The sequence below is a fragment of the Rhipicephalus sanguineus genome, chromosome 3, assembly GCF_013339695.2.
Source record: "Rhipicephalus sanguineus isolate Rsan-2018 chromosome 3, BIME_Rsan_1.4, whole genome shotgun sequence".
NCBI lineage: Eukaryota > Metazoa > Arthropoda > Arachnida > Ixodida > Ixodidae > Rhipicephalus > Rhipicephalus sanguineus.
The window spans coordinates 25073499-25145587 of record NC_051178.1 but is presented as its reverse complement, the minus strand read 5'-3'; the positions used below and the strand labels follow the sequence as shown (position 1 = coordinate 25145587).

The following is a 72089-nucleotide window of genomic DNA, read 5'->3' as shown; positions in this document are numbered from 1 at the left end:
CGCTTGCGAAACCAAAACCGAAATCGCCCGCGAACGGACTACTTGGCGTAGTAACACATGTGCGGAAGCTCCGCCCACGTAGCCTTAGCTGTGTTGCCACAGAAAGTTGTCCCCAGGTATAGTTTGATCAACTCCTCCGTTGGTTTCACTAACGCTGGCGTTCTCTCCGCCGACGCTCAACCGTGCGTATACTGCTTTCGCGACCACTCAAGAAATTTCGCCGGAAGTACGTTTATGGCCACATGTTCGTCCACATTACGGCTAGTGTTTTCTCAAGTCACCTCGTCTAAGAGCGTCTCAACGTTGCAATATGTAGCACGAATGTCGTCCGCTCGTGCAAGGGCAAGGACAGGCAAGGCTGAGTGGATGTCGCGTCGCGTCGTCTGCTCGAGTTACCGGCGGCGCGGCGACGCGCCACTGCAGGTTGCAAGAATTCGCCGCGAGAGGCTCTAGCGACTGTACCGAGTGGAAAGGAGGACAACGGAAAGGGTAGGGCAGCGCTTCTGCGGCTCACGTCCCAGGCATAGTTTTTTTATAGGAGGCGTTGGTTATGCTGTGCCCGATGACTGCTTCTGTGTTGTCCGTAGCAAAATTGGTTAATATGTGGTCAATTAACGTATTAGATACTGCCATGTCACATCTGGTAGGAGTGGTTATTAAAGATTCAAGGCCATAGCCACGTAAACACCCGAGATAATGAGAACATGACTGATTCCTAGGGTCGATAATGTTTACGTTGATGTCTCCGCAGATGATGATATTTTTGTTTTCGTTCGTAATAATGTGCGACAACCTATCAAACTGAAAACAGAACTCAGACTGTGAAGATGCTGGCGAACTATAAATGCACCCTAATACAGTGTTCCGGCCATCGACTGAGAAAACACTCTTGTCAGATTCTAACCATACAGATTCGCAGAACATATTAGAAAACGCAAGGTCATTGCGGCGTTTGTATGACAATGACGATTTAATAAAGATGACGGATCCACCGCCCCGTGGTGTAGCACGATAGCAGTACTCTTCACTGTACCCTGATAGCGCATACAATTTTCTATCGTCCGGCGACAACCACGTCTCAGATAAACAAATAAATGAGAAAATGTGATTAATTAGAGAAAGAAACTCAATGAGACTGTTGTAGCTTTTACGTAGACTGCGAATATTCAAGTGTATCAGTGATAGTTCTGGGTTTTTATCACTGAAATGTTTTTTCAGAGCTTGACAAGAAAACATTGTTGTGCAGCTTTAAAATACGAAGCTGTAAATAGCAACACTAGTAGGCTAGGCGAAAACAGCAGGGTCACCCGCACTAGAGATACGGTAGACGCACCTGTCGTCCGTTCTTCTGGCCTTAATCACGCAGTGGTCAGTCCAGAGATGTTTCCAGCCTTTTGCTTTTTTTTTTCGGTTCAAGTGCCTGTGCGAACAGCCGTTTCCTTTCTTGCGCGAGATGATCATTTGCATATAAGGGCTTCTGATTGTTTTGGGAAAACCCAAGGGCCGCAGTCGTCAAGCGAGCCTTTCGTACTTTTTTCAAGAACTCAGTCTTTTTCTCTCGCGAGCAGAAGCGCGCGATAATGTTGGTGTCTTTTTTGGCTGGTACACGATGCACAGTATCAACATCCTCGGGTGCAATTTTGCATCCTACAGCATCACCCATGGACTGAACAACTGCCAGACAGCTTTCAACTTTTGTTGCAGGGACACCTTTTATTTCTACATTATTTAGTCGGGAGTGCTGTGCAAGTTCAGAAACCCTTCGTTTCAGTTACTTATTTTCATCTTTCAAAGCCTTGTTTTCAGTAGCAAGGTCGGAATTCTGCTTCTTAACATTCTCGACAAGCTCGTTGACCATACTAAGGCTGTCACGCATCGCAGCGACCTCAGCGCGTAAACACTCTATTTCTTTTGCCAACTAAGCATTCGTCGGCATACGTTCATGAGATTCAGTTAGCTTAATCTGATCCAATAGCAGCTTTCAAAACCATTTCAGAGAAACTACTGCCGAGATCCTTTAGGGGGTCATTATGTGCACAGGTGCTGAAGTGAAACACGTGGAGGTTGAGAATTGAGAAATAAGGAATATGGCTTATATATTAGGGTGATTTTATTTTTACATTCATTATTTTGTTCACACAATGCCCTATTACTCCAACAACAGAGCATATAGGTGAAAAACCCTTACGATGCATCCTATTGTATATGTATTGACGCGTGTGCTCTGCATATAAGACAATGGGGACATCAATGAACATCAATGTCTAGTGGGTCTTTGGAATTTTGCCGAAGACATCATGTTTGTCCGTCATGATGAACCGGCAGTGCAGCCACACACGGACATAGGAAAGACGGTACACAACGCAGTGCTGTGTTTCGTGTACCTTTCCTCTGTCCGTGTGTGGTTGTGCTGCCGGTTCATCATGAAGGACAACCAACGAGCCCAAGTTTCTGTCTTGTTAGACATAATTGTGCCTACTATTTTCTTTGTGTGTCGACAAGCTGTCCTACTCTTGTAGAACTTCTCACTGTCTTGTGTTTGCGTTGTACCGTGACAATATTCTCTATATTTTCTCTCATGGCTCTGCATCTCATTGTTCTGCTCAGTGTGCAGCTGCGCAGCCGCATAATATATTCCTTCGTTCACTTAATGCACTAAATACTGGCACGGGTACTCGAAGAAATGGCACAAAATGTAACAACAATTAGCGTTGCCAGATGAAACACCTAAATGCCACAGTTCTACAGTAATGGGTGGAGGGAAGGGCTTGGAGCAGAGAACAGAAGATCATGGATATAAGGGACCCATGTATACGTAATTAGGTGCCAGGCTGCACAGTGATCTATTTAAACTCAATGGCTGACTAACTTATTGTAAAGTTATGTCTGGGGGGGGGGGTTGAACCCCCCCCCAGACATTTTAAAGTTTGCTTGCGTATATATACACACAGACATACAAACGCCTGCACAAACATACATAAAGCATGGTTGACTCTCATAAAGCATGGTTCTGAAAGCCGGTCCGTTGCCCCGTACGCGCTGCACTACACCAAACCCATCTGTTGCGCGAATAAGCGATTATGTGTTTTAATCCGATTCCCTGAGATGAACCTCTACACAATACTGTCCGTATAAACGCACCGACATCAACGCGATGATCGCGAAGGACGTGGGAGACTACTTCGCCGAGTGGAGATGAGATCAGCTGACTTCCACCGCCTGTACTGCGTCAAACATCGCAGAGGAGGAGGATACAACGTTTATTAATGAGAAGAAGAAAGAAAAATAAATAAAAATAAAAGGAGGGGAAATTTCAAGGGTGGGTTCCCCATTCCAGGACACCAGTGGCCGCCGCTGCTCGCCCGGCTTGATCCAGGAGACCCCTTTGGGTCTTCAGGTCAGTTCGGGCGAGGACGGCCTCCCAAGGCTCACCCAACATCGTGAGTATCAAAGGCGATTGTACCTCCATATGTTTGCTCTGACATTCCCATGTGACGTGCTGCAGCGTCGGTCGCGACTCGCACCACGGACATTGGTTTGGATATAAATTGGGGTTTATATGATGAAACCTTTCCAAATGTGGATAGGTATTAACCTGAATTTGTTTAAGGCTGCGAGCTTCGTCTACTTTAAGTGATTTGTGCGGTGGGGCATACCGCTGTCTTGTCTTACGTTGATGCTCCAGTATATCGCGAGCAGTGTGAGGGTCGTATTGGTTATCGTCGTCCTTCTTCGCTTGGTCGGTGAAATCACGAGCTAAAGTGTGTGCCAGCTCATTACCCAAGATACCCTCGTGGCCTGGGCCCCAGATTATGGCATAGTCCTGTGTCAGCCTGTCGCCGAGTATTCTCGAAGCGACACTCGGTTGTCCTCCACGTAAAAACATCCTACAAGCCTCCTGCGAATCAGACAGGACTAGCGCGGAGGTATTCTCCGCCTCTTTAGTTCTAAAGGCTAGCGCAATAGCCGCTGCTTCCGCCGTTGCGGTACAGGTCGTGTTAACCGACGATGCGACAGTTTTAACGGTATGTGGCAGTGGTTGAACTGCTACTATAACGCAGCCCTGGCTTCATTTGGCGGCATCGGTGTACACCGCCTCGTGACCCTGGCCAAACTGCTTTTGAAGCTGTCGAGCTCTAGCTTGTCTTCTCGCCCCGTGGTACAATTTACTCATGTTTCGCGGAATGGGGCAGACGGCTATGTGTTGTCGTGTTTCCCTAGCCATAGTAGTAATGTCCTCCTTGCAGTATTGTGGTCTAGTAGGGTATCCCAAGCAAATGAGGGTTTCTCTGCCTACCTTTGTCAGGCATAGTAGTTCTTTCTGCGAAAGAAGCGTTGCTGCCGCAAGCTCTTCGAAAGTGTTGTATACACCTAGTGCTTCTACTTTTTGATTTGATGCATTAAGCGGTATACCTAGGGCAGCTTTGTATGCTCCCCGTATGAGCAAGTCGATTTCCTTAATTTCCGTTGGTGTGAGCTCCTGATATGGTAGTCCATATGTGACTCTACTAAGGACGAAGGCTTGTACCAAGCGTAGGGTTTCCCCTTCGTTGAGACCTTTGCCCTTCCTTGTTATCCTATGAATCATTCGAGCTATATTTTTCACTGTACATTTAAGGACTTTAATTGTATAACTTGCTCTTTTGTTGCTTTGCAACCATAAGCCTGATATTCTTATCGTATGTCTCTCGGCAGCATCTGATCTCCTATGCTGTACCGCTCGTTTGTTTCTATAATTTTTGCCATGGACGCGGATAAACTCTGATTTATCTGGGGCACATGCCATGCCATTCCCTTCGGCAAACTCCTGGATTGTGTTTATCGCTGCTTGTAAGATTTGCTCCTTCTGTCCTAGTGAGCCTTTTTTGACCCATAGAGTGATGTCATCTACATATAGGGCAAATCGGAGTTCAGGAATTCGCTCCAGCTGCTTTGCTAGCCGATTCATTGCTATATTAAAGAGGAGTAGGGAAAGGACTGCGCCTTGCGGCATGCCTTTATTTGGCATTGGAAATTTTCGGGAGCGTATGTTCTCCATGCCAATGGTTGCTGTACGGTTTGAAAGAAACGATTTGATATAGTGAAATGTTCGAGCACCGCAATTCAACGATTGCAGTTCTTCCATTATAAGTCTATGAGAGATAGTATCGAATGCCTGCTTCAAGTCTAGCGCTGCGACGACGTTCTCCCCACCAGTAGTTACATTCTGAAGCACTTCGTCCTTTATGCGTAGGAATATATCCTGCGTAGATAAATGTTGTCTAAACCCATACATGTTGTGAGACAAGTAGTTCCCCTTTTCTATATAATCTGAAAGCCTGGTGTGCACAACCGTCTCAAGGAGTTTGCCAAGGCATGATGTCAAAGATATCGGCCGAAGAATATGAAGCGTTTTATCCTTTCCGGGTTTTGGAATAAGCAATATGTTCGCCTCCTTCCATTGGGTAGGTATTTCTCCCCCATCCAAGACTTTTTCATTAAAGTACTGGGTAATTTTTCTAAGTGGCTGATCACTCATGTTTCGCAGCATCGCATTAGTTATGCCGTCCTCTCCCGGAGCCGAATGACTTTTACGTGACATTGCAGCCGCGAAGACTTCCTGCTCACTTATAGGGGCATCTAGGTCTTGATTTTCCGAGCCTTTATAATCGAGGTCCTGTATAGTTCCCCCACCGCTGCCAATGTATTTGTCCCGAAGGATGCGCAACAATGCATCATTATCCCCTTTGAATTCTCCAGGTAAAGTTCGCAACGTTCTAGTTGTAGTGGTTTTTGTGTTCATGGGGTCTAACATACTTTTTAGAATTGCCCACGTTTTAGCGGTAGAGAGCGTTCCCCGCAATGAATCGCAGAAGTTGACCCAGTTGCTAGCCTGAAGCTCTCGGGCATATTCATTCGCTTTTTGTGAGAGTTCTGCGATTTTGGCTTTAAGTTTTCTATTTAATCTTTGTCTTTTCCACCTTTTGATGATGCTACGCCGGCCTTTCCACAAGTGCATGAGATGTGGGTCTACTGCTGGAGTTCTGTCATTAATTTTGATGTGCTTGGTGTGTACGCCTCCTTCGTATCTGCCACCCATTCTAGCTTTTCTAGCGGCTGCTGTGCCACTGGATACTTCCTGTAGGCCACCCAATCAGTTATTTTAGCAGTCCCAAACGTTCTTTTCAACTTGGGAGTAGAGGTAGAAAAACTGATTATAAAGTGATCACTCCCCATATTTTCATTAAGATTTTGCCAGGATCCTTCTTTAACATTGTATGTTAAGGTGAGATCTGGATATGTGTCCATGCAAACACTATTACCAAGTCTAGTTTCGGCCTGGGGCATGGCCTCCAGTTGCAACTCGCATCTCTCTATTGCCTTCAATAGATCTGCTCCTTTCTTGGTGTTTTTCCGGTATCCCCAACTAGTATGAGGGGCGTTGAAGTCGCCTGCGAAGACTAATCTAGCCTTGTGTCCCATGTGACCAAGAGCCCACTCGAGCATCTCGAGAAAGTTGACTTAACGTTCTTTCGGCGGGCTGTAAATATTAAGAATAAATGTTTTAGCTTTTCCCCTTTTAGTGGCGTGGACCTCAATCAGTTGATGCTCAGTTAGGCATTCGGATCGATGATAAACGCTGCTCGCGATATCTTTGTGCACCAATGTAGCGATCCTAGAGTATTTTAAAATTTGGATGATGTAGTAATCCCTTAATTTTATTACGGCCTTGCCAATCTCCTGCAAACATATGACGTCTGGTTGTGTAATTCCAGCGTCTATGTATGATTGAAGCGCTGCCGCTCGCTTGTGGAACGAGCGGCAGTTCCAGTGCCATATCTCAACGGAGTCAGTGGTGCGAGTTGTATTACTGGCCATGGTTAATCACACTTTCGACATCGGTAGAGTCGGAGGCTACCCCCTTTTTAATGTTACAAGCCATGGGCGCATCCGGATCGCTGCAAGCTCTCTTACGCGAGACTGATGTTGTTGGGTATTCATTTGCTCGTTCCAGTAAGCCTTGTGGCTCTGTAGTTCCGCATATAATTGTTGTTGAAAGTTTTGTAAGCCCTGCATCTGTTGTACTAGGTGGGTCATCGTTTTTGCAATACTGTCCAACGTGACGGGCTGAGTGGACAGTTTATCTGTGGGATTAGTTTTGATTATCGCGCCCCCGGAGTTTTGTAATTGCATCCTGAGAGCTGCTACTTCCAATTTGAGTTCGCCCAAAGACTGCTTTAATTGTCGGTTTTCCAAACGTATCCTCTGATACTCAGGGTGAGATGTTATAGGGGTTGCCCCTCGTGCCGTCCCCGCTGCCCTGCTCACCTGCTGCTGGGTTGAGCTCCCGGCTGCCACCGGCGCCTTGTTTGGGGTAGGTGATCGGGATTGAGGGCGGGAGTTAGGTTGCGACTTTGGAGTTCCTTGTTCTCGATATTTCTTCCCTTTGTCCCTTGACCTTGGTCGCGGCATTCGTTCGTACATTTTCTTTTCGGGTATCTCCGCTTGGTTCCTAAGCTGGGGCCATTCTTCATCGTCGGTGTCCTCCGATGAGTACCACCTTGGTTTTGGCGGCGATGAAAATGCTGCTTTTTGTGCCTGTTTGTCTGTCTTCTGGTCGTGTAGTTTCGGCTGCTGCTGCCTTACTGGCTGCTTGAAGCGCTGTTTGCATTCTTTTGTTCCCGTCAAGTGGCCTTCTCTACACGTGGAACATGCAGGGTTGCAGGGGTGGTCCGGTTGAGGCTCCTTCATTCCACATCTGTGACACACGGCGATGTGGGGCGTCGGGCAAACGTCCGTTCTGTGTCCCGTCTGTTTGCAGGCATAGCAGAACTGTATCGTATTTTTGAATGGGTAACAGGGTACCCGCCGCCCATATAGTACACAAATCTCGGTTTTATAGAACCGAAAAAGGTGATCACCGCTGTCTTAGTCTCTCCAAGCATTCTGGCTCTGAGGATGTCGACTCCTTGTGTTCGTATGCGCAGGTTTGCTAGCAGAGTGTCCGGGCTTGTGTTGGGAGTGATGCCATGTATTAACCCTTTTCGCGTGCCGTCCCCCCACTGCTGCATAGGCATTGACAGCATGCAGTCTTCCGTTGAGAGTGAGGCCCGTGATTTTTCTGCTGATATCTGCCACCTCCTGGTCGGGAGTGGGGATGATGAAAATGTTGGATCCTAGCTTCAGCCGCAGCAGGAATTTGCTGCCGTTTATTTTGCCTTGACACGCATTCACTACTGCTTCTGCAATTTGTGGTGCCGTTAGTTTCCTTATAGGTAGTCCTTGGCATGGTCTTACGACGACTTTGAAGTCTTCCTTGGGGAGTGGTGGCAGCTTCCGCTTATGCGTTCTTGGCGACGTAGGTTGCGCAAGTGAGTTGGATGGTGGACTCGAGAAGTCACAGTCTCCCTCAATTGTGGTGAGTGTCTTTCCCGCCTTCGCGAGAGCTTTCTTTTTACGAACGGTCAGGACCGTCTGCCAGCCTCCATCGTCGTCGCGTACCTTGCCTCCAGATATTCCGTCGTTCCCTTCGTTGTCTTGGTGGGTGATGCAATCCCCCGCTTCGCTATCTTGGCATTCCATTTCAGTCTGGTCCAAGTTCGAGGTATCAGGTTGTGCCTTGTGGTCTGTCTTTGGGCGTATAATCTTTTTAATCGGCGTTTTCAGCGCTTTCGGCCGGGCATGGGACGCCGCAGACGCTCTCGTAGGAGCCGCCGAAGTTTTCGCCATATAGAGCTGCCGCGCCGTCGACGCTCCCTGCGTCTCAGGCGTAGGCGTCTCGCCACCGCTGCGTTTCTCACATGGGCATAGCGGTCATGCCCTCGTCCAAAAAATATGTGAAAAGGCTGCTCACTGGGAAGAATTGGTTATCCAAAGGTGGCCTTGATGTTCCCTGAGCTCAATGTACCGGCACAGTCCAGGAAGTCACAATGGAATCACATAAAATTAGCAAAACTCGTGGAGCACATGAGAGTGGTACTTAACTCGTCGGCGCCACCTAGCGGTCCCCCAAACATCGCAGAAAACGTTTCTTTGGCGGATGGTTGCACATCAGGGCACGTTTGGCTGCTGTATGGTGCCGGCAAATAGAAATGCACTCGGAAACGCATCGTTCATTGGTCACCTCTGTCTCCGTGCGGGATGCGCGAGCCGTCGGACGAGAAAAATAATTCCACACACAAAGTGACTGTGACTGCCCGCGAGGGTTCGCGTGCACAGTATACACGCGCATTATACGCGAACGATGCCTCTCACATATGCAAAATTATAGCGTTGTAGCAGATCGTAAAATCGTCCAAGATAACGTGAAATGCATATATAAAGCCGCGGAAGTCCACCCAGATCGTGTGGTGCGGTGGTGCAGTGGTTACAGTGTCTGCTTGTCACGCGGTTGGCCTCGGTTCAAATCCCCGTGGTGGAGTGTGTGTGTTGATACGTGGTTTATGGCTCTCTGTGCAGTGTTCTTGTGATGTGTAAATGCATATTCATGATTTGGAAGGCTGAAAAGAACAGAAGACTGCAAGATCAAATAAAATGTAGAAGAATTTCTTTTTTCGAAAAAAATTTGCGAAAAGTACCACATATATTTCGACCGCATATTGAGCCGTATATAAGCCGGACAGATTTGACCTGAAATACCACTTAACCAAATCGACGGTATGCTTTACTTTAAGCGGTCACTTTTAAACGACCTTCTGGCATCGAGATGGCCTCGCATATAGAAGAGCCGCATAAACTTAGGCCGCATAAGAGCCGCTTAGCCAAAGGCCGCATAAAGAAGGGCTGCATAAAAGAGACGTATAAGTAGGCCGCTTAGAGAGCCATTTATAAGCGTCGAAAATTTGACCTACTTTCCGCCTTATATGCGTTGTTTTAAGCGGTTGTTTTCTAAGAGTGTATAGGCATGAACTCTGCCTCTCGCGTTCCTGAAGCGCTCTGTGGTAGTGTGCGCATCAGAACATGCATAGGTTACCCGATTACTAGGGGGCGCACACCTTGCCGTTGCTTTCCTCAAATGAAGACGCTTTGAAAGAGTGCATATCGAGTACTAGTGATTATTAAGTGCACGTTGACTCCATCTTTGCTCGGGAATCAGCATATGCTTTGTCCAGGTGTATGTTAACTAATAGAGCTACCAGAAAGGTTTAAGCATGATCATGGACGTTAACCGTAGGGATGGATATGTGCCACCAGGCGTAAACGTGGGTGCGTCCACATCAAGCAGTGCTACATCTGCCATACATCAATAGACTTTCTGCAAGCTCTCGTATATCAATGTACAATAAACATTTCACTACGTCTGTGAGGACACGTTTCACTTTGGTGTTATCCGCCTCGTGCGCTGCTGCTTTGAGTTGTACTGGTGGCGCCACCAACGGCGAACGGTGGCGAAAGGTGGATACGCGCGGCTCACAGAAGTCGGGGGCTAAGCGCCCGTCACTCGCCGTTTTTCTATTAATTTTTCATTCTGGTTTGATATTTGTGCTGCCGATGCTGCTCCACTAGACAACCATACCGTTTGTTACGTCGATTGTTCTATATTATTTGTTTTAAAATGACAGGCCCGTTTTTTTATGCGTGCGCGCGATGCACTGCGTACGTTTCTTACGTGCATGTGTCCAAGTTGTTTGCGTGATCTGTTTACACAGATGAAATAAAAACTGTTGCAATACAAAACAGCATTTTTGTTTTATTGAAAACTGCAAACAGTACAACAACAATGAATATTACGGCTGTATGCCTGCTTAAGAAACGCAGAAAAGACACGCGTTTTTATCTTCGCCCAACACTCGTAGCACTCAACTAGGCCAAGAAAACCGAAATCTAACTTGCTGAACGTTTTAACAGCCGTCACACAGCTGCATAATAATGCGTGAAAGTACTTTAGCAAATGACCAACAAACATTCACACAGCGTTTTTTTTTGTTCGCAGACCGTGTTAACATATGAGAAAGTTCTAACTGCATTGCAATCACATATTTCGGAATATCTAATCACTTTAATCATTGAAGCCACAATCCTCTAACACAGGCGCTTTAAACTGAGTATGGCATTACTCAGAATTATATAGGAAATGCGCACGCGTGGCATTACTCAGATTTATACAGGAAATGCGCACGCGTGTAATGTATCTCGTATGCTAGATTCTCCTTTGGTACGTGCCACTCAACATAAAATGCGATTCTAGAAGTAATGTTCGTGGAGTAGCGAGCATATAGAAGGGCAACTACTTACAGCTTCACTTACCTTTGCAAAAACGGTATTCCAATTGCAGCCGACGCAACAACGATAACAACACACTTGTTGCACACAGGCGTATCAGGTTGACGCGCGCGAGGCCAAGCGTGGTATTTTAAGTGTAGCACAATCGTGCGCGTACAGTACGCTATAATATTCTGGCACAATGTCGTCAAGCTTGCAGTCACTTCAGCGGTTCCCACGATGTAGCACCAGTTGGCGTCCTCGCGTCATCAAACTGCTACGACGCCGAGAACTACACACACAGCTGACTTGGAAAAACGCGGTCTTGCAGGAGGCCATCTTGTCCAGCAACCAACGGACAAAAGTACACAACTGAGGCATCTAAAACATTGCCGTTGATGAGATGGCAGCTGAACGAAACCAGGGCTCATCGTCCGACGTGTGGCCACCGCCTTAACACAATATTAACGTTGCAACGTTCAAGGAAGACGCGACGAAAGCGACGAGCCCAGCCGGTCTAGTCGGGTGCGCTACTGCACAGTGCACAGCGCGCGCTCTCACGGCCACCGAAAGAAATAAAAGAAAGTGGAGAGAAGGGTCACCTTGGAGCATGGCATATCGGCGGAAGCAAGAGGAGGTGTTGCGTCGTCAGTGTGGCGTATTGTCGAGAGATGGCGCTAGTTTGTTTTTGCGCAACGGAATAGCAAACTTCATTCAAAATGCATGGGATCCTATGGGGGGTTGGGAGAGGGTGCAACCGCCTGAGCCGAGCGGTGGCGCCACCATACCGATGCACGAGGCGGATACCGATTCCTATGACGGAGGGACCAACCATGTTTTTATTGCCATCGAGGCTACCAGGGGCGTAGCCAAGGGGGGGGGGGGGGTGGTTGGGGGGTTCAAACCCCCCCCCCCGAAATTTTTCAGTTTTGCTTGCGTATATATACACGCACACATACAAACGCACGCACGAACATACACAAAGTATGGTTGAACCCCCCCCCCCCGAAAAAATTTCTGGCTACGCCCCTGGAGGCTACAGCCGCTCGCAAAGAAATGCGAAACAGCGGAGAATATAGATGCCGCTCTGTTCGCGTTTCTTTCCATCCCCAGTGTACCTTGGTTTTTCTCGGGCTATATATTAAGGCCAAAGCCATAGATACATCACCAAAGGTAAAAGTAACCGTCGTCGGCGGTGGCGTCGGTGGAGTCGGAGTTAACACAAAGCGATGCATCACAGATGCGTCACATGATGATGTTGCATGATGCGTCACATGATGACGTCACAGATCAGAAAACTTGTGGCGTCATATGATGACGACATCACCTGACATCGTCGCTTGGTCAAAGGTGGGCCGATCCCGGAGGCACTGCAAGACCACGTGAGGCGCACAAAGCTTGCAACGCCTCCGATTCCGGAGACAGTGCCAAAAGCTTTGGGGAGAGGTCAATACAACCGACCGAGAAGAAATGCCGCACGGTCTCTTATGCTTCTCCTTAAGACTGCTCGAAGTCGAAAGCCATCTGCTTTTTCTTCTAAGTCGATTGCATTAATGCCCCCCCCCCCCTATTAGGCCACTACACCATAAATCATCATCATTTTGGGAAGTAGGGGAACAGCAACTATTCCCTTACTCTTCAGGCTGCGGCGAAGCAAGGTACGCGCTACACATCTGTAAATCATTATGCGTACTTTGTTGATGCGGTGGCATCAAGACGATGAAAATTAAGGCTGAGCCATTTGTAGTGCGTGGAAAGCTCTCAACTACGCATTTGCTACGCACTTCGCATTGTGTGGTGCATCGCTCTTATATGTCTCTTCTACCGCGCTATGTGACATCTGTTAACACGATTCCTTGCCCGACCTGACGCCTGTACAGGGTCTTTTTGCGACGGAGTTCCAAGCACCGGCGTGGCTCTGTGCTAGAATACTCGACTGCGGCGCAGAGGGCCTTGCTTCAATTCCAGCACGATCCTGGATATTTTTTACAGCGAACGCTCTTATGAGGTCACAACAGCATCTAATGTTAGTGGCGTACTTTCCCGCCGCCGCCGCCGCAGGTGTCCGTAACTGCTATCACGCAGAACGAAAAAAAAAAAGATCCAGGACCGAGAGGCGCTGCGAATCCTAACGAATAACGAGCAAAAAAACCGAAACAAAAATGAAACTTTCGTTATATGGACCCCCGCACACACAGAAACCCCGCTGGCCGGCAACGAGGCGGCACATGCGGCGGCTCGAGAGCTCACGAACCGAGCCGTTGCGAACGCCGACGCCTCTTCGACCGAGGTACCACGCGGGAATAGTGGGAGTGGGAGGAACGTATGACTAGCTACAACGAAATAACGCAGCACTACAAGCTAGGAAGACGCAAATACCCACCGCCACACAACAGATTAAATAAAAAGCAGGCAGTTGCGTGGCGGCAGCTGCAAACACACACTTACCCAAACCCAGTTATCTTTCGTCTCTGTTACCCTGATCTCTATTTGACAGACAAATGTAAGATGTGCGATGCAAGGGCAACACTGGTCCACATAGTATGGGAGTGCTCGAGCTTAGACGACAAAGCACACGGAAACCATGAGGAGGCAGTATCGAACCGCAGGGCGCGCTGGTAGGAGGCTCTGCTCAGCTCCGCAATCGAAGAACAACTTTGGGCCGTCCAGCGAGCCGAGGAAGCCGCCCGAGCCCAGGGCTCGCGGCCGATACCTAGGCCGGGGTTGAGGCCTACCCCAAGTCAAGTTCGCTGGACTTTATAAATAAAGTTATTTCTGTCTCTCTCTCTCTCTCTCAAGTGTGATTAAAATAAACGCCTTCCGCGTGGCAGTTCTACCAATGAGCCACGACGGTGCTTGTTAACATGTAATGTTAACATGTAATATAGCGTATAGAAGAGTAAAATAACAGCCAGGCGTCAAGAAATGTGAATTGGGTAACGAGTGGGTGGTTTAAAGCTGCCCACCCATTACAAATGGCTGAGCCATAATTCTTCCTCGTCTTCAGCCACAGCATCAACAAAGTGCACATAGTGCGTTGCAGATGTGTAGCGGGTACCTCGCTTCTCCGCAAAATTATGAATAATGGCATAACGGTTATTTCCCTACTTCCAGAATTATGACGATTTATGGTGTATTGGCTACCTCGCAACTCTTCTCTATATTTTAAATATTTTATCGTAACCTGATTCTTGGCCAATCCCAAGGTAGGTGTACGTGCTAAAAGTTTAGGATCTACATCTACATGTACATTTACCTTGCAACTGCATTTGCAGTAGGCGCCCCAGGAGAGTTTACAGCGGGCTCGAGAAGCTCCTTCAGCTTTCGCTGTGACTGTGCTGCGTTTTCCGCGCAGGCCTGGGTTTTTTTCGCATTCTGAGCGATAGCGGTTACGGATATCGGCGGCGGCGGCCGAGAATTACGCCGCCATAATCGGCTGCTTTTGCAATTTCTAACAGCTTTTGCTGTAAAAGGTGCACAGCAAACCATATGTGAGTAGAACACTGAACAAAAATATCGTTCTGTACTGATGTGACCAGAGAAATATATAGAAAGAGTAGCATCTCGAATTAAAGTATATATACTCGGCTTTAGCAGATCCGCACATTATATCAATCATGTACACTGTGAACAATTAATAAATTGAAAATGAGAATGCAGAAATGTGGAGCGATAGCTTTTGCAGCAAGCAAAGTTACATAACACAGCAGCATGACAGCTTGCACCAATATGGACAATGTTGAAAAAAAAAATGAAACTAATTAAACAGTAGGCACAACCGTAATGCATTAGCATTAAAATGCAGCACCAATTCATGGCATGACCAGATATGCACTGCCATAATAGTGAAGAAAAACAAGGCTCGATAAAATGCAGATAAACAAGGAACGACGACGATGTACCTAAAAGAATGCATCGTGATATTAGTACACGTTCAGCAACAGGGCATAAAAGCGCTTGTATTCGGGTAGCAATGTTAAAATAGGTGGCATATTGAAAACTCTGTTAGACAAATGAGCGAAAGTGAATGCTGTGACACACCACGCAGTCGCAAATATTTTAAATATAAATGGCTAGGTAGCAGAACAACAACACAGCGAGAGCATACATTGAACAATGATATTCTGTATTTAACCAAGGTAGACTAAGAAGCTACGGCGCGTGACTAAAATTATCTCTTATAGTCTCACAGGGCTGGCAGCTGCTCCGAATGTTCACTGGATCCAGAAAGACCAGTAAGAACATTTATAATAACAATATAATCTTTGAAGTGTTACGTGCCAAAATCAAGCTATGATCATAAGGCACTCCGCAGTGAGGGCTCTGGAAATTTCTACCACCACAAGTTCCTTAACGTGCACTGACATCGCACAGTGAAGCGGCCTCCAGCATTTTCACCTCCATCGAAAGTGCTAAGCCAAGGCAAGTAAGGACATTCACTTAACAGATCGGTGTGAAACATTAAGCATGGTAGCTAAAAAATTCGCAAAGTGCAAGTAAAAATGAGACATGAGATGGCACTTTTACTTGTGCTTTGCGAATTTTGTACGCTGCAAAACGAGAAAAAACAGCAACACTTATTGCCCGTTGCGATACATTAACTTCAAATTCGTGATCATCATTTCTCAAAGGTCTTGAAGGAGAATGAAAGAAGCATTGGCTGAGATTACCTGGTTACGTAGAGGTCACTTGAATTAATATGCCATCCTTTCTGCCGCACCAAATCACAACTACCTTGCAAAGACACCAGGTGACAATATGGGTTCAGTTCACGTTGCAATGATAGTCACACTCCCTGCAGGTGCCGGTATTTGTGAACAGTAGTTAGTTGCCGCAAAATGAAATGTCCATACGAGAGTCTGGTGTGAGCGGTGCATTGATCTGCTTCTTTGTGTTTGCGCCATTATGATACTTACTTGCTGCAGTTTAAGGCATCCAAGGATGCTAAAGAGCATTTTGCGAGACGCCAGCAGACAAGATGTCCACAGCAAAATGCCGCATGCCTGGTCACTGCGCATGCCATTCTGGGCTCAGTCCAACGACGCTATTTGTGGCACTTCACTGAATGATCGATGCAATTCAGTGACTGCAGGTGCTCGTGTCCGTGGCTGAATGAGAATTTGTGGAGCAGTAACCACAATCACCTTGCACAGTTTAACGAAAGCAGATTCCGTATTTTTGAAATACTATGGCTGTCTTATACAAGTTAACTGTTATGCAGTAATGCACCTAAAGAGTCACGAAACTATCAAGCACGCAAGACAAGGACGAGCAGAAAACACTGGTGGCAATTTAGAAACTTATATTGAACAGTAGACCAAATATACACGCAAGACATATTTATATCACACATGCGCAGCCTGCTCGAAACTTATGTGAAATCGCAGGTACACAAGATTCTTGCCAGGCAGAGAGAGGAACTGTATTTACAGCCCAAATATATCAATTCCACCTCGATAACCTTGTGAGTCGGTTAACAAGCTACAGTTGCTAAAAATGGTACAGACTCGATAAAATTCATTCCGTCGTAGAATTTTCTCGATTATTTTCACTTCTTACAGCGTGCATAAAGAAACTCTCAATACAGCTACGGTCATGTTATTCAAATTTTCCTGGAGGTAATCACTTAGAGACCTGCATAGACCAACATAGCATCCCCCCATATTAATGCATGTTAAAGACAACTTGCTGTATGACATACTGCCGCTAGTAAAAAACATAAACAGAAGAGAGACACAAACAGGACGACAAATGGGCGGCACTTTCTCTTCTGTTTATGTTTTTTACTAGCGGCAGTATGTCATACAGCAAGCAATGCCAACTAGGCCAAGAAGAAGTTCTCCTCAATTAAAGGCAACTGTCTCTGCACAGTAAACGAGCTGGCTGCTCGTTGATTTCGCAGGAGCTTCTTTGTGCTGCATTGTCTCATGCATTCCACATTACTTAGACTTTACAATTTTCAATAAGAGAAGCAGCCAACTGACCTATGGAATTATTGAGTCATTGCTGATAGATAGTTTAGGCAATACCTATACGCAACATCCTTCCGTGTCTCTATCTCATAAAAAACTATCATACTTGCAATATGACAGAACCTTTCTGCACGCTGCGCATATGTGTTGCAAAGGATGTTTTCTTCATATGTTGGGTCTCATGGTTCAAAAGAAACTATTGTAGATATGCGTCTTGTGCACTACACGCTGCAACCATGTCAAACAGCAACATTTAAAAATGAAATAGCAGTAGGTCTGAATGACATTCCAACTAACTAAGTAGGGTGGTAATTTGGGCTAGTTGGTGTTGCATTATTAACTAGGGTAAAGCGCCAAAAGGACGACGAACACTAGGGCGGGCAAATGACAGGCGCTCTATTGCGATAAAAAAGAAAGAATATACACATGAAGGAAAGCGTGATCTTGGCCTTCGCTGTCACTGTTGCCCTCACGTATGTATTATGTTTTTCGCGAAAACCTCAGTTGCAAGTAAGTGCAAGTAAGTAAGCAAGTAAGTGCAAGTAAGTAAATAAGTAAGTGCAAGTAAGTGTCCGTTGTGTCTTTCTCGCGCTACATGATGTCTATTAATGCCTGTCATTAGGCCGCCCTTGCCTACGTCGTCCTTTTTAGCTCTTCACCCTCGTTAGTAATTCTATCTAACCATGCGCGAACGAATAAAAGTTTCAGTGCAAAGTGCACAAACCAGAAAGCTTAATGCTAATATGTGAAAACTGAAACTAGGCGAACTGGGAGCAAAGAGATGTACATATTTCGAGATAGCCTTTACAGATAAGAATGCCATAGACTTTATGCAAAATTGCTGCCATCTGTCGGAGGTTTGACGAATCTCCTGATTCGGCTACCGTTGGAGGCTTTTGTCCGAATCGTATTGCTGTCGCTGCTATAACTTTTTGCTTGTATCTGCTTTTGATAGTAAAGCAATCGGGGCATAAAAATGTCAGACGAGTGTGGAAGGGCCTGTATACGTTACCGGCATTCCCTATTCACTGTGTTGACTGTTATTACGTGTAAAGAACTGCCTCACAACGAGAAGAAGGTACAAGTTTGTCACAGTGTCACACGTAGGCCTGCCGTCGTTGAGAATCAAGCTATGCGCTTGGTTATAAATTTTGTCTCTGTTTTCAGTGTTGCAAATAAAGCGTTGTTAGCTATCTGAATGTCCTCCGTGTAGTGCATAGGACGATTGGGAAGAGGCTTTAGCGCGCGACGCGACCAGGCGCATCGATGACGGTAAATAAGAAAGTGCTGTTGACCTCTTCCAAAGCGTATTTCAAAGGGAGAAGCCTACATCCTGATGTACCGTGCATGTAATTGTAAATAAAACATTGTACCTTTTCTTTTCTTTAGATAAAAATATATTTCACTACTGTAGTCACCGACTAAAGTTATGCATAGAGTTACCGTACGATTAAAATATAAAATATTTACGCATCTCACGCGCGTGAAAAGTGATCATAAAAAGTGTTAGTTGCTCCGAGAATTAGGCCCCGATTAGCTGATATTTTATGCAGTACCCTCCAGCCATGTGCGCATGAATAACACGACACGCCAATAATATTCACGTTCACATCGTCGCTTTGGGGGCCTTCTGGCGCCTTACAATTTCAACCCGTTAGAGCAAGGCAATATTGCGTCGCCGACTGAACGCTTCCGAAACCACCTCAGCGCTTAACCAATGATAGCGCACCCACGGTCGGAACAGCAATTTTTTCACTTTCATACGAAAAGTGCCCCACGATTGAAGCGTCTGTTAACATTTCATAGCACACAGGGGTGGACACAGGATTTTTCTAAAGGGGAATCAGCTTTTCAGAGAATCTGATATGTCCTCTTCTTGGGGTACGCATTAAAGAAATTAAAGGGGGGGGGGGGCTGTCAGGACATCCGGGTCGCCCCTTTGAATTGGGCAGTGATAGCACATGAAATGCTTACAAATATGCATAGTGAAGCGATACGCGCACTAAACATTCTTCCAAGCACTACCTTGTTAAACTCCGCAATCGAAAAGACAGCACAAACAACACAATCCAGCACAATTGGTCCGTTCGCTGAGAATCGATGTCGCGCATGAGCTACCTTTCTAATACCGCTGTCACAAGGGCACTTTCGATCGCGATAAAGGCTCATACGGATTAGGTCCTATCAGGGTCAAGACGAACGCGATCAGCGCATCGCGACACGGCTCCCAGATCGCGATTCGACAGACGTCCGCACCAAGTGCTACACGGATTAGTTTAGAACGTGTAGCAGCGACCATTGTTGCGATCAATAAATTCGATTCGGATTGGCGCTTATCGCGATCACAAATGTCCGGTGTAACATTGTAATCGTTATCGCGATGTAATAAACACAGTAATCCCGTAACAGCAGTGCAGGCATACGTAAGTATAGCCACGATGCAGCTTTGAAGCTTGTACACCAAGCTGGTGTGTCTGTGCCTGCAAGCGCACGGCGCGAAAACTGTCTCGTTCCGGTATTGCACGAAAGAGCGTTCTCTGATGAGCACCGATACTGTCGAATGCCGCGTCTATTGAGAACGGCGTACGTAAACACGGCGTCAGCCAGCAGCCTGCTACGGAACGATCGACCTGCTGCGTCTCGTCGGCCGTGAGGAAATAAGATAACATAGAGGTTTGCTTCTTGCAAACCTTTTTACTTTTTCAGCATCCCAGTTTCCTCAATCTGAGCAACACGGCACACGAAAAAAACATGGCTGATCCCTCTGTCATAGGAATCGGTATAACACGAAAGTGAAACGCGTCTTCACAGACGTGGTTGAGCGTTTGTTGTGCATTCTTTCGCCCCAAGCGCGAAGGAATGAATGCTACAGCATCAAATTGTAATGTTACGCGAAGAACGGCAAGCCACTCGAAACTTGCAACGCGCTGCTCAAGCAGAAAGGACGCGCGGAACGAACATACACAGGATGAGCACGAACTGTCACAGTTGTAACTTATTTCTATGTGAGAAGCGCGCTCCTTTCGCAAAAGCGGCCGCTGCAGGGAGCGAGGTGACCTTCGTGCTCTCAACGGAAACTTGCAGGCAGAGCGCGAGACGTACAAACCACCGAGATTACGAGATAAGCGCCCGCACGAGCGACCACGCCCTATCGAGGCGCGCGCTAAACTGCGTGGGGGACGACGTTTAAAGCGTGCTCTTCGAGCCCTTCGCGCCATCTCGCTAGTAATAACGAAAACACGCTGTACCGCCGATCTCTGAGTACCGCCACCGGCAAGTGGTGTACATAAATAGCTCGCCGTTAGAATAGCAGAGAACATGCCGTCTGTGCCAACGTCGTCTCGCGCTGGCGATCGCGAGGTCCTATGTTCGACTCCCAGTGACGGAACTTTATCTCAAAGTTTTTTCTTTGCCATATGTTAGTCTTTATATGTTATAACGTCATATCCGCGACGGAAATGCGTCAGTGGAGCTGTGATGGACCCCGGCATAAAACACTTTCGTGTTAATATGTCGGCATTGCCATTCCTATCAGCCGCCACACATTGATACGCATGCTCCGTGTGTGCACATGCGGAGCGCGCTTAGCCTTCAACATGGCGGAAATGCACACGGTGGCCGCTAGATGGCAGCAGATTGTGCATAAGGTCTATTCGCCACGAGATCGGGCTATAGGTGGCAGCACCGTCGCCACGTTTGTGTGGATAGGCGGTCGGCGGCTCGTATACAAATGTCCGCAGCGGCGCTTCGCCGGGCGGTTTGAGTCGATTGCCGGCGAATAAAGCGCGTTGACTGCAACCTAATGGTGATGGATACGCCTTCTATTGACGCATTGATCCACGAAACCGGCCTAACCTTCCTATTACGTGTGAGAGAAGTGCAATGTGCAACTTAATGGAGTACTGGCCTCAGGTCACATTCGTGTTTTGCATTGTGCTCGATGTTTTTCTTGCTTTATTTGCACGTGTTTAAACTGTGTTTTGTCTATACCACAGTATAAATACTAATGCGTGACTGAGGCAATTATTTATTTACTTCTTGGTCTAGCGGCTACAAAAAAATAGAGCCTGTTTTTCTGCGTAATTAGATGAAGTAGAACTTTGTGCACTTTGCTTTTCTGTTTGCATGAATACGCGTACTGCAATAGAAATGCGTGGCTTCAGGTCTTTTTTACCGCTAACCGGCCTCTGCAGGCGCTAGCCCGTGCTTTGCGGTATCACAAATATTTCCAAATCACCAACACTTCACGAGATGGTGTCGCTAAAATTCTGCATTCACACGTCAACATTTAGTTTTTTTTTTATTTAGCACGACGTCAATTGTACTATGTGATGTGCTTGAACGACAAAATGGTACCCACACTGAAGTGATTTTGGCGATTGGACGGTACGATGGTTAGACCTAGCGCCATACCGAAACGTGCATGCACTCACTTATTAGAGTGCATACAAGCCTCGTAAGGCGAAATGCTTATGTATATCGTGCAGTCATACGTACAAGCATTTGATACTGTGCTAGCACAACGGAATAGGCTGTAATTTGAAGACGTGCATGACGTACGCACACATGCGAACACGGTGTGGCTAGCAGACGACGCAAGGAGCCATTCACACCACGGAGATTCGTCCGCTTCCCGCTAGGTGCCGACTCTGCTCGATCTCGCGGCCAATTCGCCGCGAGATCGACCTATAGGAGGCAGCACCGTGGCCGCGTTAGTGTGGAGAGGCGGTCGGCGGCGCGTATACAAATGCACACAGAGGCGCTTCGTTGTGAGCTGTTTGAGCCGATTGTCGGCGAATAAAATTCGTTGATTGCAGCTTACTGGTAATATATACGCTCTTCATTGTTGAATCGTTGCACGAAGATCATACAACGTTACTATTACTAGTGAGAGAAGCGCAATCTGCCGATGAAAGGTATGCTCGCCCTGGGTGACAGTCTGCGCTTACGCACTATACGACGTTTTTTTTTTTTTGTTTTCTCTGTGCATGTTTACCTTGTGTTCTGTGTACTACGCACTGCTGTAGCACGCCTGAACTACTTAAGTGTTTACTTCTTCTTCATTTGTATACCAGCCCATATTCCTGTGCAATGAGTTCAATAGCACTGTTCGCGCGAATACGCATACGCATGTAAGAGTGTTTAGCACAGAGTTTTCATCGATTGATTACGTGCACGACAGTGATGCAACAAAGGCCCGGTTATTTTATGGAATAAGAGTTTTTTTTTCTCGAACTAATCATGTCCGCTGCCTTACATCAATTTATAACAACTCCACACAAACGCTCAAGATAATGTAAAAAAAAGATGAGGTTTTGCGTGACATTATACGACAAAAATGTAGGGCACGTCGTCGGGATTAATTTTAAACATCTGGGTTCTTCAAAGCGTATCTAAATCTAAGCACACGGGTGTTTCTGCATAAATTTCGCCCGAAGTTAAAATTGCGAGCGGGAACTCCGTTTGATCACTGCCGTGTCATTCCATTGTCTTTTTTTAGGGGACAGTTTGAGTACCGAAGTGTCAGACTTCACTTGATAGAACTATTTCGCTGTAGTGGGACCACGACCGTACAATAAAAGGACACCTTAAGCACAACTAAAGCTCATCCTGAACTACAGTGCCGCAGTTATACACCTAACAACAGCGCGAAAGTGCATGAGCCTCGCTTTTGTTTACCACCGAGTCGCTAAAACGCGGCATTCACACACTATTTAATGCCCCTTATGTTTGGGACTATGCCAAGCACACTTTACGACGTGCTTGAATCAGAAAGCGGCACCAACACTGAAATGATTCTGGCGAACGAAGGGTACGACACCAATACACAGCCCTCTCGAAAGTCGCACTCACTGATCTTATTACAATGCGCATGTAGCCGAGCAAGCCCATTTGCTTCTGCACACCATGTTAGGTATACGTATGAGCAGCTAAACTCGCGCTAACATAACAGAACAAACCGCCCTTTGAGAACGTGCAGGACGTACGCGCACATGCAAACACGACGTGGCTAGCAGACGACGCAGGGAGCAATCCACACTAGGCGCGCTTCAGCCAGTAGCCGCCAGGCGGCGACTCTGCTCGATCTCGCGGCCAATACTGGTGATGATAAACTAAGTCAATGCTACGTGCTAAGGCAAATGCGCCTTGCCTGCACATAATCTGGCGCATTCAGTTCTTTCTTTGTTTATGTGTATGCGAGCGGAATCTAATCTGATATAGCATTCACGCTGCTCGTCACGATCAATGCTTTAACCATTTCAGAAACTGTTGATAATATGCTATTTCTAAGTTGAATATTATTGTTTAAAGCGTGCTACAAGTTAAATTTGGAACTATAGAAACAACATTCCACATGGTGTGTGCAAGCAGACCAATATTGCCTAATCTCGTTCTGCCGCAGGAGATGTACCAGATGAGACCACCTGTGATGCACTCTCACACTCCCTTTCATAAAGATGGCAGAGGGCATCCAAGAAATGGTAGTATTCGTATAACAAAGTTACGACCCTCTTTTAGACGTTGAGCGACTTTGACATTGGAACCATTGATTGCTCATGCCTTCTAAGCTTTGTGAAACAAAGCATAAAAATTTTTAAGGAGAGGCTCATTCTGATATGTAACAGGAGTGCGCTTAACTGGGCTGGTTGGTACATGATTAGGACGAGAGCAAACAGCGCTAAACACGGGACGGAGAAGAACGACAGACACAAGCGACAGACGCAACAACGACAGACTCAGCGCTTGCGTCTGTCGTTCTTCTCCGTCCCGTGTTTAGCGCTGTTGGCTCTCGTCCTAGTGATGTATAGCAATTTCGCGTATTTTAGAAGTGAATGACATTTCTCGGTAGGCTGAGTTTAGTTATAAGCGTACAAGCTAGTAACCACTTCATTGCCTTCTAGCAGTCACAATGACGTATTCTGGAACATGAAGCCTCAGACAGAGCTTAAAGTCATGCCGAAACCAAGAAACATCGCGAGTCCGCAGTAATCCCAAGTACGCAAAGAGAATTGCCGCAGCTTCTAGCCTCTTCTGGTCAAGCAAACTATGAAAAGGCTCGCCGAGAGTTAAGGATTGCCTTTTACATTGCCGTGCACACGTCTATAAATGCTGCAGATGAGCTTGGCGAGATTCTCCATTCCGAATTCAAGGATTTCGACCTGCACAGAACGAAGTGCACTGCTATAATTACAAACGTCCTTTTCCCATATTTCACGGAAAGCATGGGCAAACAACTAAAAGGCTCCAGCTATTCCCTCATGGTAGATGAATCAACTTATATATCCACGACAAAGCAACTGTGCATTGTGGTGCGACTTCTGAATTCAGCAGAAAACAAGATTGCAACCACGCTGCTTGATCTCGTAGAGCTGTCTGACGGAACGGCGCAAACACTTCACGACACCGTAATGAAGACTTTGGATAAACACGGCCTGCCAGTCAAGAACTGTCTCGGACTCTGTACCGATGGTGCAAACCCCATGAGTGGCAACCACAATTCCATCTTTAGTCGTCTTCGTGAGGACAACAAGGAATTGGTCTTGGTAAAATGCGCTTGCCACAGCCTGGACCTTGTGGCGTCCAAATCGATGGAGGCGCTTCCCTCTGCTGTCGAGCACTTGGTGAGAGAAACGTACAGCTTCTTTGCGCACAGCAGCTGCCGGCAAGGTGCTTATAAGAGACTTTATGCCAGTCTGTCAGTGGACGATGAAAGTGCAGAGCCGCCGCCAAAACTTTTATCTCTTTCGCAGACAAGATGGCTTGCTATTGCTGACAGTATCAAAAGAATTTTGGGGCAGTATCAGGTACTCAAACAGTTTTTCGAAAAAGCAGAAGAGCCTAGCTACAACGTGCGCATTTTGCGAGATATGTATGGGGACAGAACGAATCATGCTTACCTTGTGTTTTTTGCCTCAGTCCTACATAGCGTGAGACGGGTGAACAAAATGTTCCAGACAAACGCAGCCGACCCATTGGTGGTCTTTCAAGAGCTTGAAAACTTGTATTTGGAAGTTCTGCGACGAATTTTGCACTCATTAGTGTTGAGGCACAACTCAACAGCGAGCCTGCTATCGCTAGACCTGGTGAAGATGAAGTCTATATTCCTGCAACCAGAGGTAGCGGACTTAGGTGACGTCTTGAGAGAAGAGCTTTCACTAGTCCCTGTAGAATACCAAGGGGTCGTGAGAGAGCGCTGCTTCCAGTTCTTGCGGCAAATGGCGATACAACTCCAGCAGCGGCTTCCAAATGCTTCCTCTGCACTACGGAGGCTGCATGCCGTCAATCCGCATGACATAGACAGCACGAAGAGCCGTGAAAGCATACTGAAGCTGCCGCCGCATTTTTTCGGATGTTCCTCGATCGAGCTGGAGTCAGAAATACGGCAGCTTCAGAAAATTTGCGGTGCACTTGTCACACATTATCTTTGACATTTTGGCACGCAGCGGCATCTTACAAGGACACTTCTGGTGAATGCCCTTTTCCGCACTTGGCGCTGGGTGCACTGAGAATTTTAACACTTTCAGTTTCTAATGCCGATGCCGAGCGCGTATTCTCTTGTGTAAACGTGACCAAAACTGATATCCGCAACAAAATGAAGCTGGACTTGCTCATGGCGATTCTACGAATCAAGTTTGGTTTACGACTTCAAGGAAAAACTGCGTCAACGTTTGTCGTTCCTAATAAGTTGTTAGATAGAATGTGCCAAAATTACTCTGGAAAGAACTCGATCTATCCCAGATAAGCAACGTGCACGCGGACTAACCATTAAATAATTTATTTATTTATTCATTTCCAATGTGCCTTGGCTTGAACACGAAGCAGAAAGGAAGGAATTTTGTGCTCTTTACTGTTGCGCTGATTTAGAATATTATTTATTGTTTAATTATAAAAGAAACTCTATTCATAATATCACGTGTTCTATTTGGCTACAAATTTGGCGCTAAGATTATATGGCATGGCTACTTTTGGCTACTTTTAGCTTGGATTCTGGCTCCTTTTAAAACCTGCCTAACGGCAACCCTGACGCGGATGCACCCACGATGACACTTGGTGGGACATCTCCATTCCGGCGAATAACGTCCTTGATCAATTAATAAACAAACATTTGGGGTAGCTGTAGTAGTTAACGGTGAGAGCGTAATCACAGAAAGCGGTGTGACAGCCAGAAGAGCGTCCCTGGTTAGACGCGGAACTTGGGCTAATGCCGCCATCCCGTCGCATGTTGAGTTATTGAACACCACGGTGGGACTAGAAGGAAATACAACGCGTGTCGTGTCTAGCCTCGATCCCGGCCGCAATTTTTTTCAGGGCGAGCGTAAGCGTGGAACGCGGTGTTACAGCCAGGTCACGGTGTAACATATACACCGTGAGCCAGGCGATGCTGGTGCGTGTCGCAGAGGCAGAACTATTTTTAATATGGATGGTTGCTATGAGCGAGGCCGAGGCTTGGGCTAAGGACACCACCTCGCGGTGTGTGTTGACAAAATTGCGCTACTCCTATTTAATACGCGCCGAATGGGATGGATGCGTAGCAACGACGCGTTGCAGCATAGAGTTTCCTACAATACTTACTAGAGGGAACTCTGGCGCTAGTGTCTATGGGAGCCGCAACGCATGACGCTTCAGCCAGCATGGGAATGATGGGTAGTACAAAAATTTGTCTAAACTTCGTACTTTCGGCTCCGTTTGGCTCCGCGTCGGCTGCATCAGCTTTGTCGCAAAACGAAGTTCAGCAAAAGTCAGCAGTTTCACTTCACCACTTTAACTTGTTTAGGCTCAGCGCTTCAAATCTGGTCACGAAGTTCACAACGATCCATTCTTTTATCCGAAAGAAAACTAAAACATAGCAATAAACAAAGCCACAAGTACGTTTGAAGCCGCAAGCACGAAGACTAGGCAAAGTTGTGTACTACCCATCATTCCCGTGGTAGCTGAACGATCGCAGCGCCAGAGTCCCCTCTAGTTAATATTAGGAAACTCTATGCGTTGCAGGACCTAATCGCGGCGTCCAAGTAGTCCAAGGTCATGAGGCATTACTTCGGTGTACCGCTCCCAGACGGCGACACAATCCCGCTGATCAAGAGCACTGTGAGAGGAAAGCGTGAGATATAAAAGACACGTTTGCAAAGCCTCTGGAGTGTGTGACCGTGGCGCAGTGCATAGCGTGCCCGGCATCTGTTTTCCTGGGTTCGACTCCTGCTGATGGAACTTGTTTTCTTCAAGTTTTTCTTTTCCATCTGATCATGCGCATTTTTTGACGTGATTTCCGTGAAGAAAATATGTCACTGAAGTCCCGGTGGACCCCGGCATTAAACACTATCGTGTTTCACGAGGCACCTGTGCGTGAGGCTACCTGCTCGAGAATCAGTGAAGGTTCACCTTGGTATCTTTAAGCTAACATTCAGGTTTCATTCGCTTAGTTATGCATTAAGAGTCTGTTGCGTTGGCAAAGACGCATATATTTTACCTAGTTTTTAGGGCAAGTAGGTGAGCAAATAAAATATGGCATTGTCGTGCCTGTGGTTCTTAGTGCAGTGAGTGAACCAATGTTCTGCGTTGCAGTTAGACTTATTTGCTTTGAGATCGCATATCTTTATCTCTTTACATCTCCAGCTGTTTCTGAAAATTTATTTCCAAAATGCCCATTTTTAGTGCTTGATTGGACCGGCTCATTGAGCAAATACCCGAAATACATTCTGAATGGTATATTTATTTCTGTAACATATTGAAGCATTTATATGTTCAGTTCTAGAGACAGTTGGGTTCACTCTCTGTGATCATACCAAACAACTTAATTCTGTGGCCTGCGAGTGTTGTGGGGAAACTGACTTCCACCAAGAATAACATAATTTTTCTACACCTGCTTATTTTGATCTTTATCGCTCGTGCATTTCACAAATCAATGTCTGCATCGCTTTTCTCGTTATGGCGTATTCAACTTCAATGGCGAGCTAGTTGGGCACTCCGCTTCTGATGTTTCTATTGCGTACGTGATAAAAGTGCAGTCTCTTATCGCATGAAGCGTATTTAGCGGGAAACACAGAGTGGCGTGTGATTGCCCACATATCGCAAAGATATGAGTGCCGTGCGAGTCGAGACAATGCATTCAATGTGCCAGATAATTTGAGTCGGTCTTTGAAGAAGGTCTGCCGGCGCTATTCCATCGGAGTACACTATGCCGCTAGCAATACTGTTTGCCCTGGTACTCGCCTGTACTTCCACTGCCACGAGAGGTAGGCACAGCCACCAACTCGAGTTTTGCACGAACATTTAAATCTTGTTGCTTCGATTTACTTTTATACTGACGCATTCTAGTTCTAATACTGGGGTCTTTATATTGCACATCTTTTGTGTTACCGACTTTCTAGCTTTATTTTGGCAGTGAGTGGAAGTAGTTTGGGAATATTTATTGCATGTTGTGTGCTCCTATTTTTCTTTAACAAGTACACGTTTTAGAGTGAAGGAGCTCAAACAACAAAGCCGAAGTTGGACGGATACAACAAGCGCTTACTTGCAACTGAAAAGTGTGTTGGAAGAATACATAAAAGAAGAACAAAACTCAAGCCAACTGCGCAGCCGCCACGACATAACAGTCTGGCCAACTCGCTTCTTCCAATAAACCTTTTAGTTGGGAGTAAGCGCTCGTGTCCGTCTATTATAACTTGGCCTCTTTTGTTCGCGCTGCTTCAGCCTAAAATGTAACCGTGTACTGAGTAGCGCGTTTGTCGACCTTCGTGCATCTACACACACGCAGCGGCCACCACCTGCGACCTGGCCAAGGTTCGTGCTTGCTACGAGGACATCATGGACAGCGTGCCGCTGTTTTTTGCCTCCCGCGCTCAAGGCGGTGATGCAGCGGCCACCTTCTGCAGGTGAAGGACTCACAATAAGCGAGGAAGCATGCGACAGCGGGCATGAGTCAAAAGACGGCCATGAACAAAAAAAAATGCCCCCACCTACTCGAAGGGAATCTTGAGGAAACGCGAATGCATTTCTTGCGCTGAGAGTACACGGCGTAGTAATTTTAATGGCATAAATTAATGACGAGACGAGGATTTGTACCGTAACCATCTATTTACACATTCATCAGCACCTGTTTGTGTTGCCATTGTACCTGACGGCCATAATCTTGTGGTCGCCGTTGGCGTTTCACAGCGGCGTCTCGAGCACACATTTCCGGATGTTCTTGAGAGGCGCCCAGCCAGCGAACGGTCGAGAGTGAGGCGCGAGCGGACGGGAGAGTGGGGCGCAGGGAGGAGAGAGAGTGAACGGCGAGAGAAGGAGCGCCGAAGCACTGCACCTACCCTCTCCTACACTCCCTCGCACCACATGCTCCGGTTGCTAGGGGCGAGGATAAGCGCGCGCGCCCGCAGCTGTTGTTATGGGAGAGGGAGTGAGAGCGGAGAGATAACACCTGCCGGCGCGCGGACAACGCCGGACGCCTGACATAGCCCGACTAAGAAATGCATTCGCGTTTAAAAATTGAGGAGTCATTCCATACGATGAAGTTGGATGACCAGCGAAGCTGTTGAGCACATGACACAGAAGTGACTCACAATTTCTAACCATAGCCAACTGTGCAAACCACACCACTCACCACTGGTCGACTAAAAATGAAGAAGGGAACACAATGGCGGCGAACACCAATTAGATTCGTGCACGAAGCGCCAAGAGCATCCGGCAAGCCTGGACAAGACGACGCGTATAGCGGAGAATGTGGCACACACCGCCACTAAATGCGAAAGATCTGTCCAGAAAATTCCTCTTGAATTTGGCATATTTGGAAGTTATCCATTTCGGAAGTATAGAGTTTTTTGCCACGTTCTCCACTATATGAGTCGTCTTGTTCAGGCTTGCCGGATGCTCTTGGCGCTTCGTGCATGATCCTAATTGGTGCTCGCCGCCATTGCGTTCCCTTCTTCATTTTTAGTCGACCAGTGGTGAGTGGTGTGGTTTGCACAGTTTGCGTGCCTCGCATACCTCTTTGTTGATGCACTGGAAGTAACCCTATACCCGTACACAGTTTCGCTGTGACAAAAAAATGTTTAATAGTCGTGTCTGTACGTACAACCGTTTCTCAGCAATTGGCGAAGAATGTCTGTTCGCCCTAATTGTACAGCTTACATGTAATACATAATATAGGGGAAAAAGAAAGGGAAGCTTGCGGTAATGACCACCGCCACCCGTCATTGTCTTTCATTATATTACGGCAAACTACATGTTGCATTCATGTTCACTCGTACGGCGCGTCCAGCCCGAGCTGTGTGTTTGGTTACCGAATGTCGATGTAATATTTTAAATATTATGGCAAAATACAATTCTTATGAGCCGTTTTGATCACCATTATCATCATCAGCATGACTGCTCCCACTGCAGGGCGAAGACATCTCCCGTGTTTCTCCAATTAACCCGGTACGGTGCTTGTTGCGTCGGAGTTGTCCCTGCAAACTTAATCATCGACCAACATAACTTCCTGCCCCCCTCCCACGCTTGCCTATTCCTCGGGATCCAGTCCCTTACTCTTTATGAGGAGCGATTATCTTGTCTTCTCGCTGCATCCCCTACCCCTGCCCGTTTCGTCTGAGATCCTTAACCCCCGTTTGTTCCCTGACCGACTCTGCTCTCTCCTTGTCCCTTAAGGTTACACCTATCATTTTTCTTTCCATGGCTCGCTGCGTCGCCCTGAATTTAAGTTCACCCCTTGTCGTAAGTCTTCATATTTCTGCATCATAAGTAAGTGCGGGTAATATGCCCGTGACAATATATATCTCCCTCTTGAGGGATACTGGTAAAGTATACTTTAGCACTTATATTGCGCCATTAATATTACCCAAAAGAGAGTTTAATCAAGGTGATAACTTACAGCTCGTACTACTTCGATGCCAAACAATTATTACAAGCAACACGTACACATTTACCATCGACACATTTAAATGTAATCTGGGTGCGTGGCCGCTCGTTTTATTCTCTCCATTCTCGTGTGCAGCCACTACTGGGAGTTCTCGTCGTGTTCCAGCAAAGCGGAGACCAAGGCCTGCCGAGGGGAGGAGTTAGTCGATCGGTTGGAGCGCTTCTACCGCGAAGTGAGCGCCGAGCTGTGCGACGACCCACATCGTCGGTTGCTCAAGAGTGAGTACCTCGCTACTGCCTTCGTTTACTGTTAACGTTGCGTTCGGGCCTGTAAACGTGACAGCATTTATGCGCGTAGCACAAGAAGGCCTGCTTCGCTTTGTAAACTAGTAACTGACTGACTCAACAGCGTCCTCCACCGGCGAAATGTGCCAGTACACAGGCACTGCTTCTTTCCAAGCTTCTCCCTCCAGGCATGAGGTAGAAGAGGAAGAAGCTTATTAACCAAATGGTTAGGAAGCCTCAGAAAAAATTCGGCAGATTGTGGGAATCGGTTTCAAGCTAAGCAGCCGGCCAGCGATTGTATAAGATGCATTTTCACCTACTGCACCTGTGGGATGCAAGAAGAAGCCTGACCAAAAGATGGAAGCACAGAAGCGCAACCGCAAGCTCAAAATGAAAATCAAAGACTTAAAGGGACACTGAAGGCAAATGACAATTTATGTCAGAGTGAAAGCTCAATGTATGACAACGTCTAAAACGGCAATATTATCAACAGCAGTGCCCTACTTACCGAGAAATTAAACGAAATGTATCACACGATGAGCGCCACGAGTGGGACATTTTGGATGTGATCCCGATGACGTGAGAGAGTCTGACTACAATTAATCAATCGTAATCAAACTAGCTGCAATAAAAAAAAGAACCTTCCGTGCATCAAGAGACGTAATAAAAGGCTGCTTGCTCGTTTCTGTTTGATTCATGGAAAAAAGAACCTCTTTCGCGTTGCCATGGGGAACGGCGCGCGTGGTTCAAAGGTTCCGTTTTCGCCGAACTGCGCTTCGCCCGACGCCCTGCTTCGCTCACGCGGTCGCTTCTCAGGGGTTGTTTTGGTATCGCGTACTGCCGCGTGTGTTTTGCGCGCTCGTGAAAGTTGCTCTGACAGAAAGTTCGACAAAATGCCGCATGCATGTGAAGTTGCCGGATGCCCGAATGGCGCACGCCGCCAGTGCACGCCGCCGCGCAGTAAAGGCGGGCAACGTTGGGCACTGCAACAGTGACGTGAGATAGACCGCTTTCAGGCGGATGATTTAAAGTGCGCTAACGCAATTCGGACCACTAAAACGTGATTTTATTTCAAAATAAGCTCTTCCTTGGCAGAAAAGTAGCAATACGAGGTTTCTGGACCGCTATTTCAACAATCAACGTCGACTTAATATTGGCCTTTAGTGTCCCTTTAACACAAGTGGCCGAAGAATACGCTAATCAACTTTAACAGCCAACTGGGAACGCTTCTGTGGATCATTAAAGGGAACACTAGGGACAGTGAAAACGTGGAGCATCCTCAGAGCTATGATCAACCCCCTCAAAACAAGAGGCGAAGGACAAAAGAACTTGTAGAGATTGTTGAACTCATACCCAGGCACAAAAGACCAACTTCTTGAAGCAGTCCGTAGCAAATGCTTCGGTGATAGAGCCTCGATACCTCCATGCCACCTTGATTACAGTGGACACCCACACTCAGGAATGGATGAACCCTTCACGGAAGCAGAAGATACAGCAGCAATCGCCAGTACAAAACAGAACACAGGGGCAGGAGCAGATCAAATATCAAATTCCATGATCAGAAACGTGAACGATGAATCTATGACAGCCCTAACGAAGTTTATAAATGACCATTGGGAAAAAGCAGCGATACCACAGCAATGGAGACACGCTGTTATCATCGTGATCCCGAAACCAGGGAAGAAATTGGCTCTGGAAAACCTTGGGCCCATATCTATTACATTATGTAATAGCATGGAGAGCTGGGCGAGTTGGTTTGAGGACATTATTGGAAACATTTCGGCGCGCACACAATACACGAAAACGAAAGGCCAGAAGACAAACGGCCGCGAACTCAGAACTCAGTTTATTGAAGGAAGTACACGGAAGTACCCAGGGTAGCTCAAGAGCGCATGTGAGTAAAAAAAACCAAACAAACAAGCAAAAAGAAAACAAAAGAAGCACATCATGACAGTAATTTTGCAGAAGTGGCATCTACAACGTGCAGCAGAATGTAAAAGTCAAGTACGACTCAAAAAATTTCACCATCTCCCAACTAAAGGGAACCATGTGGGGATGCGAAGGAGCGCATGGGTCGACTTAAAGCTCCGTTCATCACGGGTACCTTGCCCGATGTTAACGCGTCCTTGCATGTGGAACGCACCATGAAATCACTGTAGTTGCTGTTGCTGTTACTCGTCCCGAACTTTTGTTGGAGCACGCCACGCGGGTTCATCGCGCGTCTGCAGAATCTCGTTCCCCGACGCCATCACGTCATTGCTGAGAGAGTGTAAGGGGGAGAGGCCACAGCGTCTTACCTAGCCCCTTACACAGGCTCGAACGCGACGTTTTGACTAGGATACAACGCGTTGGTTCATCGCGCTTCTGCAGAATCTCGTTCGCCGACGCCATCACATGATTGCTGAGAGAGTGTAAGGGGGAGAGGCCACAGCGTCTCACTCAGCCCCTTACACAGGCCCGAACGCGCTAGCGCGTGGCAGCACACATGGTTTTGTCTGCGTTACGCCAAGCTAGGACAGCATACGGCAGCCGGGGCCCCTAAAATGCTCTGCGCGTATCATCAAGGCGGTCGAAGAACAAGACGAAGAAGACTTCTCCTTGACGCGAGCGCGCGCTCAATATGTTACAGATGGCTATGGTAGGTTTTAGAAAGCGGTGAACTCCTTGTCTGTTAGTACAATCGATGGGTTGCTTACGCATTTATCAGCACACCTTCTGATATGAGAAGCTTCAACTATTTCCCGAGTTAGCTTGCCTTTGTGATAAAACAAAATGTTAGTGTCACACCACACAGGATGACATTGCCAGTTCCTGCAATGCTCGGCTAGGTGGGAGTGATTGCTATTGTCCAATGACTTCATATGTTCATTAAGGCGAGTGTTAATGCACCGACCAGTCTGACCTATATATACACGACGGCAGGTTAAGGGCAATAAATAAACTGCCCCTATCCTGCACGTCACGAACTTTCCGCTTTCTTCTGAAAAGGAAACACATATTTTCTTCTTAGTTTTTTGCCAAATTTTTGGTCCACCGCACGACAGATACGTTTAGTCTTGTTGGGTGCACAGAAAACAACCGCTACACCAAACCGATTGGCAATGTGCTTGAGCTCATGTGAAAAACGATTAAGGAATTTTTTTTTCGGCAAGAGTTTTTTCTTTATCTTTCTTTATATCTTTATTTCCGTCTCTCTGTTTGTTTCTTTCTTTCTTTCTCTCTCTATCTCTGTCCTCGTTCTAAGGCAGGCGAACAGTGCCACATACCTGTTAAGATGGTGATAGCTTTCGGCGATCGATTCACAAGGGACGGTTTGCTAAGCAGCTTCGCTTTAAAAAAAAATTCTTCAGGAACCCCTAATGGGAGAATGGTCTCCCATTAGGGGATCCTGTCAGTAACTCCTCAGGATCAAATAAAGTTCGCTGTCTGTCTGTCTGTCACAAGGCGGGATTCGAAACCACGTACCCTCGATCCGAAGGTGAGCGTCCTAACCACTCGGCTATCCAGGCACGCTAGCATAGCATAGCATAGCATAGCCTTGCATAGTATAGTATAGCAAGCTGGTGGGAAAGGGAAGTGAGCGTGAGGAGGAAAGATGTGATGGTGAGGAGGAGGGAAAGGAGAATGGGAGGGAGTAAAGCGTAGCACAGAAAGAATGACAAAGAGAGAAATAGAGACGACGAAACGCAGAAAAAAAGAGCGAGAGACAGAGAGAACATCAACGAAAGAGAGAGAAAGAACTAGAGAGAGAAGAAAAAGATAGAAAGAAAGAGGAAGCAAGCATCGCGTTCTCTAGCGACCAGATACCACACCACCTGGCTTAGCCACGCCCACCGACAGAAACATCGCTCGCAACGTCCGCTCTATAGTGCACAGAGTGGCTGCGTACTCACGAAGAGGAAGCCGCGCATTTCGAAGCTAGATGTGTTGGTCGACGGGGAGTACGAGCGGCGACGGGTCCGTGCTTCGCTGTGCCAAGCATTGCGCGACTTAGTGCAAACTGCCCGCAATTTTTTTAACACGAAAGTGTTTTATGACGGGGTCCACCAAGACTTTCATGACGTATTTCCGTCACGGAAGTACGTCAGCAAAATGAACGCCATCAGATGGAAAAGAAAACTATAAGAAAGACTTCCGTTGACGGGAATCGAACCCATGACCTCTCGGTCCGCGACGATGGCTGGCGGGCGTTTAGCCCCCTGAGCGACCGCCAAACACATTGCGGAGGCGACATGAATGCGTCTTTTATCTTTCACACTTGCCTCTCACAGTGCTCTTGGATGGATGAATGCTATGAGTGTCCCCTTTATAACGGGGCCACCAGGCTCGATAAAAACAAACAAAAAATGCGCCGCTGCAACGACCGTCCCATTCGGCGCGTTTCCAATACAGGTTTAATTTCGTCAACGGTTTAACACACCGTGACGTGGCGGCTTTAGCGCAAGCCTCGCTCATAGCATCCATCCATATCGACAAATAGCTCTCCGACGCTCGCCTGGCTGTCGCACCGCGTTCCCCGCTCGCCCTGCGAGAAGTAACGGCCAGGCTAGAGGGAAGACGCGGCGCGCGTAGCGTTTCTTTTTGCATTTCACGACGCTTTGAAGGAGTGCATATCGAGTATCAGTGCGTATTATTTGCTTGATGCCATCTTCGCGCGGGATTCACCATATGCGCTGTCCACGTATATGTTAAGAACGTCAGCTGCCGCAAGAGTTAAATCATGATCATGGACATTTGTCCTCGGTACGGAGATGTGCCACTATAGGCGTCAACGTGAGTGCGATGCGTCTATATCAAGCGATGCTATATGTGCCAAACAACAGTAGACATTTAACAAGCTCCCATAGACCAGTGCACTATAAACAATAAACTACTTCTGTGACGACACGTTTCACTTTTGTGTTATACCGATTCCTATGACAGAGGGATCAACCATCTTTTTTCGTTAAATCCGGAAGTTCGTAAAATCGAGGAAGGAAAAGTAGGGACACCCGAAAGACACCGTGACACTGTTTTTTCCAGTCAACCCATGCCTGCGCGTGTGAAAATTCCGCAAGGGCGGCCTGGACAAGGAGCCTCCCATGTTGCCCGGACATAGGGGGCACCATGCCAGAGCTGTGGAGGCCAGGTCACTTGAGGCCATGACAGGCTACCGATATGCAAAGACATATCGAAAAGATATACGAACCCTACTATATTGTCACGTGGTCGTGACGTCGACGAAGGCAGCAGTCAGCACGTCAGAGATGAAACTCTTTATTTGACCGAACTTGCGGATGGGAAACTGAAAGTCAAACTACAGCAATACACTGATAGTGGCGACCGTCGACCGTCGATCAACTGCTCATGGCTGGGACGCGCGTTCTTTTATACATCAGTCATCGAACTTTCCAGTCTTATCACTGGTGGTAGTGCATGCTCCGGAATAATCTAGTCTATTCGCGTCCTGCGGGCAATCTTAACAAAATGATCTACTACAATCGCGAAGCTTCCCGAACACTGCGGCACGGTCTGCGCCGAGCGTTGCTAACCATCCTTGCTGGTCAAACCCGAATACATCAAAATAAAACATGAAGCGGGCGTGGCAACAGAGCCCTACTTTTGTGTACCGCACGTTGTACGTGTGAGCTAATCATGAACTCAGGCTTGCACTTGATGTTTTGCACTCGGGTTTTTATACCTCACTACCTGCATATACGAGGACAAAACTGTTATTCTAACGTAATTAGGAGATTATAGTTTGGCAAAATTTTTTTATAACACTCACAATTACAGCATGACAGAGTTAGTAACGTTTAGGAACTCTTCACTTACGCAAAGCTCTACTAACCATGACACGGTAAGTAGTAACGACAAAATTTGCGACCTCTAAAAGATAAAACGTTAGCGAAAGGTAGTAAACGTGTCAAGGGGGTAGGAAATGTTGCCGTTACTACCTTTCTTTCGGTAGTTTTTAAAGAGTGTATGTCGATGTTTTTTTGAGCCACAGGTCCCATGATCTAATGCATCCTTCCGAGCTATTTGTCTAGAAAGATCTCTGTGCCGGCTTCGGTGAGCGCATAGGCACACCAATAATTCGCAGGTTTCGTGGTGGACGGTGACTGCAGCCCCCTGGACGTGATCAGACAGTGCATGGCACAACCTCTAGAGGAGTTCTCGAGCACAGGAAGCACGGCACCTGCTTGCAGGTGAGGCCTGTGTAGTCATACTGAGGAGGATTTCCAGCTAACGAAGACGAGACACCGCTGACCTGGCAACTGAAAGTCTATTCATAATTTTCGCTTTTTTATAGCAGTAGACAATACTCCTCACTATGTGCAACCAACTAACTCAGGCAAGCACTAATCCCATGTAGTCCTTCGCCTGCATCAATGTAGGTCCACAAGGGTAAGCAGTCCAGCCCAAGTAAAACAAAGACACCTTATGTTGCAACCATTCATTGCATTCAATGAAATCTATCAGAAAGTCACCACGTTCCTCCTTCGTGTCTATACCCCTGAAATAAATTTCTAGGGGGTAGCCACGAAAGAGGAACTAGGCAAGAGAAACAATGCAATCGACTCAAAACGTCAAAGCCGGTCCGTGTCAGAGCATAGGCTTACGCTTGTGTTCTCCTTAGCAATGGCCAAAGAGACTTTTCATGTTGCCTTGTGCGAGTACGGCAACATGCTTCTTAGAATAATCAGCATAGATGTGGAGGTTCACTGCAACAGAAAAAAATGCGGGAAGTTTGCACTAATTCGCACAAAGCTTGGCACAGCGAAGCACGGGCGCGTCGCCTCTCGCTGGGCAACCAAATTATCTATATTTTTCTAAAGAGCTGGCCGGCCTTCTTTGTTTCTCTTTAGTTTTTCTCTTCTTTTCCTCCCTCCCTTTCTTTTTCTCTCTCCTCTCTGCTTTTTCTGCCTTTCTTGTCTCAGTTTATCTCAATCTTTTTCTTTCTTTCTCTCTCTCTTTATTCCTAGTTCTTTCTCTTCCTTTCTATCTTTTTCTCTCTCTCTATTTCTTCCTTTCTCTTTCTTTTATTCTCTCCCTCTTTCTGCATTTCTTTCTGTCTATTTGTATATTTCTCATTTTTATATGATATGCTTTGCTCTCTCCCCTCCTCATTTCCCTCCGCCTCACCCTAACATCGTTTCTCCTCATCCTCACTTCCCTTTTCTGCTCCCCTGCTATACATATGTTACTACAATGCTATGTTATGTTCTGTCAGCGTGTCAGGACAGACGAGATAAAGAGAAAAGACATGGCTGATCCCTCTGTAATAGGAATCGATATAACACGAAAGTGAAACGTGTCTTCACAGACGTAGTTGAGCGTTTGTTGTGCATTCTTTTGCCCCAAGCGCGAAGGGATGAATGCTACAGTAAAAAATTGTAATGTCACGCGAAGAACGGCAAGCAGCTCCAAACTTGCAACGCGCAGCTCAAGCAGAAAGGGCGCACCGAACGAACATACACACGATGAGCGCGAACTAGCTTATTTCTGTTTGAGCATCGCGCTGCTTTCGCAAAAGCGGCCGCTGCGATGAGCCAAGTGACCTTCGTGCTCTGAACGCAAACTTGTGGTGAGAGCGCAAGACGTACACACCACCGCCATCACGAGATAAGCCCGTAAACGAGCGACCTCGCCCTGTAGAGGCGCGCGCTCATTCGCATGGGGCGACGACGTTTAAAGCGCGCTCTTCCAGCCCTTCGCGCCGTCTCGCTAGTGATAACGAAAACAGGCTGAAGTGCCACCGATCTCCGAGTATCGCCATCGGTAAATAGTGTATATAAAAAATCACACCATCTCCCGCTAAAGGGGACCATGAGGCGATGCGAAGCAGTTTCGGCATGTAGAGCCCGCGTTTCAGAGGTGGAGTGGAGAGGGGGAAAGGGGAAGTGGAGAGGGGGAATGGAGAGGGGGAGGGGTAATTGGAAGGAGAGATGTGATGTGGAGAGGGGGAAGGGAGAAGGGGAAAGGGGAGGAGAGATGGGAGGGGAGAGGAGGAGTTGAGAGGGAATGTGGAGAGGGGGTGGGAAAGGGAAATGAGAGGGAAAGAGAAGGGGAGAGGTGATGTGGAGAGGGAAAGGGGAGAGAGGGAGTGGAGAGGGGAAGTGGAGAAGGTTTGCGCATGCGCAGTAAGGGTGGTCACGCCGCACACCACCACCACTAACACTACCGGATTGAGCTCCGCCATAAGATGCTTCACATCTGATAGCTCGCCGTTAGCATGGCAAAGAACGTGCCGTCTGTGGCCGAATGGTTTCGCGCTCCGCGCTGCGGAGCGAGAGGTCGCAAGTTCGACTCCCGGTGACGGAACTTTTAGGGGCGAAGCTCCTTAAAGCGGCACCCGTTCGTCGCCGTCGTAGTGCGTAACCAGTCTTAACGCTAGTACCAGATCTTGACCTCCAAGGTGGTGCCGGTGGGAGATTTCTCCTGTGCGTTGTTGAAAAATAAAAATTCGCAGCGTGCGCGTTAACTAAAAGCCGAATTCTTCTGTCTCTCATTCCCCATTAGCAGCCATTGGCATGTTCCAGTAGGAAACGTTAGTAGAAGTGTAAGTGTTAGCTAAAAGCCGACTTCTTCTGTCTCTCATTCCCATTAGCAGCCGTTGTTTACCACCACGGTGTAAGAAAAATAATTTAGGTGTGGACACTCCGCCCGACGGCGCGTCCACATAATGTTCGCCTCTTTCCTCCTCTCGGCCCCCATGTCGCAGCGCCTCCCACGCAACCGCGGCCGGCGCATGTACTATAGAAGACGAGCTGCGTGCGTAGCGTCCGTAACGGCGTTGCGCACGTGAGAAGTGAGTGAGCAGAAAGACTGCTCACGCGCTGTAAGCAAGACGCCGCGCATTTACGTACGCAACGCTGTTAGGGACGCTATGTGCGTCGGGTGCGCCGTTTACACCATGGCCGTATGAAAACTCGCCGTGAAAAAATGCAGTGAGGTGAAAAAAACGCGCGTTCGCCTCGTCGCAATAGGTTTCTTAAGCCCCCATGTCGCAGCGCCCCCCACGAAACTGCGGCCGGCGCATGTATTAAAGGCGAACATTATCTGGACGCGCTCTCCTTCGCGGCGGGCGCAGAGTGTCCACACCTAAATTATTTTTCTTACACCGTGTTTACCACCAAGGTAGTGCCTGGTGAGATTTCTCCTGTGCGTGATAACAATAAAAATTTTCTTCAAAACGCCGATGATCGATGAAATAAACTAACGAAAGACGCCAGATGTTTTCTAAAAGCAAAACGAAAAGACGCCAGATGTTTCTAAAGCAAAACGAAAAGACGCCAGCTACTTAACGAAAGACGCCAGATGTTTCTCCTCTCCTACGGTCCCTCCCCCTAGCGTCGCGAGGCAGCGTCGCGGCAACGTCTTGATTGAAAAAAGTCACAGCATATCCACGGAGTGAATGATGATGAGTGGGCGAAGCTGCGGAGGTTCATCGGTAAACCGTGAATTTTCCGTGAATTCTGCCCAGTACACCATCACCGACGTGAGATCGGGCGCGTTTATACTAAAGGTTCGATGAGAGTTATGACGACTTGCAGCTCACTTTAATTTTACATGTACGTTGTGAATTTCCATTGTTTAATCACGCACAGGAGAAATCGCACACACGCACTCCCTTGGAGGTCAAAATCCAGTGCCTATATATATGGGGTGGTCAGTGAACGGTTGTGCAGCGCGAGCGGTCGGTTTTTTTAATCAAGACGCTGCCGTGACGCTGCCTCGCGACGCTGCCTGCGTCAGCGCCGCTGCGCCGCGAGGCAAGATAGGGGGGGGGGGACCGTAGGAGAGGAGAAACATCTGGCGTCTTTCGTTAAGCAGCTGGCGTCTTTTCGTTTTGCTTTAGAAACATCTGGCGTCTTTTCGTTTTGCTTTTAGAAAACATCTGGCGTCTTTCGTTGGTTTATTTCATCGATCAACGGCGTTTTGAACAAAATTTTTATTGTTTAATCACGCACAGGAGAAATCTCACCAGGCACTACCTTGGAGGTAAACAATGGCTGCTAATGGGAATGAGAGACAGAAGAAGTCGGCTTTTAGCTAACACTTACACTAACTTTTCCTGCTGGAACATGCCAATGGCTGCTAATGGGGAATGAGAGACAGAAGAATTCGGCTTTTAGTTAATGCGCACGCTGCGAATTTTTTATTGTTCAATAACGCGCAGGAGAAATCTCCCACCGGCACCACCTTGGAGGTCAAGATCTGGTACTAGCGTTAAGACTGGTTACGCACTACGACGGGGACGAACGGGTGCCGCTTTAAGGAGCTTCGCCCCTAAAAACCGACCGCTCGCGCTGCACAACCGTTCACTGACCACCCCGTATATATAGGCACTGGATTTTGACCTCCAAGGTAGTGCGTGTGTGCGATTTCTCCTGTGCGTGATTAAACAATGAAAATTCACAGCGTACATGTAAAATTAAAGTGAGCTGCAAGTCGTCATAACTCTCATCGAACCTTTAGTATAAACGCGCCCGATCTCACGTCGGTGATGATGTACTGGGCAGAATTCACGGAAGATTCACGGTTTACCGATGAACCTCCGCAGCTTCGCCCACTCATCATCATTCACTCCGTGGATATGCTGTGATTTTTTGTCTGGGTTTTTTCTTTGCCAACTGTTAGTCTTTCTATTTTACAATGTCATATCCGTCCATGAAGAGTGGTAAGCGCGACTAGACAGGGACGAAGAAAGAAAACAGACAAGGACACAGCGCTACTTTCAACTGTTTTTATTTTCGCTCGAACCGATAAATATATACCGAACGAGCGGAAACAACAGAAACAACAAATGGACAATCAGTGGTTATATCGCTGAACCGAACACGGGTACAGGACAATATCACGACACAGCAAAAGCATTGACGCGACAAAGCAAGATATTGCAACTCTTTTTGTGAAAGCGAGAGGGAAGGCTGACTAACCCACATTTCTTCTAATCTATTAATCTCATAGGCCTCAACAATTTCTCTAGTCATTTTACTATGCGCCTTATACAGGATACAGGTGTTTTCAAACAAGGGCATGCCGCCACAATCTCGGCAATGAATGCCCAAATGACCTGAGATTGCTTTTGTGACGTTATAGTGATGCTCTTTCAGTCTCTCGTTAATACATCTGCCGGTCTGACCAACGTACGTCCTTTTACACGAAAGCGGAATGGCGTAGACAACGTTGCGAGTACAGGTTACAAAAAGTGTTCGGTGACTTATAGGACATGCATTTACCTTGTTACTCTCTGAATGTTACTCTCTGTTACTCTCTCATATCCGTGACGGAAATACGTCAGTAGAGCCGTGGTGGACCCCGGCATAAAACACTTTCTTGTTAAAAAAGCAAGGGTTGACGAGTGGTCAAGACCCTCGCCTTCGGATTGCGGGTGCGCGTTCGAATGCCGTCGCCTCATGAGTATTTTTAAATGCGAAGCATTTCTTATCGAACCTTTGGCACTTTGAGCGTTTCTATCTATCTATCTATCTATCTATCTATCTATCTATCTATCTATCTATCTATCTATCTATCTATCTATCTATCTATCTAGCCGCCTACGTCTGGGTGCTCTCATGATCGCCTCCTTAACTTGGTGTAGACCAAAATTGGCATGGGAGGGTAAAAGAATTTGACGAATATAATTGTTCGGTCACGACATGAATAACGTGAAAATCCTGTCGCGTACATCGTCAAACCCTTTCCACTAGACACGTGTGGCACATACCCGCTTACCACTGGCCGCGGTGTACGGGTATGCGCCACAGCTGATTGACAGTTTACATGTACCCAGGAACGCCGAGAAGAGATATTGGTAACTTACATGCTAGAGCATTAAGGAAAACCAACATCGGCACCGTTGACTCGACGAATGGAAAGAATGAAAATTAGGATCCCAGCAGGAATAGAACCCAAGCATTCTGCGTGGCAATCGGGTATTCTACCACTGAGCCACGCCAGGTCTATAAACTGGTTTGGAAAAACAGCCTACGCAGACGTAATATCGGTGGAACGTCAATTGTGGTTGTGGTGCTTGCTATCTAATTTTACAAGAAAGCAATAAACACTACATGATACTCCTACGATGTGTACTCCTGCGATACAGGCGTCATACCAGATTAACGTCTGTGGCTCCAGTTTAGTCTCCGCTTTTATAGCAGTCTAATGAACATTACGTCTGCATTCCTATGATTCAGCAAGCTATATTGCTCGAGCCCGTAGGAATACATTAAAGAAAGTTACGTACGATATCCATATCACTGCACCGTACAGTGCACTTCGTCCACCGGAACGACGCAGTGTCCACTTCATTTCTTACGAGGCTGGGCGATGGCCTGATGCTGACCGAGGATGATGCCAGATTGATTGACAGCCGCTTTGTAGACTAGGCTACGTAGGCCACGTACGCCCAGGTAGTCTACGAATACGACAAACACCATCCACTGATGTTGGTCTACGTAGCACTATCCAGGCCTTCCAGCCTCGACGGCATATACCTCACCAACGCGAAGGGTGGCTTCACGTTCCGACATGTCGCCGGCTCTATCGACAGAGAACTTGTCGACAAAATTACCGAGGCATCCACGGATTCCAACAGCTCTACTATACGACATACTTCACTACACATGGACCCCTCGTCACTACTATCAAGACCGAATCCTATAACAAGTCATGACCAGCTACTGGTGCTCACTGGTCACGGTGATGATGCCCTTGTTCAAGAACTGTCAAGTACTTCTTCCACACATGCACACGGGTTCGTGAAACATGCGTGCGTTCTCGGGACAACTATAAGCACTACATATCAGCTTACCGCTTCTCGTATTGATAATACCCACGTTGCCATTGGCAGCGTTACCCAACTGTAAACAACTGTTATATAACACATATGCAGCTCTTCAACATATATGTGTGCGTATAAAATTTATACAAATCTCTAGCGTCCTTTTGTAACGTGTCACTCAAAAAAGAATTACACCACAGTAACCTTCCCGCCGCATGCTTCGCATAACATCGACTCCCATGGTACGTGGGATCTGCCGAACTTTTTTAGACAAGAATTTCTCTTTCTTTATATCTTTCTTCTGGCTCTCTGTTTCTTTCTCTCTTTCTTTCTTCTCCCTCCTCCTCACCCTCACATCTCCCCTTCGCTTTGTGCTTCCCCTTGCTATACGCTGGACAAATCGGCGCACGTGTCCTGGGAGCGAAGCAGAAGATGTGTCGGTTCATGATGATGATAGTTTTGGGTCACGACATTTTACGCCGTGTTAGACATGTGCGCCACCGCCGCACATGTGTGAGGCTCGCCGAGCCTCGCGAACAGCTTCGCTGTTATGTTTCCCAGATCAGATAACTCCCTCGCGCTTAATTAAGTTATTGCGAGCGGAAATGTTAAGCCATCGTGTTATCTCGCAATCTCGAAGTGATGAATGGATGGATAAGAAAGGTTATGGCGGTTATTTTAGGGCGCACGTCAGCGCGCAGCCGGCCGCTCCCACGTCAGGATAGAGGGACCGAGCCACTCTGCCGCGTCGCGGGCCCGTTGTACAGCCCATAACTGTTCATCGTGGTTTGGGCTGCGTAGAACCGCATCCCAGCATCAAGAAGTGTTGCTTTCATCGCCGCTAGCACATCGCTAGAGCGTGTGATCTAAGTTCGCTGAGTCATGGCATAGTGCACATGCATTTGTTGTCGGAATTTCTAGGTAAACCCTATAAAGAAGTAGGGGGTTTGGGCGTGCCCCCGTCTGTAGGTGTCTTAGTGTTAAAGCCTGAGGCCTAATGAGTTTAGAATGTGGGAGGGGGTAGATCCTCCGAGCCAAATAAGAATGCTTAGTAAGTTCGTTGCACGAGGAAGGGGGGTCCCGATTGTATGTACTCCCAACGTCACGTTGCCCGGCATCTACGCGGTAAATTATCTCTCGCGCGGCATTGCGAGCCGACTCGTTGAACAGATCAAGCCACACGCAGTGATCTGGTTTCCAGCCCACATGGTACAGATCGAGGCTACCCCGCCCAACCCCGTGCAAATTAATCATTAATCTTCAGTTTTACGCGAACACAAGTGCCATCTTAAAAACCCCGCATAACGCGAGTATCCACTGCTTCTAGAAGCATGCAATTTCTCTTAACGTGCGAAACAGCGCACATAAATACGACAAAAAGAGACACAATTCCACACGACCGCCGCTGTTTCTGTGGGGCAGAAAACGCCCATTTCCCGCAGCACTACCCTCTGGAGAACACGACATGCAACGTGCAAGGCGCAACCTCGTTTACGAGTCCTCTTTTTACCAAATTTTTTTCTTGCACTTGGTACATGTTCCCTTTCCTTGCGCATTCGCTCTCCAAAGCCTCCATTACCGTCAGTACGAGCCGTGCAGGGCGGACGGAGCAAACAAAGAGCGCACCACAGTGCACCTGCTTTGGAAGCCCCGCTCGTCTCGATCAACGCTATGCGTCCTGGTCCTGTGGCAAAATGCATGTGATGCGACAGATATAAAGCTGCAAAGTTGTGCCAGTACCAGCTGACGGCTTACGCAAAACAGCCATATCGTAGGTATTGCGACGTTCGGGTTACGAACGTTTAATTCCGGTTCTATTGCACATCAAATGACAATTCTTTTAAGTCTCGCTGTACATGACGGTCTGTACATGGCTTGTCGAGTGAACGAAGCAACGAACGAACATGATTGCTCTAATTGTTCGTGTTTTATTGCCGTTCGTAAAAATAACGTAACTACGCGATCAGTGTATTCAGTGCATCGCGCTATCATTTGAACAGCCTGAACTGTTAATAATTCCTCATACTTGCTTTTGTGAGCTCCAGAAACACGTAAAAACCTAAAAGTTCACTTTAACAAGTGCTAGTGTTCTCCACCTGCACAAGTTGTCCCTCAACTGAATTTCTCCCTCAAAGCCTTACATTCAATGCATCCTAATGTACCTCAAACGCCTGAACTGTCTGTCTTTCCTCATGCTTGCTCTCGTCAGCTTTATAAAAATGCAAAAACCTAAAGGTTCACTTTAGCACGTGCTAGTTGTCTCCACCTGCACAATTTCGGAGTAGTGAGATGTTGTGGCCACAGATCCGAGCGCCTTCGTCACCAAACTGGTTAAGAGGTAGCGCAATTGATAAATATCGCAAAGGGCGGGTAATTGAAAATTTATGGAAAGAGCACGAAAGACATGCTTTTAATGGAGCACTGTCCAGCGGACAAAATATGTGACATAAAAAAGCACAAGTTTACTAATTGTGCGGTTACACCAACTCGCCTAACAGTGACTACTTTCGATCGAGAGCACTGGCCAGATAACGTTGTTTTAGCTATGAGTAAACACTGAACTACGGCTCATCAACAGCAAGTAGACACTCTGCAGCTGTGCTAACATGAGTGCACCTCTCGTTAGTTACTTGCGTTTCTAACTGTGGCATGACTGCCAAGACCTCATTTGTCTCAGCCTTTACTTGGCTTTATATACGCTTATCTTACATGAAGCTCAATGAGACCACCTGTAAAGGCTAGTCAACCATTAATTTTAAGAAAGTTAAAAATTGGTTAAACTTGCACTGCGCAAGGCTTGAAACAGCGAAACGGGACGAAGACTAATATGGTTGCTTCTAAGTTGTTTCTAGGTTGTTTATAGGTCGTTACTAGGCTAGTGATGCTAGGTTGTTTGTACGTTGATTCTCGGCGCGTAGAGGTTCGATTTTAACCACAGACAGTCACAGATGCCCAAACTCCAGAAACAGAAGCTCGCGCTGAAACCAAGCGTTCGCACTTCTCGTAGATCTACGGGCTGCTTATTCTAGTTGTAGCTAGCCAGAACTTAGTTGTAGCGAGGTTGAACTCGGTAGAAGTTTGCTATATCTTAGTTAAGCTTGATGTGGCTAGGTTAAGCTTGGCTATATGAGGTTGGCCTTGGTAGTAGCTAGGTACAAATTGGCTATATCGACGTTAAACTTGGTGTGACTAGGTTGAGCTTGGTATTAGCTAGGTTCGGCCAAGGCTACGCCTAGGTGGTTATTCCGGTAGCACCACCTACCGATTTCTGTGCCACATACCCGTTTATGATAATGATAGTTATCTAATAGGCCGCACAGTGGCACATACCCGTTCGATGACGATAGTTTCTCTCTTCATTTTTAGTAGACCAGTGGTGAGTAGTAGGAGTTACCCAATTTCTGTGGCACATGCCCGTTTATGATGATGATAGTTTTCGCGTAGGCCACATGGCACATACCCGCAGGTTGCACATTTTACTGCTAGCTTAATTGCCATCCCTTCCCATACCGGGAACAGGGGCACACGCTTCGCGTACACCCCTGTCCGGCAGAGCAAAGCGGTAGAGGCACGACCTACCCATTGCGCACCTGGCTTTGAACTTTCGAGAAACGGCGCGCGCGGAACCAGCGAACCCTCCTTTCCCTTCTGCGGAGGGACGGAGCGCTTGGGAATGGCTGGTAGAGTGGCGTGATGCGGTGTGCCACATGCGAGAGCGGCGGGCTTCCGGCCGTCAGCAGCGGGTGAGGAAGAGAACCAGTCGCCCATGAGCGAGACTGTGATTTTTCGCCCGACGCCGGCTTCATCCGACCTCGCAAGTCAGTCTATAACAGCTTCGCTTGAATAGTTCCCTGCACGCAATACAATTTTATGGAGGCTAGAGAAGGCGGTCACAGACGAAGGGTGGTGATTCACAATGCGTTCACAATGCGACTCCTATGCCTGACCACCATTCCGAGCCTATTATTTGAACAAAGAAGCGCAGCCTGACTTCTTTGGTAAGCCAGTATCTTTAGAGAGATAAGTCCATCGACTGTCGCTCGAACGATACGAAAGAGAGTACGTCTTTCGCAGTGCCTTAGAGCGGCAGCTGGTGCGGTGCTTGTCGGAGCCGGCCAGCGTGTGTAATGGACCCGTAGAGCGGACCGCACTTGCCACTCGCTCAATCGCCGCCTTCCTGCGTTGGCACGGATGCCAGAACGGAGCTGGGGTGCAGCACATGACTAGTCCTCGTAAGTCAACTGCTATGCGCATTACGCTGAGGGTTGAGAGATTTCGAAGCTTTCTATAGCCAGTGCCTTGAGTACTGGTCGACCTGGAGCAGTAACCTGCCTAGCTCCCGTGCAGACTATGACGTCACGCTGATGCTCTTTACTGAATAAAATGATGGGTTTCCTGGAAAGAGTCATGCATTTCCTCTGAAGTGAACATCTACATAGCGCGAACTTCAGGGACGAAAGACAGGAGAATGCGACACACACAAGCGCTAACTTCCAACTGAATTTTATTGAAGAACACATGAATATATAGGGTAACACCACGCCTGCGCAGCTTCACATCCACGTAACCACATTCACTCCTAAGTTGTTATCTATTTTAACTGACTTACTAGTTCGAAATAATTGAAGTCTACACGTGAGTAAGGATATAATGGAAAAAACTGTATTACACGCACTCGAACAAAACAACACACGTCTTCTTTTCTCAAGTTCAGTGTCCAGACTGCCCCACCCAACCAACTTCTTTTCATGGGGAGAAGGGAGCGCACTCTCTCCTGTCTGGGTTCGCGCTCCACGGTGCGCCTGGCTCTCGTCTGTCAACGGTGCCATGTTCGCAGTCGCAGGTTCTTGAAGAGACGGCCTTTCGTTTGGTGTTATTTGGTTTGCCCGTCTGGCTTTGGTGTTCTATCGTTTTATTACATCCTCCCCCCCCCAAAATGAGCTTTGATCATTTTACTTCTGTCTCCAAAGGGTAGAGCAGTTGTACCGGACGTCGCAGAGTGATTCCCGTGGACAACTTTACAGCACAAGAACGCACTGCTCCGTCACGGCCTTTGAAAACTTCGACCACTCTTCCTGTTTTCCACATATGTGGCTTTGCGTGGTCTTCGTGGACAATCACAATGTCGCCTACCGTAAGGGAATTGTCCTGTCTTGACGATATTAGGTGCGCGGAGCGCAACTGTAGCAGGTATTCCCTTTGCCATCGGTTCCAAAAGGCGTTGACAAGTGATCGTCGGTACCTCCATCGCCGGTTAATGTCAGCTGCTGTAGAAGTGGGAACAGCGCTTAACTTGGAGGCGGGTAAAGCTATCAGTCTCTTTCCTGTCAACAGATGGGATGGTGTAAGCACTGACGCCTCACCTGGCTCCTCTAGGACATAGGTGAGTGGGCGCGAGTTTATCGCTGCCTCCACATCCGCCAAGACTGTAATGAGCTCTTCAAATGACAGGCTTTGACGTCCGAGAACTTTTCGCAGGGAAACCTTCACGGACTTTACCATTCGCTCCCACCAGCCTCCCCACCAAGCTGCCTTTTCTATTATGAATTTCCACGTGATGCGCTGAGAGCCGCAGTAGTCTTGAATGCCACGACTGCGAATAATTTTCCAGATGCTTCGCACTTCCCTCGATGCCTTCTTAAAGGTCAAAGCGTTATCGCTGTAAATAGTCTGCGGTAGACCCCTGCGCGCTACGAAGCGTCGAAGGGCCAGCAGAAAACATTCAGTTGCAAGGCTGGAAATTAACTCTAAGTGCACTGCTCTCGTCGTTGCGCAGGTGAACAAGGCGATGTAACTCTTTGCGCTTGACGTTTTACTTTTGGTGAAAAGAGGGCCGGCAAAGTCGATGCCCACAACTTGAAAAGGTTCGCTCCGGTTCACTCTGTCACCTGGTAGGGGAGCTGTAGGTGCTGTGGCCGGTTTGAGTCGGTGCTTGGCACACAGAGAGCATCGTGATATCACTTTCTTCACTAGCTGCCGACAACACGGAATCCAGTAACATTCGCGCAGTTCAGACATAGTGCTGAGACCGCCTCCGTGAAGAGTTCGAAGATGAGCTGCAACTACTATAAGTCTGGTTACGACATGATCTTTCGGAAGAAGGATTGGATGCTTGACGTCTTCGGATGCCTTTGAAAATTGAAGACGACCTTTCACGCGCAACAATCCCTGTGCGTCAAGGAAAGGCTGAAACTGTGCTATTGGTGAGTTCACCGTCAGGCTCTCTCCCCGAGAAACTGTTCCAATCTCTTGCTCGTAGTATTTACGTTGCGCATGTCGAATCCAGTGGTTGCTGGCCTCTTGAATCTCGTCCGCTGTGAGATATGCTGGGTTACTCCCATTGTGACGTCGGCAGTTTCTCACAAACCTCATGACCCACGCGGTTACTCTTATCAGACGTGTGTAACTGCTAAACTTTTCTGCTTTTAGCAAAAGGGTCATTTCAGTTATTCCTGTAAGCAGCTGAACTGCGTTCTTCCTCTTTTCGTTGTCCGCTTCATGGCTGTGACACGCATTATCAAATTCTTCCACAAGTTCCTTGCTGCGACACAACCTCTTTGTAAGACTTTTCAGCCATTTCATAGCCATTTCTCGGTTATCTGCCAAGTCGCTAGAAGTTTCTTTCCACGGAAGTGACACTTCATAGCGTTCACCTTTTCTTTCCACGCTGCTCAGAGCGTGGTTGATGCTTTCTTGCTTCACGCTCTCTTCATTGGTGATTCCAATGGCATCCAGTTCCCAAAACTTTTGCAGTATAGTTTGATCTTTGGTGTCGCTTTCCAGACCAATCTTTAAAATGCAGACATTTGTCGCCATGGTCAGAGAGCTGTTGAGACTGAACGGACCCTGGAATGTCCAACCAAACTTTGTATGGATAGCTGCTAAACCGTTGTTGTCTGCACAGCGGCGGACTTGCCCTGACAGTAAGTTCCACAAATGATCCGCTCCAATCAACAGTGCAATTCCTGGAACCGCTGGCATTCCTGGATAAATGAGCTTGTCAGCGATAAGTCCTCCATTACACTCAATTTCCTGCACAAAAGCATGGTCAACCGGAACTGGTGCAACGTCTTTGCATATGAATGGAACTTCTACGGCCTCAATGGTTATTTCGCTGTCGCTGTATTGACTACGCAAGCGCAGTTCAACGATTCGGAATGTTTCCGTTTTCGCAGCTGTCAATCCGAAAGTGTTGAGGTGGAAGTCCTTGTGTCCCAAACCTCGCAGGTTAAGCGTTTTAGAGACGTCTTCTCTAATAAATGTCTTTGACTTCCGCCGTCTAGTACACCACGGATGTATCCGCATTTGTTACCACCGACGGCCCAAGTGCGAAAAGTCTGCAGAGCGACTTCTTTGTTCGTTTCTTTTTCAGCGGCCGCATGAACGTTAGTTGTGGTAACTTCTTTAACAGCTTCTTGCGGACGATCATTCTTTGCTTTCTTCCAGTCGGGGTTGCACAAGGAAGATACATGGCGTGTGCCGCAGTATATGCACTTTACTTTTCTTCTGCATTCTTTTGACTGGTGCCCCCACGACGTACAACGAAAGCAGCGCCCGGCTCGTGCCAATTTGTTGGTCTTTTCTTCCGGCGGGAGGGGAGCCGAACAGGACTGTGTCTCGTGTTTCGTCGACTCGCAGAAGAAACACCTCCTCGCCTGCTCCGGCTGCGTGTGAAGCACCGCGGCGCTTGGCGTATGGTTCTGTTTACTTTTCCCCCCGCTCCGTTCGGCTTTGCTCTCTTTCGTGGCACGGACGCTTTCGGCGCATCTTTCTCTGCTTTCTGTCTCGACGAGGAGAAATTCTAAAATGTCGGTTAGCCTATTGTCTACTCCTGACGCTGAAGATGCTTCTGAATCGTGTGGCGACTGACTCGCCGACTTTGTTGCGCTGTTGGCTCGGCGTAGTTCTTTGTGGAAATCCACAACCATTTCTTTGGGTAGCTCCGAGAGGATCACGTCGCTTAACATTGCCGAATAAGACGACGCATTTATGCCTAATCCCTTCAGTCCACGAATGTGGGCTTGCACGTGATCGTACAAGCGCCGTAGCCCGCGTGCGTCCTCCCGTGAAACAACGCTGGGAAGTGCTCTCAATTTTGCGATATGCTCTTGTTGAATTCGTTCTTTGTCGCCGAATCGTCTCTGCAATATTTCGATGGCATCTTCATAGCAAGCTTCCGTCGCCTGCAGCCCTCTTATCGCTGTCATGGCTGGTCCCGTGAGCAGTGACCTTAGGTACTGGAACTTCTCGGTCTTCGAGAGCCCTTCGTTCTCGTGAACTGCTTTACGGTAACATTCCCAGAAGGCTTGCCATGCGGAAAGCTCACCGTTGAACGGTTCCAGCCGCAGCTTTGGTAGCTTGACGCCATGATGGTGAGTCTGGGAGGGCGGCGGATGAGGTGTTGCTACGCTGCTGGAGGTGATGGCACCCGCCTGCACCGACGCTATCTTTGCTTTGAGGAGGCCGATGGCTTGGTTGGCCCTGTCGTCGTACTGGATGTTTTCTTCGTACTCCTCCTCGAAGGCGTCCTCTGGCAGGCAGGTTTCCATTTCTTCGTTGATCTTTCGAAGATCGGCGTTGTTAACCTGCAGCCGTTGCAGAATGGCACTGAGCTGTTCAACACTGGCGCTTTCAAGCGCCGATGTTGCCTCGTTGATGATGATGGTATTCTGTCGTCGTCGGGAGCGTCGCTTCACTTTCAGCTTTTCCATCGCCTTTTTCTTTGTCCCTACCCGCGACCTTTAGGACCTCTTTACTTTAATATACCTTCTTCCCGGGTTTCGGCACCATTGTGTTATCTATTTTAACTGACTTACTAGTTCGAAATAATTGAAGTCTACACGTGAGTAAGGATATAATGGAAAAAACTGTATTACACGCACTCGAACAAAACAACACACGTCTTCTTTTCTCAAGTTCAGTGTCCAGACTGCCCCACCCAACCAACTTCTTTTCATGGGGAGAAGGGAGCGCACTCTCTCCTGTCTGGGTTCGCGCTCCACGGTGCGCCTGGCTCTCGTCTGTCAACGGTGCCATGTTCGCAGTCGCAGGTTCTTGAAGAGACGGCCTTTCGTTTGGTGTTATTTGGTTTGCCCGTCTGGCTTTTGTGTTCTATCGTTTTATTACATAAGTGATAAGATTTATCTCTCTAAAGGCACACCACCAGTTACATAGAACAAAATAAAAGTTAATAAATCACATACCACTATCTTGCAATACGCCCAAAAAACATAATTCCTTCGCTGACGGAGCAATGGAAGGCACGCTTATACAATGCCTAACATCCTTGGCCATCTCTGCTGCTTCTACTATCTCTCGCGTTTTTTGGTCATCATGAGCGAACAGTACTGCACATTTTTCAAATTCCGGCGTACACCCACAGCTTCGGCAATGCGTCGCCACATGACCTTGCAGACCTCCCCGGACATTGTACATTGAGTCAAGTGTATCCGGAATCTTATCTATTTTTTCAAAAGGTTTACAGCCCCTGGTCATAACTCACGAGTTGCCGCAGAACAACGAAATCAAGTTTCTAGATTTGACGATTAGGTTTTCTGATGAGCTTCGTTGGTTGTACGAACCAAGAGGTTTGAAGCCGCTCCTACCCTACCAATCAGCGCACACAAAATTAGTCAAAAGGGCTATCGTTGAATCTTGTCTTGTAAGTGCGTTGAAAAAATCATGCCCGCGTCTGATCGAAGAAAGTTTCCGAATGCAAATTAAGAGGCTTGAAGCTGCAGGTTACCCACAAGAAGTAATTACAGCTGTGGCAGAAGTCTTGCATCGCAAGATAAAGAATGTAAGACGTGGTGCCAGGCCAGAGCGAAGACAGACCACCGCGGAAGCTGTGCAAAGTCAAAATAAAAGGTTTGCCGTAATTCCGTATATTCACCGTGTCTCCCATAATCTAAAGAAGGTGGGGCAGCACGCAGATGTCAAGGTTGTCATGTCGGCACCCAAGAAATTGTCAAGCCTTTGCAAGATGACTTGCCCAACGGCCAAAGAAAAGCGCACGTGTTCTACGAAGCATCGAGTACGCTTTGCAGAATGTAAAGAAGCAGTGGTTTACTCCTTTCCTTTAACATGTGGCAGCAGATATGTGGGACAAACCGGGCGCTGCTTAAACGACCGTCTCAGGGAGCACGCGTACAATGTCCGGGGAGGTCTGCAAGGTCATGTGGCGACGCATTGCCGAAGCTGTGGGTGTACGCCGGAATTTGAAAAATGTGCAGTACTGCTCGCTCATGATGACCAAAAAACGCGAGAGATAGTAGAAGCAGCAGAGATGGCCAAGGATGTTAGGCATTGTATAAGCGTGCCTTCCATTGCTCTGTCACCGAAGGAATTATGTTTTTTGGGCGTATTGCAAGATAGTGGTATGTGATTTATTAACTTTTATTTTGTTCTATGTAACTGGTGGTGTGCCTTTAGAGAGATAAATCTTATCACTTAGGAGTGAATGTGGTTACGTGGATGTGAAGCTGCGCAGGCGTGGTGTTACCCTATATATTCATGTGTTCTTCAATAAAATTAAGTTGGAAGTTAGCGCTTGTGTGTGTCGCATTCTCCCATCTTTCGTCCCTGAAGTTCGCGCTATTTAGATGTTCAAACGGAGTACCAACTAGCCCAAACATGCACCTCTGAAGTGGCCCTCATTTCTACGTCGCAGTAAAAATAACTTGGCCCCCTTTCGGGTGCCGTTAATTGCCAATGCGCTTGAGATATCCGAAATTCGTATATGCAAACGAGTTGTGACCTCATTGTTCTGTCAAAGCCAGGGAGAAAGAGCAAGCGCCACATAACAAATAACTTCATTGAGGTAAACTGATTACTAAAGGCACCTCTCCTAAGCTGTCGTCTCAAATAAGACGCTTATGCTCTCGCGCCTCAGCTGTTACGTGTTCATGATGGTGAAGCGCTGCAAAGAACGAAAACTTTAGAGCCGTGCTTCTCAGCCATGGATGTTTAGGGGACCCCTTGTAGACTGGTGGAAGTGATAAGAAACCCCTTGCAGTGAGAGAAAATGAGGGGAGGGGGGGGTCATAAATTAACACAACTTGCAGTGTAAAATAGGTGCCTTTTGTTTCTCCCTGGCAAAGAATGGTCGAACTGAAGTGCCACGCCAATTCGATGTCAGCAGCATGTCACTAAGCTGTGCGGTCTGCAGCCACATTCAACCTGTTTCTAGCTATGTTCGCTCTTCAAATATCTAAAGCCCAGAAAAAGCTTTCTCGCGTGCATATGTCGTTGAAAACTGCAACAAAAGGTTTACAGCCCTCTCGTAGAGAAGGGGGAAGCATAGGTCTGCTCCGCCGCAATTAAAAAGTATTGTGCAGTGAAGCATACCAAAAATCAGAAGGGGCCGTTGTCACGGGACATAGTGTGCCTCCAAAAAACGTTTTTTTTTTCGAGGTTGGGTTTCGCGGACCCCCAAATTGGCTTCGCGGACCCCCATTTGAGAACCATTGCTTTAGAAGAACACAGGACAAGGCGCTACTAGCAAACCGAAAGTTTATTTGGACTCCCCCCCTACCCCCATGTACACAGAATAAATGTACGGCATCGTTAAACACTAGAATTAAACAAGTGATGACAAATGAAACGAAGAAGAGATAAAAAAGCCGCGCATGCACTCACAGCGAGAGAACATAAACACTTCTTTTCACATTCTCTCTAAACAAGGAACCTCAGGGATCAGCTAACTCGCGAAGTTATTGAAGCTGATTTCATACATAAGCAAGGAGATAAGTGCGTTAGTGCTCCCTCTATTGCGCTTCTAAATCAAGAAATTGATTATCTGGCAGGGTTTTAGGGCACACGTGGTGATATGCGCGCTGTATTGGAGATGATGAGGCAACGATGGCAGCACCTGTACATCCTTTCTTTCTTTTCTTGTCTAGCGCCCTCTCCCTTGCCATGTATATATGCACTTCTTATCGAAATAAAGACTAGTTGGAAGTCAGCGCTCTTTACCTTTGTTGTCTCGTCCCTTCCTAATTGTTCTTGCGCTGTCAACCATTTTAAAAAGGAACCTCATATTCAGAGAGCAAGACAGACGGTTGGCTAACACAACCACTCCCACTTTTCTTGATACGGAAAGTTTGAATTATCTCTCTGGCAAATCGATCGGTATGCGTGTCAACGATAGTGGTTTTGTAAAAATCAGGCAAGCATGTGCACACTTTGCAGTGCATTGAAAGACGCGAATTTGGTTCCCCTTTTAATGAGCTTTGGTGTTCGCGAAGGTGGAAATTTAGGCTTCAGCCCGCCTAACCGGCGTAATGCTTTCCGTATGTAAAAGGAACATCGTATATGAGATCTTTTTTGCAAGCAACAAATTTGGTGGCATGTCTGATACGTCGTTTCCAAATAAACTATGAGGTTGCTAGTAGCACCTTGTCCTGTGTTATAAAGTATTCGTTCTTTATAGCGCTTCACCATCGTAAACGTATACCCTCACGCCTAACTGGCAGTCATTCTAAATATTGTGTTACATGTCCCTCTATGTAATATTACCAAACAGAGAGCCTTTACTGTGTGTTGAAATAAAATAATAAATAATTGAATAAATAAATAAACAAGAAGTTTATTCCGCTCACGCGATTGTCTAGTATTATGACTAGCGAACAGATTTTAGGCAAATGCCTATTTTGTTCCTTACGTTCCTATCGCCTCATTTTCATGCATCAATATGAATTTGAGGTTAAGAAGGGCTTTTGTAGTGTTTTTGTAGTGCCTATAAATGCCTATTTTCAAAATCGGTGCCTACATGAACGCTATTTACCCTCAAACTGCGCTTTCGAGTACTGTTTAAGACAGTTATTCATGTTACCAGGCAACATTGACTGTTCGGAACTCTATGGGGTTCAACGTAGTCCTCTAGTTCAACCAACTTCTGGAAAACAAGCGCTAGTAGCAGTGCAATGGGACGCGCCGGCCACCGTACGCCGCCGCTCTGACATGGCGCGGGCGGCTGGCGAATGCGAAACTGTAGAGAGCCTTCGGGGCAGAGGAGAGTGAAGAACAAAAGAAAGAAAAACACGATGTGCACGCCGCTTTTGTTTTGTTTGTAATTTACGTCTTAAGGTGTTCATCGACATGGGATAAATTGACCTTACGCGATTAGACCCGGCCAATGCGAGGCATCCCTCCCTTCCTGTCTTTTAGGGGTCTGGCTCTTGTGCTGCCCTTCTTAGCCATGCCGCAAAGAAAGAGACCGAGACGTGTGTTGATTCGACAGTGGACCACTTGACTCACCATGCTACAGAATAAAAGGCGAGAACATGTTGTGCGAACAGTGCGAGACAAAGGAAAATTGCACGGCTATGTTCAACTGTTGGCGCCTTTATGCCATGATAAACAATACATTTTTTTGCTTTCCTGTCGTAGATACAGATCGCGCACGTATTTGTTTTGAGATTAGTTGCATTTATGTAAAAATTTATGGTGCCTACATTAACGACGGTGGAGGCCTAAAACGTAGGTTGCCTGCCTATTTGAGGCGCCTAAAACGTTGTTTTGCCTGCCTGCTTTTGGCGCCTAAAACGAGCGCTTTTAATGCCTAAAAATCCGGCCTCTAATTATGACTGTATGTGTGACATGAAATAGACCACTTTGCGTGCTAAAATGTATGGCCTGGTATATATACGGATGATTGGCCCGGTATATATAGGATATATACGGATGCTTGGTGCTATATCACCAAGTCCGTAGCACATGTGCTCGCAGGACCGGTGGATCCTTTCCTTGAGGAGTGTCCCTTCCAGCTCCACGAAATGTGCTTTACGCAGACCTTGGACGTGGTGAGGGCCTCGCTGCTATTCTACGGGCGACCCAACAGGAACCTGTCTCGCTTCTACGAAGAACTGTGCGGGTGAGCAGAGCACGTTTCAGCAACAATGAAAAAAGCGAGCGTGACAAAAGGTTAGGCATATCCAACATAACTTTGGAATTTGTACGAGACGATTGCTTTTGGGAAGATATAAAACGAAAGTCGACGCACACGATTGTATTCACTGTAAACCTATGCAGCACGGACGTCTCGAGCGCATGGCCCGCAAAGCGAATGTAGGTATTCGTCAGCGGCTGGCTTCTCACGACAGTTTCATTGGCACAAAGAATGTCTACGCCGGGGCAACGTGTCCGCTATTGAGACACAACCGGGAAAAGAGGAGAGCGACCCAGAGTTTCATTAATACGCATCAAACTCTCATCAACGGAAGGTCAGTAACTGCAGTTCTTGATACAGGAGCAACAATTACTTGTATCAGCGAGGATGTGTACAAACAGCTCAAACTTCAGTTGATGAGAGACTCCAGCATCGCTGTCCAGCAAGTTACTTCAAATTCAGTTGCGAATTGGGAATGTCACAAAGAAAGTTTGTGTACACGTGCTGTGAAGCGTGATTAATTCTCGGTCATGACAGCGCTTCGTTCTTCATTCTTTCTGTAAACCTGGAAAGGAAGTAAATGACACAAGGACGTGAAAGTTTGAACCTGCCGGATCATAATCAAGAGAAAGCTATTAAAGCTGCGCTGGTGAAAGCTCTGACTTCGGAAATATTTTCAGAGCATGAATCTGCAGTCCTCGACTTTCTTTTAAACAAATATGATGAGATAGGGTCGAACAGGGGCGTAGCCAGAAATTTTTTTAGGGGGGGGGGGTTCAACCATACTTTATGTATGTTCGTGCGTGCGTTTTTATGTGTGCGTGTATATATACGCAAGCAAAACTGAAAAATTTCGGGGAGGGGTTTCAACCCCCCCCCCAACCCCTCCCCTCCCACTGGCTACGCCCCTGGTCTCTAATTGCACACAGATATTGGATGCATCACTAATGAGCAACATAGGATCGCACTTAAAGGGACACTAAAGAGCAAAACGATTTTTCTCGCATTAGTAAAGTAGTCTTCCACGATACCAAAAACACCACGCTTGCTGCGAGAAGACGCTTAATAAGCGAGAAAACGCGCAAAAAAAAATACAGGTAGCGACGCCACCTTGGAGTTCCCGCACCATTTGCCGTGACGTCACATATTTTTGACGGCGCCTGCTTTGGCCTACGTAATTCCTAATCGGTTAAATCGAAGTACATTGTCCTCCGAGGGGGCCAGAGACTTGACATAACGAGTTTGTGGAAATTTCGTCGAGCCAGAGGCGCTAAATTACGTTAAATGCTCTTTGAAATCTTTTACGTCATGAATTACAAAGTTCGGCGCGAAATTTAAAAATGAAACTTTGAACTTGGTTTTCTCCTCTAATAATAAACCTATGGTGGTGAAATAAACTACACAAGAGTTCTCCGAGCACACTTTATCAATCTAAACCAATTCATTGTTTCTCTTTAGTGTCCCTTTAACAATGCTGTTCCAATTCTTCCTGCACCATACAGATGGTCACACGCAGACGAAGCGGAGATTAACAGACGAGTTGACGTCCACATTAAGCAAGGCGTTGTGAGGGCTTCGTTGTCCCCTTACGCCACACCGGTCATCTTAGCAGAAAAGAAAGGCGAAAGACGTACTCGATCATGTAGTGACTATATACCAGAAGCTCAGCGCTATAACGGTACCCGACTATAAACCTATTTATATATTGCCACGCGTGTTTATTGCTTTATTTCGATGTGTTCAGGTTTCAGCTGCAGAGACTGTAAACAACGGTCGGCGCAAACCGCGCCACAGTGTTTTAGAAGCATCGCGACTTTTTGGGATCATTCTCTTAAGATTACGCGCAGGACCCGAAAGTCAAGCTTATTCCAGAGCTCACGCGAGCACCAACGATAAGGCTGTAATGTTGCATGCCGCAGGTATAAATGCCGACGCACCTCACCGCACATCAGATTACTCGACGGCCGACGACTGTTCACGCCGCTATCAGTATGCAGTGTGAATCGCTTGCACGTTGTCTTTTCATTTCCCAGGCACACGTTCGCCCAAATACCCGTGTACTTAGATTTAGGTGCACCAGATGGTCAAAATTTCCGAAGCCCTCCACTACAGCGACTCTCAAAATCCAATATGGTTTTGGGACGTCAAACCTCAACAATTATTATTATTAGTTCGCCCAAATAAAAAGTTTAGTCTTGAAGTTTAGTCTGCCTTCATCAGCGTCACGTGGCAATATTGGTATTGTGGCACGTACAGATGACCTTCTTGACCATTTGGGAAAGGCGGAGTTCTTCACTACGTTGGATGTAGCGTACAATACAACCTATACAGCCGATCACGGCCAAATGCTTCTTACATCGTGTTAGGCATACGTACGAGCGGTTAAAGTTGCACTAATGCAACGGAACAAACCGCCTTTTGAGGACCTGCATGACGTACGCGCACATGCAAACCTAACGTGGCTAGCAGACGACGCATGGAGCAATCCACACTGGCGCGGTTCAGTCAGAAGCCGCCAGGTGGCGACTCCGCTCGATCTCGCGGCCAATATTTAACCAGGCACAAGAGACGCGCAAGAGAACCTCTTGGTTCTGCTAAGAGCTGCCGGCTTTACAAAGAAAGGAGGAGGTTAACAGAGAAGGGAAAACATAAATCACAAGTCCGAAAGCGCATCGAGGTAGACAAGGCAGCACTGAGAAAGCACAGCACTGAGAAAAAATGCCGAACTCCTCCCCGTGAAACGCGTCTTGACTCTCATGCCCCAAAAGTTCGCAACAGAAAAGCGTGCCCAGCCTCTCGTTACATGCAGATGGTACTGTGGAAGAAACCATGAACCTGTGCGCTGTCGCTGCAAAGCTTCTCCCATCCACAAACTTCAATGAAAATAAAACAGATGACACATGCTGTAACTTCCAACTATTATTGAGATAACTTGCCGCCGGCGTCACGCGCTACGCGACGTCAAAAGGCAGAAAAAAGAGTGTTCCACAGTCGTTGCCATGGCTGCGATCGGCGCTGACTAACACTCCTACGTTTAAATACACATATAAGCCCTATAAAGTGGACGGGGGGATGACCGCCGCCGTAGCTCAGTGGTAGAGCATCGGACGCGTTATTCGAAGGTCGCAGGTTCGGTCCCTGCCGGCGGCAAGTTATCTTTACTTTCTTCACATTTATATCCCAATTATTACAAATAACATCCCCTATGCTTTCCTTGGCATTATTATCTGTTAGTTCTCATTAATATTGTGTCTAAAAAAGAAAAACGAGCCCTTAAAAGTCATCTTCTTTCCGACTTCCAACTATGCAGTCTCAGAATCGGGTGCGCAAAGCTTTGCGTTAACGTTCGTCGCCTCTGCGCATGCGTTATACGCTATGTACGCAACAAACGCTATCTTTGCGTATACTTTTATAAAACTGGCTACTGCGCATGTGTCGCACGCCATCCTCTTGCGTACTCATGTTAAGTGGCAGAAATAGCATACGCGGCCAGCAAACGGTATCTTTGCGTACCCTATTCTAAAGCTGCCTATTACGCGGCACACGTAGCTTAAGCTAATGTGTATCTTGAAACTACCTCATCAAGCGGCCAAGAAACAACATAGTCATTTTACTGAGAATCGGTTAACAAATATAAATCCAGTTTCCGCTCATGTTCGTTCAAACATGAACAGAAACCATGACCTGCATTTACATTTAGACAGCGTTATCATGTATGCCGAATAAATTCCGCAGTCAGCTGCTGCTGAAACATGTCGCACATGCAACCCGTGATGCAATGGAACATGCTTTTTCATTTGTCATAGTTCTCAAATGCTGAGCGCAAATGCAATGAAAATTAACTTACCTTCAAAAGTGACAGAATCCCCTGGTTTACAGAATCCTCAAATCCAAAGAAAACTAATCGCACATCAACGTAACGACGCCGGCCCCTCGAGCATAGAAGAAAGGAAGTTCCGAGTGCGTCCCGCGTGCAAGCTAATGATCCCTAAAATTGACGTTTTCTAGACAATGTGTGCTATACCTCGGTAGGATGCCGGCGTATATAACAACATGAAACCCGCCATGGTGGTCTAGTGGTTATGGTGCTCGACTGCTGACCCGGAGGTCGCGGGACCGAATCCCGGCCGCGGCGGCCGCATTTTCATTGAACGCGGAAATGCTTGAGGCCCGTGCCGTGTACTTAGGTTTAGGTGCACGTTAAAGAACCCCGGGTGGTCGAAATTTCCGGAGCCCTCCATTACGGCGTCCCTCATAATAATATCGTGGTCTTGGGACGTTAAACCCCAACTATTGGGAATTATTATTAAATGCGAAGCATTTCTTAGCGAACCTCAGGCCCTTTGGGCGTTTCTATCTACGTATCTATCTATCTAGCCACCTACGTCTGGACGCTCTCCCGGTCGTCTCCATAGGTTGTAATATACCAATATTTGCATAGCATAGGATCAGTGTATGACGAACAGGACTCACTGGTGATGACATGAATAACGCAAAATACCTGTCGCGTACGTCATGAAACCCTTTCCCTCAGTCACGTGTGACACATACCTGCGTACCAGAGTTCATGTTATGTGGGTATGTGCCTCAGGTGATAACAGAGTCTCAGCCAACGCAGTAACCGCGAACATACACACTGACGCGGAAGGAAAGTGATAATAATAGTAATTGTTGGGGCTTTACGTCTCAAAAACACCATCACTTCACAAACCGCCGCAGCCGGGATCGAACCCCCGACCTTCGGCTCTGCAGCCAAGCACCTTAACCACTACACCAAAGCGGCCTATGCAATGAAAGTTAGGGAGCTGAAGACAGAGCACTCCTGGAAGACGCTGGGCTACCATGCACTCGTCCACGCGGGCCACAACGTCGACCACGTGGATCACGCAGAAACCGGGGTCAAAGCTTCCTGCAATAACTCTGCCGAGAGGACTATGTCCCTCATGATTACCGGTGACTTCAGCATTGATTTATCAAAACCCAACAACGCCTGGTTCTTAGACGGCTTGAAAGATGGCTTGGATGTGGACAGGGCATCACAAGACCTCGGTGCGAAGTCCAGGACAGAAGGCATCATAGATCATTTCTTCGTAAAAGCCATCCGCGGTTTCCACCAGCTCTACTATACCTCGCACTTCACTACACTTAGACCGTTCATAGCCGCGATCACGAACGGATCCGATAACAAGTCCTGTCCAGCTGCTGGTGCTCACTGATCACGGTGATGATGACCTTATTCAAGAACTGCCAAGAACCCCTTCCACATATGCACACGGGTTCGTGAAACGTGCGTGCGTTCTCCGTCATAATGAATAAGTATAAGCATAACTGTAACGCAACTCGAAGAATTGCAACTGTGACTGTAACGTGTGTGCAGTGCGGCTGCGCGTGCCACTCGGCCGTGTATATATAAGGGAAACTTTCGTGAATAAAGCTTAGTTGCGAGTAGCGGCTGCCCTGTGCATCTGTGTTCCTTCATTGTCCCATTCCAATTCGCGCTATCCAGTATTGAAGAATATAAGCACTACATATCAGCTTACTGCGTTTGGTATTGGTAACACCTATGTTGCTGTTGGCATCGTTAAGGAACTTTAGTCAACTCCTTATATAATACATGCGCGACTCTTCAAAATATGTGTGTGCATATACCATTTGCACATTTCCCTAGCGCCATTCCGTAACGTTTCGCTCAATGTGAAAAACTGCGACACAGCATCCTTCCTGCGCATGCTTCGCATAACGTCGATTCTCACGGTACGTGGGATCTGCCGAATTTTTTTTTATAGCCACACGAAGCTGCTGCGCGCGTCGTAACTTCGCGTTTCCCCTTCGCGGGGCTCTTGACACCACACACATGACGCGTCTTGGTAACAGGTGCGGGAGGAAGAGGGGAGGTGGGTTAAAATATGATAGCACTGGAGAAAGCTATGTGCGCCGTTGAGAATTTACTTCGACGCGACGAAGCATTGAGACATTGGCGGCGCCAGTGTACTTTCTCTGAAGTGTGTAGAACTGCTGCGCATGCTCACACGCAGGACAGAGCCAGCTCCGTGCCGACCAGAGGACAGCCAGGACAAGTGCACGCCTGAGCAGACCGGCACAATGCACCGCTTCCATCTGGCCACGGCGGCAATGCAGCAAACCCTGTGCGCCGCACCACCCGCCCTGCTGGCCAGTAAGTCGCTAGCAAAATTCCGTCCCTCATGCATCACGAACTAAGCAATTATTAGAACGCTTTACATTGGGTGGTGACCAACAAGCTATAATTAACAAGCTATCAATTTATTGCGTCATAGTCTCAGCGGCCAGTGGCAAGCCGTATACTGTAAGGTCCCCACCTAGCATGAGTTGGGGATTTTGATGGTACCTTACCATTAATTATAAATTATATAACGAAGAGTGGTGATATTACGGTGACATTTTTTGCGTATATGAAAACTTCACTGCAGAGGTTGAGGCAAACTTACTTATGTATTTATTTCACAATACTGCAGGCCACAACAGGCCCAAGCAGGAGGGGAAAATCAAACAAAGTAAACAAAATAAAATGTGGATTACAAATTGATAACGCCACTAGCAATCGAACAGGCTTTCACGACTAAACCTATACTACGTGCTAGGTAAGAAGCAAATAAAAATGATAACTAAAACAACAATTTTTCCAGTGCCGCATGAAAATTAGCACGTATCCTCGTAATTCCTGGCGAAGTTATTCATGAGACTTACTCACTGGTGAAGAAAAGTGGTGCGTGCTGAACTGGCATCCTCTTTTCTTTACCAGACAAATTGAATGGATTGTTTATAGCAAGCAAACCGCAACTTAAGTCGCACGACAGTTGTTCCAACCTTGATGCCGTTATGAGTCACGCGCTCAACGTCGACGCAGACCTGACGGCAACGAACTCGTGCTGGGACGAGAAGGTGTTCCGCGAATGCGTCCTGGGTGACGTCGCCAAGCCTCTGGCTCGGCATCTGATGGGGATCGCCAGGACAGGCGAGCAGTGCAGGTGAGACAACGTGACTCATGCTAGATCGCGTACGCAATACTCGTGTTAGAAATGTTACCAGTGCTTTCATACCTTGCACATGTGACATAGAGCAGTCGTACCATGTCAGTGCAGTAAACAAAATGCGAACATTGCTTCATCATGTGGCTTAAGAGCGTCATGTGTGACAGTGCGGATGGCGAGAGCCTTAGGTGCCTCATAAAAAGCGAAAAGTATAACCGTCAACGTCGATACGAAGCGGTCCGAAAGCGGTCACAGAAACATTGTGGCGTCATCGTGATGTCACTAGGCGTCACATAAAATGACGTATATATATGGCGGCATAGCAAACCTAGGTGGGTCGATCCCGGAGGCAGTGCAACCCCATGTGAGCTGCAGAAGGCTTCAGGCGGTGTGTCGCAAGGATCAATACTGAGAAGATGGCTTTTCACTGAAGGCATTCTGTAATCAAGCATCTAATTATTTAAAGTAAATGGTTCGCCTTGTACAGTCGGACTGCCCCCGCCATCATTCAGGCTATCGTACCGTAAATAATAATTGCTGCGGTTTTACTTGCCAAAACGACGATATGATTATGAGGAACGCCGCGGTGGTCGACTCCGGAATAATTTCCATCTCCTGCAGTTCTTCAACGTGCACCTAAATGTAAGTACTACGCGTGCCTTCCTGCCTTCGAAATGCGGTCGCTGTGGTCAGGAGTAGAACTGCGCCTTCGAATTTTTAGCGTAGTTATTTTGGAGTTGTAACTTCAGATACGACTGCGTTAAAGACGCCTCATAGACGCTGGCGCTTTTCGGGTATTTCGCGCATGTGAGTCGACACGCGTTCGGGTTTTGTGGCGCAGCGGGCGAAAGCACGGCACCCGCGATGGTCTCAGTTCAGATTATTTGTTTCGTGAACATTGAGATGCTGCGTTTATTTAACCTTAATCGCTGGTCACACTGCGCAGGCTCCTTCGTTCCAGCTGGTCTGCATGCCTGGAACAAAGCTACTCCCGCCTGCGCCGCTGCGAAGAGACGCCCGACGTGCAAGGTGCACGTCGCCTACTGTTTGACTTCCTTGACAGACTGCAGCCATGCGATTGAGACGCCCTGAAGCCGGACAATAAAAGTCCGCTGGACTGACTCGCTAAACTTCTGCTGATTCGTGGATCTGTTCGCAGCCTTGTTAGGGTGAACGTGTTTGAGGTATTAAGCTGTCGATCTAAGCAGGAATGGAAATGGGCTGTATGGCACAGCAAATAATGATAGCCTCTTAAACAGATCCCTGTTTCAGGGTCCTAGAATGGGAACAGTTAGGGATACGAGTTAATGGAGAGTACCTTCGTAACCTGCGATTCGCTGATGACATTGCCTTGATGTGTAAATCAGTGGAGAATTGCAAATCATGATTACTGAATTTTACAAGGAAAGCAGAACAATAGGCCTCAAAATTAATATGCAGATAACTAAAGTAATGTTCGACATCTATCGGAAGAGAACAGCGCTTTGCGATGGGTAACGAGGAAACGGTGGTGAAGGAATACGTCAGCAAGCTTAGGACAGGCATGCTGACGGCGGAGTTTTACCATGAGACTGAAGTAACTATAAGAATAAGAATTAAGTGGAGCCCATACCCTCTAGAGAGCGTTGGTGGAGCGCATTTGGCAGCCATTCTCAAATCATGAATACCAAGCTACTGCGCGTCCTGCAAATCAAATCATGATAGTTTACCACTATCCCTCTACAGAAAGGTATATCTTCATCTTAACGGTACTTACCTGCGGAGCAGAAACCTGAAGATTTACAAAGAGGGTTCAACTTAAATTGAGGACGACGCAGCGAGCCATGGAAAGGAATATGATAGGTGCAACCTTAATAAAGAGGCCCTCCAAAACTATTCAACTCCCCATTTTTTACTCGCGGGTTGCGTAGACTGAAGTAAGGACAGATTAGTGCAGCAAGAACGGCCACGATATGGGCAGGCAGACCGAAGTTACTCTGTCTGGAAAATTCAAAATACAAGAAAAAAAAATACCTACCCTCAACTCTGTTTTCGCGGGTCACATTACAATATTTAACTCGCCAGTAGCGGTGAAAAGCGCCGCCAATGAAATGAGTTGAAAGCTCCTACGTAGGTGAAGCTTGCACTCTATTGTTGCTTTTCTGTCCAATGTATTGTTGACGCCGTTTCCATAGTAACAAACAACGTGGTGCCGGACCACGCCGCTTTTTAACACGAAAGTGTTTTATGCCGGGGTCCACCAAGACTTTCATGACTTATTTCCGTCATGAAAATACTTCACCAAAATGCACACTATCAGATGGTAAAGGAAGAAGTTTCGTAGACGGGAATCGAAGACATGACCGCTCGGTCTGCAAAGATTGGTGACGGATGCTCGAAGCTACCGTCAACAGATGAAGGGGGCCACACGAACGCGCCTTTTATCTCTCACACTTTCCTCCCTTAGTGTTCTTGGTTCGCGGGGTGGTGTCGCTGTCTGGGAGCGGTAGAGCGAAAAAATGCATGGCCTCTGCGATTAGCATCGGCAACGCGCCGTTGCACTGCTGCTTCGGCCCACGCTATACGGCCGGCCCATTCGGCGCGTTTCCAAAGGAAGTGCAATCGTGTCAACGCATTTACACACCGCGAGGCGGCAGCCCTACTCATAGCATCCATACCTACCCTCAACTCTGTTTTCGCGGGTCACATGACATTATTTAACTCGCCAGTAGCGGTGAAACGCGCCGCCAATGAAATGAGTTGAAAGCTCATACGGTGCTGCTACTGGTGCTGCTAGAGGACGGACGTGTTTTTCGTGGGCTCCGGAATGACAGCGTCAGATAAGTGTTTTTTTTTTTTGCATGATTCGAGCTTGTTTTTTTAGTTAAGCAACTAGATTGCAGCTTAATAGAGCTTACAACTTTGTACTGTTGGTACAAACTGGTGTGACAGTCGCTTCGGGTGTTTTTTTTAATATTTGTTTGTTCGGCCACCACGTGGCTGAAAGTTGCCCAGGTGCTTTGAAGTGTAACATACTTGCGGAGTTTTGTGATACCATTTGGCTTTAAGTGCATCCAATCCGCCGTGTGAACGATCTATAGCCATGGTCAAAAAGACCGTAAAGTGTTCAGGATGCGGAATGGGGCGGAAAGTAGAGGTTTGTGAGGATGAGACGACAGAGAGAGCTGACGCCAAGTGTAAGCAATGCGAGTTAGAGGCGAAAATGGAAATAATGATGGCCGCCCAGAATGAGCTCATGGTGAGAATCTCCGAGCTGGAGAAAGCGGTAGCGACAGAGCGGAAAAAAACGATGGCTATGGCGGAAAGGCTTAAGTCAGCCGAGGAGAGATTAGCAAAGGTAGCCATGGTGAACAAGAAAGCAAGCGACAGCGGGAACAATGGGGCATCGACCCCCACAGTGGTAGGCGCGAAGGGGGAAACAGGTTTGGAAAAGACAGGTGCAAGGGTCACAGGACCCACCTTCCGCGAAGTAGTCTTGGGAACGGGAGGGGACAAAACAACAGCAGTAGCACGCGCTAGTAACCGGGGCAGTGGCCAGGCGCGGGACAGTCCAGCAGAAAAGTCGGATCACGTGATAATCGCCGGGGACTCGAATTTAGCTACATGCGCAGAAGCAGTCAAGGAAAGGGTGAGAGGCGACAAACGAGTTTTAATAGGGAAGTTCCCGGGACATAGGCTGGGATCAGTGATGAGACAAGCTAGCGCAAAACTCGCAACTAAGTCTAATGGACGTAACCTCGTGATAATCGCGGGAGGTCTAAACGACGTCTTGAGTAAAGAATCAGCCGAACTAGCGACCACATTGGCGAAATGGGTCGATGACATGCGCGTCATTTCCCCTCAGGTGCAGATAGTGGTATGCACAATACCGCTAGTGACGGCAACCTGCAAAGGTTGCCGTCACTAGTCACTTTGCAGGTGACGGCAACCTGCAAAGAGCGGTTGTCGACGCAAACAAAGAGATATGGCAGATGAGTAGAGAGAAAGGCATCGAGGTAGTGGAAATAAACAGAGAGGTGCACAGGTGGGGTGGTTTTCGAAGAGACGGAATACACTTCGATAGGAGGCTTGGCCATGAGGCGGGTTGGCGTCTTGCAGGACGCGCAGTAGCTTTTTTGGGGGGCACGCGGGCCCTTCGGTGCCCAGGGTAGCTTGTAATGAGGAAAACAACCAGGGGGACTCTTTGACAGGAAGTATAGCGAAAAAACAGAGAAAAGGTAAAAGAATGGAGAAGGCGCGTGTTGCAATTAGTTACATTAACATGCAGGATGGCAGAAAAAAGGTAAAATGGTTAGATATTGAAGGACAGTTAAACAAGGAACAGATAGGAGTTTATGCGGTTACAGAAACACACCTTAGAGACTTGGAAGAGCCACCACATATTGAAAATTATGTTTGGGAAGGATGTAACAGGATCACATCAGAAAGGAGGGGTGGGGGGTTGGAATGCTGATTCATAGCAGAACAAAATGGGAGAGAGTGAAACAAACGTGTTCAGAGCACATATGGGTTTCGGGCACAGTAGGTGGAAAGAAAACGTGGCTAGGTGTAGCTTACTTGTGGACAGGGAATAACTGCAGAGAAAAGAATCGGGAGATAGTGAAATGCATAAGCACCGATATTAAAGAATTTGGTCATGATGCCGAAATAATCCTTCTAGGGGACATGAACGCTCACATTCATGACCTTGACGGATATTCAGACACCAATGGCAAGTTATTGCTAGATCTCTGCGAGCAACATAGTCTTGAGATAGTTAACGTGGGGCCTAAGTGTGGGAAGTCACGTGGGAAGTCGGAAACAGGCAATCGAACATTGATTACTGTCTCATGACAGAAGGAATATATGACAAACTTAGAGAGATGAGAATAGACGAAGAAGGCATTAACAGCTTGGGTAGTAATCATAAACGCATAATATTACAAATGGGATATAAAACTGAAAATAAGAACATAGAATCAAAGTTTGGCAGCTCGTATCTAAATGACAAACAAATAACAAATATAGCCGCAAGAGTCGAGGAAAAAGTAGACGAACTACCAGGCAAAGACTGGAAGTATAGTGAGCTGCTACATGTAATCACGAAAGAAATTGAAATAGACAAGAAAACTATTTGTTGGAAAGGAAAGAAAAAGCCAAAAAGTTGGTGGAATAAAGAAATCCGGGAAGCGATCGAGATGCGACGTCAGGCATCACGGGAGCACAGACAGGCAAAAAAGGAGAAGCGGCCACGGGACGAAGTCAACCAAATATGGGAAATATATTTAGAGCAAAAATCCATTGTGCAGAAATTAGTCGAGGCAAAAATTAAAGGTGAAAGTGAACGCTGGATGACAGAGATTCGCGAAAAGAAGAAGGCCGCGCCTAGGATATTTTGGAGCCACCTAAAAGCGCTGGGTAGGAAGTCTGTCACAATGCAACAACATATGATAGATGAAGGAGGAAATAAATTGGAAGGATATGAAGCGCTAGGTTACATCCGAAAGATAACAGCCGATTCGTTTAAAAAGGTCCCCCAGGGGATTCCCCCGGTGAGTAAAAGTACGCAAAGGAGTGCAACCGACGAAGATGTAGTACTAGAGAATTTCAATTGGATGAAGGCCGAAGGAAAAATTCCTAAGCGCACTACTCCGGGCTTAGGTGGGGTTTCCGTCAGCCTCATTAACGAACTCGGATATAACACTAAAGAAGCACTGCTGAAAGCCGTAGAAAAGTGCTTACAGGAGAGGGAAATACCAGACAGTTGGCGACAAAGTAGAATGAACTTAATCTATAAAGGCAAGGGAGAAAAGGATAACATTCGCTCGTATAGACCGCTAACAATTACATCGGTGCTATACAGGTTGGCGATGCAGGCAGTAAAATTAAAAATAGAAGCGTGGGTAGAACAAAATGACATTTTGGGAGAACTTCAGAATGGATTTCGAATCGACAGGCGGTTAGACGATAATCTGTTTGTTCTTACCCAGTGTATAGAAATATCTAAAATAGAAAACAGGCCCTTATACGTAGCTTATCTAGATATCACCGGGGCGTATGACAACGTTAATCAGGAAATTTTGTCGGATATATTGAAGGAAGTGGGCATAGGTGACAACTGTGTACAGCTTTTGAGGGAAATATACCGAGAAAATACAGTTTGTATAGAATGGGAAGGAATAAGTAGCAAGGACAGCGTTGACATTAGCAAGGGGCTGAGACAGGGATGTCCTTTGTCCCCGCTGTTATTCATGCTGTACATGGCGAGGATGGAAAAAGCGCTAGAAAGTAGCAACATTGGATTTAATTTGTCACACAAACAGGTCGGCACGATGGTTGAGCAGAAGCTTCCAGGTCTATGTTATGCTGATGATATTGTCTTATTTGCGGACAGTCAAGATGATATACAGCGACTGGCAGATATATGCGGAAGGGAATGTGAGGCTCTAGGACTAGGATTTAGTGCAACAAAATGTGGATTGATGGTATTCAATGATCGCGAAGACCATGCGGTCTTCATACAGGGCCAAAAAATACCGAGGGTAAGCGAGTACAAGTACCTCGGAGTATGGGTAAATGAGGGGGATAGATATATGGAGGTACAAGAGAAAGCATCGGCAGCAACGGGAAAGAGGAATGCTGCAATTATGAAGCACAGAGCTTTATGGGGATACAATAGGTACGAGGTGCTTCGAGGGCTGTGGAAGGGTGTGATGGTTCCGGGGCTTACATTTGGGAACTCAGTGGTGTGCATGAAGTCAGAGGTGCAATCAGGAATGGATGTAAATCAAAGGACGGTGGGCCGCCTCGCGTTGGGCGCTCACGGGAAGACGACAAATGAGGCTGTAAAGGGTGATATGGGATGGACAGGCTTTGAAGTGAGGGAAGCGCAGAGCAAAATGAGATTCGAAGAGAGGCTGAGGAAAATGAAGAAGAGTAGATGGGCAGAGAAGGTTTTCAGGTATTTGTATAGAAAAAGCGTTGACACGCAGTGGAGAAAAAGAACTAGGAGGCTCAGCAGTAAATATACGGCTGACAGTGCGGGCGATATGGCAACAAGGAGCATTAAGCGGAAGGTCAGAGAGGCGGAGAGGACTTATTGGATGACAGCGATGGAAAAGAAGCCGGCTCTGAGTAACTACCGAAAAGGTAAA

At 47.2% G+C, this 72089-nt stretch overlaps 1 protein-coding gene across 1 annotated transcript; it reads left to right on the top strand.

The window, feature by feature from the left end:
* The first annotated feature begins 28267 nt into the window (after positions 1–28267).
* LOC119386503 (uncharacterized) lies at positions 28268–64165 on the top strand. Its single transcript, XM_037653769.2, has 7 exons — positions 28268–28387; positions 28909–29026; positions 31141–31283; positions 37372–37477; positions 48133–48290; positions 57787–57931; positions 63982–64165. The coding sequence occupies exons 1-7, from the start codon at positions 28330–28332 to the stop codon at positions 64163–64165; spliced, it is 912 nt and encodes a 303-aa protein (XP_037509697.2). The 5' UTR covers positions 28268–28329.
* The last annotated feature ends 7924 nt before the right edge of the window (positions 64166–72089 follow it).

Coding starts and splice junctions, on each gene's coding strand:
- LOC119386503 (XM_037653769.2), top strand. CDS start 28,330: ATGCCGCTAGCAATACTGTTTGCCCTGGTACTCGCCTGTACTTCCACT. Junction 31,284..37,371: donor ACATCGTCGGTTGCTCAAGA/GTGAGTACCTCG, acceptor AATAATTCGCAG/GTTTCGTGGTGGACGGTGAC. Junction 37,478..48,132: donor AGCACGGCACCTGCTTGCAG/GTGAGGCCTGTG, acceptor CGTCTTTCGCAG/TGCCTTAGAGCGGCAGCTGG.